The 72089-nt window shown below is 45.8% G+C and overlaps 1 protein-coding gene, 3 non-coding genes and 1 pseudogene across 4 annotated transcripts; 3 read left to right on the top strand and 2 right to left on the bottom strand.

Annotated features, from left to right (window-relative positions):
- The first annotated feature begins 595 nt into the window (after positions 1-595).
- On the top strand, positions 596-685 carry trnap-ugg (transfer RNA proline (anticodon UGG)). The gene is given in 2 exon segments: positions 596-631; positions 650-685. It is a non-coding gene; the product is annotated as a tRNA-Pro (tRNA).
- A 3625-nt stretch (positions 686-4310) lies between these two features.
- On the bottom strand, positions 4311-4382 carry trnaw-cca (transfer RNA tryptophan (anticodon CCA)). Its single transcript has one exon. It is a non-coding gene; the product is annotated as a tRNA-Trp (tRNA).
- A 24967-nt stretch (positions 4383-29349) lies between these two features.
- Positions 29350-54341, top strand: LOC148143039 (uncharacterized; annotated as a pseudogene).
- trnan-guu (transfer RNA asparagine (anticodon GUU)) lies at positions 44940-45013 on the top strand. Its single transcript has one exon. It is a non-coding gene; the product is annotated as a tRNA-Asn (tRNA).
- Positions 54342-57222: 2881 nt separating the features above from the next.
- LOC148143038 (uncharacterized) lies at positions 57223-63334 on the bottom strand. Its single transcript, XM_087975776.1, has 2 exons — positions 62610-63334; positions 57223-57256 (listed from the first exon to the last, which is right to left on the bottom strand). The coding sequence occupies exons 1-2, from the start codon at positions 63332-63334 to the stop codon at positions 57223-57225; spliced, it is 759 nt and encodes a 252-aa protein (XP_087831902.1).
- Positions 63335-72089: the final 8755 nt, after the last annotated feature.

The raw sequence follows: 72089 nt of genomic DNA, 5'->3' as shown, positions 1-72089 counted from the left end.
GCTTTAATTTTTTGCCAGTAGAGAGGGCCCGGTTCCTGGGGACGGGCAAACGGCAGCAGAGAGACAGAATGAGAAGCAGCTGTTCATAGAGTCATAGAGATGTACAGCATGGAAACATACCCTTCGGTCCAACCCGTCCATGCCGATCAGATATCCCACCCCCAATCTAGTCCCACCTGCCAGCACCCGGCCCATACACCTCCAAACCCTTCCTATTCATATATCCATCCAAACGCCTCTTAAATGTTGCAATTGTAGCAGCCTCCGCCACTTTCTCTGGCAGCTCATTCCATGCACGCACCACCCTCTTGTGAAAAAGTTGCCCCTTAGGTCTCTTTTATATCTTTCCCCTCTCACCCTAAATCTATACCCTCTAGCTCTTGACTCCCCCACCCCAGGGAAAAGACTTTGTCTATTTATCCTATTCATGCCCCTCATAATTTTGTAAACCTCCATAAAGTCACCCTTCAGCCTCCGACGTTCCAGAGAAAACAGCCCCAGTCTGTTCAATGTCAACTATACTTCACTCTGAGCAAGACTCAGCTGGTTCAAGAGGTAGAGCGTGGGTGCGGTGGTGTAGACACACTTGCTGTGTGGCTCGTTGGTCTAGGGGTATGATTCTCGCTTTGGGTCTTCGTCGACGCAGACGTGCGAGAGATCCCGGGTTCAAATCCCGGACGAGCCCGCGTTTCATGACTTGTGCAAAAGTGCCTGTTTAATTTTCTCAAAAAGCACCTTCGTTAAACGGGGTTGGGCTCCCTGGCGAACCAATGGGACAGAAAGCAGCGAAGTGAAATGATTGGCGATACCGTTGAATAGGTTGACGTGAGTGGTGCGGTGTTTGAGCGCTGTCAGCGGTGAGGGTCGATTGGAAATTTGGGACAGCTCTCTTCGGAGAACAGAAGTTTGAAATCTGGCCCGATTGAAGCTTTCCAAGTCATGCGAAGTCTAGACAGAGAAAGTAATGTAGTCAAAATGCTCCCACGCCTGAAAGGGTCGGCAACGATTCGGCAGAGTTTTAAAGTCATGAGGAAATGAACCAAAAGTGACATTAGGAAGAACGCTTTCGTACAGGGAGTGGTTGGGGTCAGTAAATCCCTAACTGACACTGACAAAGAGGCAGATTCATTAGACGCAAACGGGAATCCGGTGGTCATGTTTAAAGTAACAATGTGCAGAATTACATGGAGAAAGCAAGAGAATGATACGAATAGAGACCCACGTTTACTTACTGTGTCGACCCAGCAGAGCGAAGGTGGGCCGCATGGCGTCTGTTCAGAGTGAAATCACAGTTCGACCAACAGAATGTGGGAAGTTAGAAAAAGTTAGTATTTACACAGCCGCCATACGTCTGTGCAACACCATAGAAGACGACAGCAGTGGAGATCTGTGACATCAGTCTCGAACGTGCATGCCACGTGCCAAACGAAAGGCTGAGGGGGCCTATGGAAAACGCCGCTGCGCGTAGGAGCCGAGTGGCGCAGCGGGAGCGTGCTCGGCCCGTGACTCAGAGGTCGATGGATCGAAGCCATCCTCTGCTATTGTTCAGTGTCTCCTGGAGCGACTTTCCTTTGTGATGGTACTCTGTCCAGCATCTTGCCTTTCAAACGACTTCCTGAATGTCTCTCCCGGCGTTCTGTTCTTTTCCTTGCCATGTCATTTGCTTCCCAAAACTTAGAGTATCTGAGCTCGATATGTCACATCGAAACACAAGTCAACTTTACACAGTTGCGCTGGCACCCTTGTGGAGCTCTGAGTTGTCTTGTCCTGTTCTCTGTCGGTGTGTCCTGATCTCGTGTGAAACCTCTTCTCTCAGATGGCAATGAACCTGTGAAGTTGAAACACATGATTTGCTGTTTTTGTCCATTTCCTGCAGTAAAGAAACCAACAGCCGTGTTATAAAAGACTTTCTGCAGGCTTGCTGTGTCAAGACAAATTCTGAACACCAAGCAGACTGCACAAAAATGTACTCATATCAATTTACCTGAGGGAAGAGTCTCCGGTGTCCATTTCTCTCTGTCCCGACAGCACAGCACCTTTCTTTCTTTCCGTTAACAGGACCTCTGGAACAAGTTCAAAGTTGCTCATTTCCTACGCATGACTGTAACTGACTTATCCTGCCTCACGTAATAGTGTAAGACAGCAGAAGAGTGAATGGGCTCTGCCTTCCACCAGCACAGCTTGCAAGTAGAAACGAAATAGTTCAATTATCCACGAGTGGAGAGATCCCGGTCCCTGGGGACGGGACAAACAGCAACGTCCTGGGAGCAGGGAGACAGATTGAGAAGCAGATGTTCTTGAAACTCTTCCCTGCTGGAATTCTGGGAGCAATGCACAATGTATTTCGTACTGAGCAAGTCTCAGCTGCTCCAGGAGGTGGCTGCAGCCATGGCTGGTGGCTCGTTAGTCTGGGGTATGATTCTAGCTTTGGGTCTTCGAGCATATGCAGCCGTGTGAGAATTCCCGGGTTCCAATCCCAGGCGAACCATCATACCTTAAATTGACCTGATCAAAAATGCCCGATGATTTTTCTCAAAAAGCCGCTTCGTTAAATAAGATCGGACTGTCTGAATTAGGGACGGCGCAGAGCTGCCATTGCAGTGAACACGGCGAAGGGAAACACTTGTTCAAAGTGAGAACAAGTATTGCAGATTTTTCGAATGAATCCTCCACCTGTATTACGCTCAATTCTGAGGGTGACACTTCAGGAAGCGGGGAAGTGAAGTGTTTGCAGACGGCGCTGAATAGATTAACGTGAATGGTACCGTCCTGAGGAATGTCAGCAATAAAGGGAGATTGGAAAGTTTGGGGCAGCTCTCTTTGGAGAACAGAAGGCTGAAAGCTGGTCTGATTGAAGTTTTCCACGTCATGAGGGTTTTAGACAGAGGAAATAATGCAGTGAAAATGCTCCCAGGCCTGAAAGGATCGAGAACGATTTGGCAGAGATTGAAAATCATCAGGAAAATAAGTAAAAGTGACATTAGGAAGACCGTTTTCGCACAGGGAGTGGGGTCAGTAAGTCACTGTCTGACAGTAATAAAGAGGCAGATTCAATGGACGCAAAAGGGAATTCGGTGGGCATGTTCAATGTAACAATGTGCAGATTTACAGGGAGAAGGCGACAGAATGAGACACTTATTTACATATTGTGTTGAGCCAGCAGAGCTAAGGTGGGCTGCATGGCCTCAGTCTGCGCTGTCACACATTTCGTGTTTCTGAGTGAAATCAGAGTTGGACCAACAGAACGTAGGAAATTTGACAACGGATATATTCTACCCAACAGGATACTCCATCACAGCAATGAAGGTGTTTTGACATCATTCTCGAAGGCACATGACACAATGTAGATTCAAAACGGAGTATTCCTTTGAATCACGGAGTAATTTGTTTACAGTTATTCAGTTGAGGTGAGCGGAGTTGCGCATTGGGAGCCACTCCAGTTGATAGGTCGAAGCCGTTTTCTCCTGTGTGATAGTCCCACCAGCACTCCAATTTGCTGTGCTTCCAGTCAGTAGATGCAGCTCACTATCCCATACTGATACACGGGGCACGATGACCCAGCTGTGGTGACAAGCTTGTGAAGGGCTGAGTGCTCTTCTCCTGTTCTCTGTCTGGCTGCTATGATCCGAATCATCAAACCTCTCTTCTCTGAGATAGGAATAAACTGGTGAAGGTGAAACACATCAGTTGCGGTGTGTCCCATGCGCAGGAGGCCCTGCAGTAATTCCCCACGCTGTTTCACACAGCAGCAGCCTCTCGGTGAATTACTCTTGGCAAAAAAATCGATTGAACCAAATCAGTGTCCGCCACTGGATTTTACTGACACCGTTTATAAAATTCAGGCTCACCGTTAATGTGGAGAGTGGCCGCCAGACTGTAGTTTCCGCTCCTTCTGTTGAATAAAGATAATTTTAACTGTGTCCAGTAAGAGGAAAGGATTTGCTGTTGGTGGGAAACATTTCTATCTGAACTCACTGTCACACTCCTGATAGATTGAAACATAAAGCTGGGAGTCTCTGGATTATGTTGTAAAAATTTTGGTATTGTGTCATTCACACCGCGCTGTCACCAACTGAACGAAGCGGCTGCCCAGAGGGAGACGGTTGTGTTTAAATCCCGTGATGAACTGGGGGAGCTGAGCATTTACCCAGACAATGGGCACACCACCTCCCTGACACAGTGTTCACAAATCAAATTTACAGCAAAGCTTCACGCGAGATCTAAAGTTTCCGCAAAGAAGATTCGGCTCAACAGATATCTGAAGGGAACGTACTCCTTTCTTGATTTGAAATGTAAGAAGTTGACGTCAGTGAGCCTGACGTGATTCGAACACGCAATCTTCTGATCTGGAGTCTGACGCGCTACCGTTGCGCCACAAACTCACGGATTGCCCGTAACCTCTATTCATGCTTAAGGGAAGTGATCGCACTGCAATGATTTTTCGTTATGAGTAACAACGGAGATCAACAGTTCATGTCTGTTCTGTCTCTCCCCCCTCTCCTTCTGTCTCTCGAAACAATTTCCAACTCTACCTCAATAAAAATCTGAAAGAACTGTGGATGCTGTATATCAGAAACAAAAAACAGGAGTTGCCGGTGACCCTTCCACACAACTGATGGTGATTGGTAAAACGTTGGTTTATATGCAGGAGATATTGTGGGAGGAAGGCGGATGCAGTAAATGATAGATCAGGACAGAGCCCAAAGCGAGGGAAGAATTGTTGGACAGGAAATGGAGTTGATAACGATCTGCATGGGATCAATGGAGACTGTTCGTGGCTAAGAATAGGTGGTGTGTAAGGACAGACTATGTGATAACAAGGCTTGGGATCGGAGGGATGTATGCTCCCCAAATGTAATATTCGGTGCTCTTCGTTCTGCTGGTGCTGAGCTTCGCTGGAACACTCCAGCAAACCTGAGACAGGGATGTTGATCAGGGAACAGGGTGGTGTGTGTAATTGGCAGGCAACTGGAAGCTCAGGGTCTTTTTTGCAGCAGAACGTAGATGTCTGTGCAGCAGTCACCCAGTTTATGCTTCGTTTTCCCCAATGTAGATGAGGCCACATTGTGCGCAGCAAATGCAGTAGACTGGGTTGTGGGAAGTGCAGGTAAAGTGCTGCTTCACCTGGAAGGTAAGTTTGGGCCCTTGGATAGTGAGGAGGGAGCAGGTAAATGGGCTGGTGTCACACATTCGGCAGTTGCAGGGGAAAGTGCCGTTGGACAATTGGGGTGGGAATGGGGTTAGGGTTGATGGGAATGAAGGAAGAGTGGACCCAATGTATAATTCCTGCCCATTTACCTATCTGCCAAAGAGAGGAATTTGTGAAGTGTGTACAAGGACCTTTTCTAATTCACGATGTGGATGTACATACTGGCGAGGGTGCAAAACCTAAGGGCCATCAACTATAATTCTATTAACATTAGAATAATGATTGAAAATAATATATCAGGTCTAAAAGTTGTCGTTCTAAATTGGAGGAAGACTCAGGTATTAGGCAAGATCTTTCAAAAGCTGATTGGGGGCAGATGTTCGCAGGTTAAAGGACTGCTGGAAAATGGGAAGCCTTCAAATATGAGATAACAAGAGTCCAGACACAGTATATTCCTGTTAGGGTGATAGGAAAGGCTGGTAGGTTGGGGAATGCTGGATGACTAGAGAAAATGAGATTTTGGTTAAGATAAAGAAGGATGTATATGTTAGGCATTGACAGAGAGATCGAGTGAATCCTTAGAGTATAAAGGCAGTACGAGCATATTTAAGAGGGATATCATGAGGGCAAAAAGGGGACATGTGATAGCTTTGGCAAATAGAGTCATGGATAACCCAAAGGGTTTTTATAAACACATTAAGGACAAAAGGATAGAAAGGGGGAGAATAGGATCGCTCAAACATCAGCAAGGCGGCCTTTGTGTGGAGCTGCAGTAGGTGGGGGGGGGGGCGCGCGGGGGGGGGGGGAGATACTGAACGGATATTGTGCATCAGTGTTTACTGTGGAGAAGGGCTTGAAGATATAGAATGTGAGAAAGTAGATGGTGACATGTTGAAAAAATGCCCATATTACAGATGAGAATCTGCTGGATATCTTGATATGCATAAAAGTGGATAAATCCCAAGGACCTGATCAGGAGTACCCTAGAACTCTGTGGGAAACTGGGGAAGTGATTGCTGGGCGTCTCACTGAGATATTTGTATCATCAATAGTCGCAGGTGAGGTGCCGGTAGGCAAGAGGGTAGCTAACGTGGTGCCACTATTTAAGAAAGCTGGTAAGGAAAAGCCAAGGAACTATAGCCTGACATCCGTGATGGGCAAGGTTTTGGAGAGAATCCTGAGAGACAGGATTTACATGTATTTGGAAAGGCAAGAATTGATTATGGATAGGCAGCATGGCTTTATGCTTGGGAAATCATGTCTCATGAATATGATTGAGTTTTTTGAAGAAGTCACAATGTGGATTGATGAGGGCAGAGCGATGGACGTGATCTATATGGACTTCAGGAAGGCGTTCATCAAGGTTCCTCATGGGAGACTGGCGAGCAAGGTTTAATCTCATGGCATGCAGGGACAACTAGCCATTTGGATACAGAACTGGCTAGAAGGCAGAAGACAGAGGGTGGTGATGGAGGATTGCTTTTCAGACTGAAGGCCTGTGACCAATGGTGTGTCACAAGGATTGATGCTGGGTCCGCTAGTTTTTGTCATTTATATAAATGATTTGTATGGAAACGGAGGAGGTACAGTTAGCAAGTTGTAGATGACACCAACATTGGAGGTGTAGTGGACAGTAAAGAAGGTTACCTCAGATCACAACGGGACCTTGATCAGATGGGCCAATGGGCTGAGGAATGGCAGTTGGAGGTTAATGTAGATAAATATGAGGTGCTGCATTTTGGAAAAACAAATCAGAGCAGGACTTTTACACTTAATGGAAAGTTCCTTGGAAGTGTTGCTGAACAAAGAGACCTTGGTATTCAGGTTGATAGTTCCTTAAAAGTAGAGACGCAGGCAGATTGGATAGTAAAGAAGGCGTTTGGTGTGCTTTCCTTTGTTGGTCAGAGCATCGAGGATAGATGTTGGAAGCTCATGTTGCCACTGTAGAAAACATTGGTCAGGCCACGTTTGGAATATTGCATGAAATTTGGTCTGCTTCCTATCGGAAAGATGTTGTGAAACTAGAAAAGGTGCAGAAAAGATTTACAGGGATGTTGCCAGGGTTGGAGGTTGGAGGGTAGGAAGGTTTTATGGGGATTTGGGGCAAGTGCTCGCAAATGGGACTAGATTAGGTTAGGATATCTGGGCTGCATGGATGAGTTGGACCGAAGGTTCTGTTTCCGTGCTGTACATCTGTGTCACTCTGTGAGACTCCATGGGATTCTCTGCCCAAGAGAGCAGTTGAAACAGCTTCATGAAGTATATTGAAGACGCAGTTGGGTGGGTTTTTGCATGGTAGGGGAATTAAGGGTATCGGGATAGTGCAGGTTGGTGGAGCTGTGATCTTAATGAATGACGGAGCAGGCTTGACCAAATGGTCTACTCCTGCTTCTGTTACTATGAATCTGTAACACTGCATTTCCCGCGGCAGGAGTTTTCCCACGGCACAAAGGAGGTTTTCTAAAGTATATTTAAACCCCTTGCTTTGCTTGAACTCAAACTGCATAGACTTGGAGGAGAGTTGGATTTGCAAAGTGTCCTCCCCTCCACACGTGCCTCAACTGCAGGGCAGCTGTCCGGCCCGCCCTCCATTGTTGACGTCACAATGCGGATGCAGCCCTGTCAGTTTCAGAGTGAAATTCCCTCCCTCTGGGCAACATCTGGGAGCAAAGCAATGTCTCCCCCTTTCCATATACCATCCTCCAGCAGCGAGGGGGAAGGGGAGGTCGGGGTGGGTGAAACACTGTTCACTTGTAGCAACCGGAGTGAATCCAGGGAGGGAGCAGACACTCCAAAGGTGCTCAAATACTTTCTATCTCTCTTAAAGCTATTTTCCTCGTGTATTCCCTCAGTTTGACACGTATACAGTTTGCATCCTAGAAAAGGATTGCTCCTTTCCTCATGTTCACAACGAAAAGGTTAGATTCTCAAGGAACTGAGCAGCATTTAAGGGATTGGCACATTGCTCCAAAAATGGGGCATGTGGCTCTTTGGTCATAGAGCTATGATTCGCGCTTCGAGCTTTCTAGTGCGTGGGCATGCGAGAGATCCCTGGTTCAAATCCCCGACAAACCCTTGTTTCTTACACTGCCTTGTGCAAAAACGGCCAGTCAATACTCTCAAAAAGCAGCTTCATTAAACGAGATGCGACTGCCTGAATTAAGAATGAGGCAGAGCTACCATTACAATGAACGCGGCAAGGGCAGCACTTATTCAAAGCGAAAACGCGTTTTACTTCACACAGAGGGTGGTGGGCGTTTGGAACAAGTTGTCAGCAGAGCTGGTCGAGGCAGGCACGGTCGATACATTAAAGATGCGTCTGGATAAATGCATGAGTGGGTGGGGAGTAGAGGGATACAGATGCTTAGGAATTGACCGACAGGTTTGGACAGTACATTTGGATCGGCTCAGGCTTGAAAGGCCTGTTCCTGGGCTGTAAACTTTCTTTGTTCTTTGTTCAATATGGTGTATATCTGATATTGTTGGCTGTTGTAAAGGTTTCTTTGTAATTATTATTCACCTTCTAATGTAGTAATGGAGTTACGTCCTTTTTTTGTCATAACGTTTTATTTAATAGGTTAGCAGGAAGTCATTCAGCAATTTTACTGCCTTTCTTTTCTCAAGCAGTCTTAACATTTCATTTTCATATCCTTGATTCAGCTCCATTTCTAGCATCTTTGTAGGCAGTTTGTTCCATGTTATTGTCACTGAATTGAAGTTTTCCTCCATACACAGCCAAGGCTATCTGGCTTCATGAGAGTTTTCAGGTTTCTGTGGCCTGGATAATATGTGATCAGCAGACATCTCGCAATCTACAGGAATTGCCACCTATATTATGTTCATTAACTGTACTGACAGTGATCACTTATTTTGTGATTTTTCTTTGCAGGATGACATGCAGAAAGAAATCTTATAGCAAATGATACATCAACCTCTGACAGAGCCACTTGATTCATTGGGACTTGAATATCAGCTGCCATTCCAATCAAGAAGGCATGTTTGCTTTTGTTTGTTTGAGAGATTTTGGACAGTCCTGTGGCAGGGAGAATACTGAGACACCGGAGTGAGGGAGATTCAGTGCGCTGACTGTGAAAAGTGCTTCAAACCATTTACTCAGCTTGGAGGAATCAAAGTCTCACCACTCACGGTGGGAAAGGCTCTGTACTCGTTCTGTTTGTAATTTCAATCCCAGAGCAACACAAGGAAAGCTCCCTGCAAAAGGGAAGCCTTGGAAATGTGGGATCTGTGGGAAAGGATTCCCTTCCCCATCCCTGCTGTAAACCCACAGACGCATTCACACCGGGAGAGGCCATTCACCTGCTCAGTGTGTAGGAAGGGCTTCAGTCGAATCAGCCATCAGCAGACGCATGAGTGAGTCCACAAGTGAGAGAAGCCATTCACGTGCCCCATGTGAGGGAGGGGTTTCACTCAGTCAGCTGCACTGCTGACCCACCAGCGGGTCCACCCTGGAGAGAGGCCGTTCACCCGCTGTATGTGCCGGAAGGAATTCACCTGCTCCTCCCACCTGCGGAGGCACCAGCGAGTTCACGCGCCATCACAGGGGGATTGAAGGAGCGATGGCCGAGTGCCAAGTGCTTATGCACGAAACGTCGATTCTCCTTCCCCTTGGATGCTGTCTGACCTGCTGTGCTTTTCCAACACCACACTCTCGACTCTGATCTCCAGCATCTGCATTTTTCACTTTCTCCTCGAGGGCAAGGTTGGACTTGTCTTTTATTCACTCATTCACTCCTTACAGCCTGTCCTTTGTTGTGGCCTAACTGCACAAACATCAATGCAAGTTTCAGAAAGATTTCTGCAGCTTTTTTTTGAAAAAAAATAACATTCTTCCCGACTTTAACGAAGTTTCTGAATATATGGTATTAGTTATTCTCAATTTTAAAAATCAGCTATTTCTCACATGCCGTGTCTCCCAGGTAAAGTGATCACCATCCATTCTCTCTCTCCCCTGAGAAAGACTTCATACAGCGATCAAAGAGGGCTGAGGCACGAGAAAGGACGATTGTTGGGGGGTGGTGTTGGGGGGTCGCTGGTGGTTGTGGAGAAGGGAGGGAAATGGACAGGGGAACAGACTGGGGTTCAGAGGGTTGGGGGAGAATAGAGGGTGCGGTGTGACGAGAGAGAATGGGCAGGGGGCAGTGGATGGGGAGAAAATGGACAGGGGGGCAAAATGTGAAGAGAGAGACGCACAAATGCCACCTTCTCCAGGACTCGTGTCAGTGTCCCACGAACTGGAACCCACTCCTACCACACTTCTCAAAAGACGCGTGGCTCAGGCAGTGGAACCATATCATCCCTACAGGCCATTCACACCGACCTTTCCAACAGCATCCCACTTCGACTCACTCGTTTACGCAACAGCCCTGCAGTTCCCCATGGCTATTTCCTGACGAAGGGTTTTGCCCGAAACGACGAGTCTCCTGCTCCTCGGATGCTGCCTGACCTGCTGTGCTTTTCCAGCTCCACAATCTCGATCCTAATCTCCAGCATCTGCAGTCCTCACTTTCCCCCAGTAAAGGGTGAATGTTCTCGTCCTAGTCTTTTAGATCTTTTAAAATCTTTCCAACACACCCTAAACCTTTACCCTCTAGTTTTGGAATACCTCTATCTAGGGGAAAAGACAGAAACGTTGAGCAGCCAAACAAAATGCAAAAGAAATAAAATGTCGAGGCACAGGGAAAAAAAATCAGCAAAATAAATTAGCTTCGCCATTTTTCTCTCGTATTCGCATTTGGACGCTTATTATTTGTCATGATCGGGAGGTGCCCGTGTTGGACTAATGTGTACGAAGTTAAAAATCACACAACACCAGGTTACAGTCCAATAGGCTTGTTTGGAAGCACTAGCTTTCGGAGCGCTGCTACTTCATCAGGTGGTTGTGGAATATAAGATCGTAAGATCATAAATTCTGTGTCTTACGATGTTATACTCCACAATCAGCCGATGAAGGAGCAGGGCTCCGAAAGCTAGTGCTTCCAAATAAGTCTGTTGGACTATCACCAAATACTTTGTGATTTTTAACTTGAAAATTTGTAACAAATTCCTGCACACTGAGCATGCTCCGCGGTGTCAGCAAGTACTGCGCATGACCGCCAGTGTCAGCAAGCACTGCGTATACTCTTGGGAGGACGCAGAAACGGCACGCGAGCGCCTTTCCGTGGAGCAGTGGACAAGCTTGGAGGACCGGAAGGAGTCTGGTCCTCCTGCCAATCAGAGCAGGCCATTGTGAAAATGCGGAGGTTGGACCATGAGCTCTGAAGATGCTGTTGGTCTCTTCTCTCTGCATAAGGTTAAACTTCACTCCAGACTGTAACTTCCTTCCTCTGTCTAACATTTGTGAGTACAACAGTGTTTTTCTCACCACGTTTTCATTCTGGGGTTCAAGAGTGAACCGAGGGAGGGGCCAGACTCTGGAAAAGTTGATCCAGGTCTGTGTGTCAACTTGCAAACACATGACAAATGCAGTACCACAATGTGAAGTTCTAGCCTTTGCAGTGTAAAAAAAAAGCTGAAAGGAGGTGCATTGTTTAAATAGTGATCTGTTGAGATGTGGCGAAAGTGAGATGCTGGAGATCAGAGTTGAATATTGTGGTGCTGGAAAATCACAGCAGGTCAGGCAGCAACTGAGGAGGAGGAGAGTCGACGTTTCGGGCACGAGCCCTTCATCAGGATGATGTGTGGATAGACAAAGGGGCCTCAGTGTCCTTCTACACCAGTCACTGCCAGTTGTCAGAAAGTGTAGCAAGCAATGAGCAAAGCAAGTGGTATATCAGCAAGAGGAATTGAGTTCAGAAGTGGGGATATCTTCCTGCAGTTAGGTCGGTTAGTGAATGTATTCAAGGCTAAGTTCATGTGACTTTGAAGAACAAAGAAGTTATGGGAGAAGGCAAGAAAATGGTTTTAAAACCAGTACAGAACAGTTACAGAGTCATACAGCACAGAAACAGACCATTCAGTTGAACTAGTCCATGCTGGCGGTGTTCTGAAACTAACCTGGTCCCACTGCCAATGATTGGCCTATACCCCTCCGAACCTTTCCTATTCATGGACTTATCCAAATGTCTTTTAAACATTGTATCTGTACCTGCATCCAGCAACTCCTCTGGACATTGATTCCTCAAACGAACTACTCTTTATCTTTTTAAAAAAAGGTGCCCCTCATGTCTTTTTAAAATATTTCTTTCTTCACCTTCAAAATTTGCTCCCTCATCTTGAACCACCCACACTAGGGAAAGAATACCTGCCGTTCACCTCATCTATACCTCTCATGATTTTATAATCCTCTCTAAGGTCACCTCTCAACCTCTGATGCTCCAGTGAAAAAAGTCCGAGCGTATCCATCTAGATGCAGGTATATTTATATCCAGTTATGAAGTGTTCAATACTGGCGAAAGCTGGAAAGACAAATGACCTATTCCTGCTTCCAATTTCTCACTGTGTCCAGGACAGCAAGAGACCATACGACATAGGCGCAGAAATTAAGCCATTTAGTCCATCAGATCTGCTCCACCATTCAATCACGGCTTATACGTTTCTCGACCCCATTTTGAAATATGGATTTTGGAAAGGCAGATCAGGGCAGGATCTACACATTTGATGGGGAGTGTTGTTGAATAAACATACCATGGAGTGCTGGTTCATAGTGGAGTCGCAGGTAGACAGAGTAGCAAAGAAGGTGTTTGGTATATTTGCTTTAATAGGTCAGTGCATTTCAATACAGATGTTGGGAGGTAATGTTGCGGCTGTACAGGACATTGATTAGGCCACTTTTGGAATACTGTATTCGGTTCTGGTTTCCCTGCTACAGGAAAAGTGTTACGAACCTTTGTAAGGATTTGGAAAAGATTTACAAGGCTATTGTCAGAGTTGGAGGGTTTAATCTATATGGAGAGGCTGAATAGACTGGGCTGTTTTCTCTGGATCATTGGGGGCTGAGGGTTGACTTTATAGAAGTTCATAAGGAGCATGGATAGGGTGAATAGCCAAAAGTTTTTTCCCCAGAGTAGGGGAGACCAAAACTAGAGGTCGTGGTCTGAGGTGAGAGGGGAAATATTTAAAAGGAACTTTACAGGCGCCTTTCTCACGCAGAGGGTGTTGTGTGTACAGAATGAGCTGCCAGAGGAATTGGTGGAGGCTGGTATAATTAAAGTATTTCAAAAGGCATCTGGTAATAGGGAGAATTGAGAGGGGTATGGGTTATGTGCTGACAAATGAGACTATGTTAATTTGGGATATCTGGTCAGCACGGACAATTTGGACTGAAGGAAAGCAGAAGTGTCATTGTGAAGACTGGACTTTCAGAGCAGCTTTCAAAGATGTTTTGTCCTGACTGGGAGCAGAAGCTACAATGAAATCTTTCATTTGTGAGACAGCAACTGAGTGAGTGAGGACATTCAGGATATTGGTGGAAAGTGGGAATTTGTTGCAATGTGGAGTTGAAGTGATTTAAGTAAAGTGTGCTGAGCAGGGAGCCTAGTGAAGGGTTATGTGAGTTTTTGTTTTAAACTGCTCATTTCTTTCAGCCTCCAACATTGTATTTCCAATGCTGTCCATCAGTGGGAGTGGTGAATCAGCAACTGGTATCGTTAGAAGCCTTATGATTTTCAGTACTGCAGGTATAGCATTGTCTCATCAGCTTTGTAAAGATTACTGGCAGCAGCGGGAGGCGTGGGCTGGATTCACTAGAAATGATTAAGCAGTGAGATAACACATGTACAAGAGGGCAGGGTGGGACTTGTCTTTCGATTTGCAGAAGGTGGGAGGTTCTGGTGCTGTGGTCCATGGCAAACACAACTGTGGTAAATCATAGAATCACTACAGCGTGGAAGCAGGCCATTCATCCCATCAAGTCCACACTGACCCATCCGACGAGCATGCCACCCAGACCCACTCTATCTAGTTGTTTCGATGGTGAGTGAGACTAGGTCACAAGATTAGGGGGAGTAGGTTTAAGACAGAGGAGAAGGAACTGCTTTTCCCAGAGAGTGGTGAATCATTGGAATTTTCTGCCCAAGGAAGCAGTAGAAGCAGCCATATTCAAGACATAGTTCGATGGGACTTTGTATGGTAGGTGAATTTAGAATAGTCAGGATAATGCAGGTAAGAGGAGCTGAGACGATGGACAGATGAGCCACAATCTTAATGAATGGTGGAGTAGCTCGATGGACCAAATGGCCTACTCCTGCTTCTATTACTGGGAATGTATGAACATGCATTTTTTATGGCCAATCCGTATCAAGGCAGGTGAGCAATGTAGTGATGTGGAAATGAACATCAGAGAATGATAGAAAGGGACACGGAAAGTAAATGTCCCAGTCCAAAGATGTGCAGGTCAGGTCAAATGACCATACTAAATTGTCCATAGTGTTAGGTTCATTAATCAGAAAGAAATGGGTCTGGGAGGGTTACTCTTCAGGGTGTCGGTGTGGACTTGTTGGGCCGAAGGGCCTGTTTCCACACTGTAGGGAATCGAATCTAATCAATCAAAACTGGATTCTACAGAACACAAGAATTGAAACTGAAGACTGTATGGCTGAATGTGTGCTGCAATGTAACACAACTGAATGAATTGACTGCACACGTTGAAGAGAATAATTATGATCTGAGACTCCTTACAGGGACATGGCTTCAGGATGACAAGGATTGGATCTAAATATTGAGGGGGTACGTGGCATTCAAGTTGAATAAGAAGCGAGGTAAAGGTCGAGGGTTGGCACTGCTAATCAAAGCACTAATAACATGGTACTCTGGTGTCAGCTCGGATTTCAGGTCCTGATTTCTCTGTCCTCTTCTCCCTGTTCCCAGAGAAAGATATTGTCTGTTCTCAGCTCAGCTGGCTTTCTGCTGAAACTTTGAGCCCCTTTTACACCTTCCAGAGCAATAAAACATTCAGTTGATCAAGGCCCAATCCACAATATTCTCAGCCTGACAACCATCCAGACTGAGAGAGTCATCGGAGCAGGGAATAAAACAAGAAAAATGAAACAAAATGAGACATAAATGCACATTTGGTGCTTAAAGTGTGTTCATTAGATAGTAAACCAGAATTAGGGGTGTCCCAGGATTCTTATCGTCCCCTACGAGAGGAATTCTCTCTCCCTAACAATATTTACATCAACAGAAATAAAGCATCTGTTATCAAATAGACATAGAGATATACAGCACGGAAATAGACTTTTTGATCCAACACATCCATGCTGACAAGATGTCCTATATAAATCTAGTGTCCCATTTGCCAGCATTTGGCCCATATCCCTCCAAACCTTTCCTATTCACACACCCATCCAGATTCCTTTTAAATGTTGTAATTGTACCAGCCTCCACCACTTCCTCTAGCCTATTTACCCTATCCATGCCCCTCATGATTTTATAAATGTCCATAAGATCACCCCTCAGCCTCTGACACTCCAGGGAAGCAGCCCCATCCTATTCAGGCTCTCCTTATACCACAAACCCTCCAATCCTGGCGACATCCTTACCAATCTTTTCTGCACACTTTCAAGTTTCACAACATCGTTCCTATCCTACAGTAGGGAGACCAGAATCGAATGCAAGAATCGAAAAGTGGGTGAACCAATGTCTTGTACAGCTACAACATGACCTCCCAACTCCTATACCCAATGCATTCAATGAGTCAAATGGCCTCTTTCTGCACTGCAGCGATTTAATGATTTGATTTTGTATCAGAGTCAATTTCAGTCACTATCTCTGGTTTATGGTGTGTCAGGGTGGGATCGCTGGTACCAGAATTGCTTGCAATAATCCAAGCATAGCCTAACCAATGTCTTCTACAGTCGCAACATGACCTCCCGACTCCTGCACTCAGTGCACTGACCAATAAAGGCAGGTGTATCAAACACCTTCTTCACTATTCTGTCTATGTGCGACTCCCCTTTCAAGGAACTATGAACTTACCATCGAGTCATACAGCATGGTCATGGACCTTTGGTCCAACCAGTCCATGCCAACCATAATCCCAAACTAAATCAGTCTCTTCTGTCTGCTGTTGGCCTGTATCCCTCCAAACCTTTCCTATTCATGTACTAAAACAAATGTCTTTTTATTGTACCCGCATCCACCGCTTCCTGAGGAGGTTCATTCCACACATCAACCACCCTCTGTGTAAAATTAGTATTTGAATGGCAAGCATGAGGTTGAAATGAAATGGTTCATTAAAATAAACAGCTTCTACCAAACCCCTACAGCAGGTATGGTAGCAACTCCAACTCTGGAATCTCTCAAATCGATATTTCCATGGAGTGGAGGGGGGAGTAAAGTGTTGGATTCACAGAGGTGGGGGTTTTCTGAGAGTGTAAAGCTAAAATTAAACCCTGTGCTTTGCTTGAACTCAAACTGCATTGACGTGGAGGAGAGCGAAAGGAGTTTGCAAAGTGTCCTCCCCTCCCAATGTGCCCTCCCTCCCCCATTGTGGACGTCTCAACGTGGAGGTAGCCCTGTCAATTTCAGAGTGAAACTCCCTCCCTCTGGGCAACATCTGGGAGCATAGCAACGTCTCCCCCTTTCTATTCCTCATCCTGGGAGGGGGAGAGAGAGAGAGGCGTGGGTGGGGGGTTGTGTTGGGTGGAGACTGTTCACTTGTAGCAATTGGAGTGACTCCATGGAGGGAGCAGGCTCTCCAAAGGTGCTCAGATGCTCTCTGTCCCTCTCAAAGACATTTTCCTTGTGTATTCCCTCGGTTTGGCACGTATAGAATTTGTACCCTGGAAAAGGTTTACTTCTTTCCTCATGTGCAAAATTATAAGGGTAGTTTCTCATGGAACTGAGCAGTATTTAAGGGATTGGCACATTGATTTCAAATGTAGACATCTGTTGCTTCATATGGTGTATATCTGATATTGTTGGCCGTTATAAAAACTTTGTGGCTATGATTTTTCACCTAATGCAGAAATAGAGTTACGTTCTATATCTCTTGTCTCTTTTGTATTTACTAGGACAGCAGGAAGTCATTCAGTAACTTCACTGGCTTTCTTTTCCCAAGCAGTCTTGACATTTCATTATCATATTCGTGATTCAGCTCCATTTCCAGCACCTTTGTCGACAGCTTGTTCCAGGTTATTGCGATCGTAATTATGTTTTCCTCCAAACATACTGAAGGCTATCTTGTTGCATGAGGGTTTTCTGCGTCCTGCATAATATATGGTCAGCACTCATCTAGCAATCTACAGGAATTGCCACCGATGTTATGTTCATTTAACAGTACTGACAGTGATCACTCAATTTGTGATTTTTTTTTTGGAGGAAGACATGCAGAAAGAAATCTGAAAACAAATGATACGTCATCTTCTGACAGAGCCACTTGAATCATTGGGGCTTGAATATCAGCAGCCATTCAATTCAAGAAGAAATGTTTGCTTTTGTCTGTGTGAGAGATTTTGAACACTCGTATGGCAGGAATAATACTGAGACATCCGAGTGAGGGAGATTCAGTACGCTGTCTGTGAAAAATGCGTCAAACAATTTACTCAGCTTGGGGGATCAAAATCTCAACCCTCACAGTGGGGAGAGACTATGTATCCATTCTGTTTTGAATTTCAAACCCAGCGCGACACAAAGAATGCTCCCCTCATGGGGAAACCATGGAAATGTGGGGACTGTGGGAAAGGGTTCCCTTCCCCATTGGGGCGAGACACTCACAGACGCGTTCTCATTGGGGAGACGCTGTTCTCCTGCTCAGTATGTGGGAAGGGATTCAGTTGGCTGTGCAGCCTGCAGACACACCAGCGAGTTCACACCAGGGAGAGGCCGTTCATCTGCCACCATTGTGGGAAAGGATTCATTCAGTCGTCCCACCTGTAGTCACACCAGCAGGTTCACACTAGGGAGAGGTGGTTCTCCTGCTCTCTGTGTGGGCAGCGATTCATCGATGCATCCCACGTCCTGAAACACCAGCGGGTTCACCTGGGGAAGAGGCCATTCACCTGCTCTGAGTGCAGGAAGGGATTTGTCGATTCTTACACCCTGCTGACCCACCAGCAGGTCCACAGCAAAGAGGCGCCGTTCACCTGCCCTAAGTGCGAGAAGAGCTTCAGTCATGTGGGCAACTTGTGGAGGCACCTGCCGATCCACACCAGGGAGAGGCCGTTCACATGCTCTGTGTGCGGGAAGGCGTTCACTCAGACATCTACACTGTAATCTACCAAAGGATCCATATCATGGAGAGGGCGTTCATCTGCTCTCAGTGTGGAAAGGGCTTCACCCGCTCCTCCCACCTGCGGAGCCACCAGCGAGTTCTGGAATTTTTTGAGGATGTAACTCTGAAGATGGACAAGGGAGATCCAGTGGATGTAGTGTACCTGGACTTTCAGAAAGCCTTTGATAAAGTCCCACATAGGAGGTTAGTGAGCAAAATTAGGGCGCATAGTATTGGGGGCATACTACTGACTTGGATTGAAAATTGGTTGGCTGACAGGAAACAAAGACTCGTGATAAATGTCTCCCTAACAGAATGGCAGGCGGTGACCAGTGGGCTACTGCAGGGATCAGTGCTGGGTCCGCAGCTTTTTACAATATATATTAATGATATGGAAGATGGTATTAATAGTCACATTAGCAAATTTGCTGATGATACAAAGCTGGGTGGCAGGGTGAAATATGAGGAGGATGTTAGGAGATTACAAGGTGACCTTGACAGGTTAGGTGAGTGGACAGATGCATGGCAGATGCAGTTTAATGTATGGTTATCCACTTTGGTGGCAAGAACAGGAAGGCAGATTACTACCTAAATGGAGTCAAGTTAGGTAAAGGGGCAGTACAAAGAAATCTGGGTGTTCTTGTACACCAGTCAATGAAGGCAAGCATGCAGGTACAGCAGGTAGTGAAGAAAGCTAATAGCATGCTGGCCTTCATTACAAGAGGGATTGAGTATAGAAGCAAAAAGTTTCTTCTGCAGCTGTACAGGGCCCTGGTGAGACCGCACCGGGAATATTGTGTGCAGTTCTGGTCTCCAAATTTGAGGAAAGACATTCTGCCTATTGAGGGAGTGCAGCGTAGGTTCACGAGGTCAATTCCTGGAATGGCAGGACTATCTTATGTTGAAATATTGGAGCGACTGGGCTTGTATATCCTTGAGTTTAGAAGACTGAGAGGGGATCTGATTGAGACGTATAAGATTATTAAAGGATTGGACACTCTGGAGGCAGTTTCCGCTGATGGGTGAGTCCCGAACCAGAGGACGCAGCTTAAAAATAAGGGGTAAGCCATTTAGGACAGAGATGAGGAGACACTTCTTCACCCAGAGAGTGGTGGCTGTGTGGAATGCTGTGCCCCAGAAGGCAGTGGAGGCCCAGTCTCTGGATTCGTTTAAGAAAGAGTTGGATAGAGCTCTCAAGGATAGTGGAATCAAGGGTTATGGAGGTAAGGCAGGAACAGGATACTGATTGAGGCCGATCAGCCATGATCATAACGAATGGTGGTGCAGGCTCGAAGGACAGAGTGACCTACTCCTGCACCTATTGTCTATTGAGTTCATGTGCCATTGCAGGGGGATTGAAGGAGCGACGGCTGAGTGACATTGTCGACTGGACTATCAACCCAGTTCCGGGGATTCCCGGGGTTTGAATCCCGCCAAGGCAGATGGTGAGATTGGAATTCGGTCAGAAATTTGGAGTTCTGAATCTAATAATGAATCCATTTTTGGGGGGAGAAACTGCCATCTAATTCACTTATGTCCCTTTTAGGAAAGGAAACTGCCATTGTGGGAAAGGATTCACTCAGTCATCTCAACTGCATCCTTTACCCGGTCTGACCGACACCTGACTCCAGACCCACAGCAGCATGGTTGACTCTTGACGTTTACTGGCAGCACCGGGAAGTGTGGGATGTATTCATGAGAAACAAAGTTAAAAATCATACAACACCAGGTTATAGTCCAACATGTTTATTTGGAAGCACTAACTTTCGGAACACTGCTCCTTCATCAGGTGTTTGTGGCGCAGGATCATAGGAGAATTTATAGCAAAAGATCGCAATTTCATGCAACAGAAATGATATATTGAACAAACTTAGATTGTTGTGAAGTCTTTCATCTTTTAGAATAGGTTGCAGGTTTTGTTTCATTAATATGTAAATCCCAGAACTTGTTTGAAGACACATTCTCGAGACAACTTAAGGTCTGTATCCCAATCTTGAGTGAGACTGGTTCTATTTCCAAAGTAGGAATTTATAAAATCTCACATGGATTGACTGCCTGTAGATTGTATTTTGCTCAAAAAGCGCACAATGTATCTGCAAATATAATTCTGCAAATTCAAAATCACACAAAAGCCTTATATGTAAATGTGCATGCATGAGAGTATGTGTGTGTGTGTGCTTGATAAAGTGTGTGAGTGATAGAGTATCAGCCTGTGAGAGGGTGTATATGTGTGTGTGTCTGAGAGAGTGAGCTGTGTGAATGTGAGCGTGTGTGAGAGTGTATGCTTTGTGTGGGTGTGAGAGAGCGTGACAGTGAAGTGGGGTTACCTGTCATGTGACATGAACCCAAGGTCCTGGTTGAGGCCATCCTCATGTGTTCTGAACTTGGCTTCCAGCCTCTGCTGGGCCACTAAAACTGAATAAGCAGTTACTTTGCACACATTGGAGAGGGCAGGGTGGGATTTGTCTTTCGATTTGCAGAAGGTGGGAGATTCTGGCTGCTGGAAACTAGGGAAAACACATGCTGGAGGACCTTCGGCTCAAAGAGTTGCAACTGGAAGCCAGGCTGCAGACACGTTGGGGGAATCATCAAACCCCCTACACTGTGGAAACAGGCCCTTTGGCCCAACAATCCACACTGACCCCCGTGAGAGCATCCCACCTAATAACCTCCACAGCTAATCCTTGAATTTAGAACGCCCAATCCACTCTAAGCTGCACATCTTGGGACCTTGGGAGGAAGCCAGAGCACCCAGAGATGGGAGGGGGAGGGTAGAAAAGTGCAAACTTCACACAATCACCCTGAGGGTGGGATCGAACTCAGGTCCCTGGCACTGTGAGGCAGCGGCGCTAACCACTGAGCTGCTGCCGCGCCGCCCACAGACTTGGATTGAAGGAATCGATTGGCTTCATGCCAGGATTGAAGGAATCGATTGGCTTCATGTCAGTCCTGGTGACACTCCAGTCCGTTTGGGGAAGTGAATTTGCTTCCACAGAGTTTCCACGGTGCAGGGGTCATTGCGTCTCAGCAGCTTCAACGATCCAAAGAAGGGCTCGTCCACAGCGAGAACACGAGTCCACATTTCGCTACAGAGTTAAAGTTCTCTGCACAGTCAGAACCCTGGAACACTCCCACGCAGGATGCGTGCAATCACTGGGCTTCTCAAGTCACGTTGATGTTTGAAATAATTTCCCCTCCTGGATTCAAACGCTGCTGATATTCAGGCCCTGAGTAAATTTCTTGTGCACGCCTGAACAGCAAATCCTCCTCTGCTAATACCTTGAGAAAACAGATCATTGCTGTCAGTGCAGGGCAGGAAATAGGATAAGTGAATTCTAGTTTGTACCGAACAACCTTCCCTATCTCCTACCCGAAATCTCTGTCTCCCAATTCCTCCACCTTTCAATGGATTCCAACTCGAATTCATCCTTCCATCCTACTGTTTTTGCCCAGCTCCCCTCACCAGAAAGCGCTTACTCTCGGTTCAGTTTCTTACTCACTTCTTGCCATTCCCAGTATATTGCCCACATCTTTATTTAGTTTTTAAAACAGAAAGGCAGTGATTTGCTGATGCCAGGATCTGAGGGGAATTGCGCTCACGCTCCAGATTCTCTCTCGCGTCATTCACAATAATCTGCACTGCACATGTGCAAAGAAGGGGATGCTGGGAGTGGGTGGGACGCATTCACCAACTCCCCATTCAATCAAGACCCAATCATGCCCACAGCGCCCCCTGTCTATTCTCTCTCGCTATCCCTAGCTTTCCCCCTCTCACACACATGCCATCCTCTCCGTCCATTCTATCTCCATACCCTCTTCCCCCTGTCTACTCCAGTCTCTCGTCCACCCTCTGCCTTCCTCCATCCAGTCCCTCTCCCCACACTCATTCTCTCTCTCCTCGCACTCTCTGCTCCCCTCCATTCTCTCTCTCCCCCACCCTCTGCTCTGCATCCATTCCCTCTCTCTCCCCCCACCCTCTCCTCACATTCATTGTTGCTCTCTTTCTCCCCCACCCTCTGCCCCCTTCCATTCTCTCCCCACCCACTGATCCACGTCCATTCTCTCTCCCCACACTCTACACCCCCATTCTCTCTCTCTCTCTGACAAACGCTCTGCCCCCACCCTGTGCACCCCCAGTGTTTCTTTAACTCCAATGCTCTGTCCCCGGGTCCATTTCTCTCTCTCTCTTCCCCCAGCCTCTGTTTCCCGTCCAATTTCTCTACCTGCACCCCCATCCTCATCCTTTCTTGTGCCTCGAGCCCTCTTTGATCACTGTATCAGCCCTTCTAAGGACAGAGTGAGCGCGGATGGTGATGACTCTACCTGGGAGATGGGAGGGTGTGCTGTGAGAAATGGCTGATCTTTAACATTGAGAATCGCTGAAATCATATTTTCAAAAACATCAGTAAAGTTTGAAAGCAAATTCAATTACTTTTTTAAAAAGCTGCATTTTTTTAAAACTTGCATTGAAATCTATGCAATTAGGCCACAGTTGAGGATAGGTTGTCAGGATGGAATGGCCAATTCCTCGTCTTGTGAAGTTGGTTCAGATTAATTAGAAATAGAGTCATAGAGTTGCAGAGCAGGGAAACAAACCTTTCTGTGCATGCCAACCACATATTTTAAATTAATCTGGTGATCCATTTGCCACCATTTGGCGCATATCTCTCTCAACCCTTCCTATTCATATACCCATCCAGATGCCTTTTAAATGTTGTAATTGTTCCAGCCTCGACCACTGTCTCTGGCAGCTCATTTCATACATATACCACGCTCTGCATGAAAATGTTACCAGTTCGGTCCCATTTAAACCTTTCCCCTCTCACCCTAAGCCTATGCCCCTCCAGTTTTGGCTTTCCTCTTCCCTGGGGAAAAGACATTCAAAAACTGTGCAGCCAGACAAAATGCAAAAGGAATAAACTGTTGAGCTCCAGAAAAACAAACAAGTCTGGCTCCAGCCTTTTTTTCTCTCCGATTGGCAGTTGGACCAGCATCTCTACTGGGCATACTGCGCATGCTTCTCGATGTCAGGAAGCATTGCGCATGTCCGCTGGTGTCAGCAAAATACTACGCATGCTCTTTGCTGTCAGCGGAAACGGCATCCAATATTCTTGAGCGACCAATGGGAAGCCCTGAAGGACCGGAAGGAGTGTGGTCCTCCTGCCATTGAGAGTCTCCCCCCTATTGTCTGAATGCGGAAGTTGGACTATGCGATTGTGAAGGTGTTGCTGCTCCTCTCTCGATGCATGAAGATTGGACTTCATCCCAGACTGCAAATTCTTTCCTCTGTCCAACATCTGTGAGGACAACGCACTCTTCTCACCCCCTTTTCCATTTTATTTTTTTCACTCTGGTGTTCAGTTCTTGACTTGCAGCAAAGTTGGCTCAGGTATGTGTCTTAATTGGCAAACACATGGTAAATGTAGTAACGCAGTGGGAAATTATAGCCTTTCCTATGAAATAAAAACAGAAAGGAGGTACATTGTTTAAATGGTGATATATTGGGATGTGGAGTAAGTGAGGACTGCAGATACCGGAAATCAGAGTCGAAAATTGTGGCGCTGGAAAAGCACAGCTGGTCAGATAGCATCCGAGGTGCAGAACAGACAACGTTTTGGGCAAAAGCCCTTCATCAGGAATGATGTGTGGATGTACAAACGTGCCTCAGCTACCTTCTGCTCAGGCTTTCTACTCCAGTCAATGCCAGTTGTCACACAGGTGCAGCAAGCAATCAGCAAGGCAAGTGCTAGATTAGCAAGAAGAATTGAGTTCAAAGTGGGGATGGCTTTCTGTAGTTAGGGAGATATTGAATATATTCAAAGCTGAGTTCATCTGACTTTTGAATGTCAAAAATAGTTATGGGGGAAGGCAAGAAATTTTTTAAAAATATATTTTTATTAGAAACTTTTTCAAATCTCTCACAACACCTCCATACAAAAAAGAACAATACCAAAATACAGAAACATAGCAGTACAACAATGTCATATTATGATACTACTAATAATGAGCTACCTATTATTCTACTAGAACAAACTTAGCTTAAACTGAACTACCATCAAATTGAATAATAATAAAATTAAACATAATTTAAGTTAATTTGAATTCTATCACATTACTTTATTCTATTTCACTCACCACACCTCCATTAAGGCTCCCACCCATGGGAGCACCAGTTATTGCACCCGTATTCTTTTCACCCAGCCTTGCCCTCCCAGGGCCCCAGGAGCGCCCAGACTGATTCCCACAGTTATACCACGGCTCTAATTAATACTGCTGATCAGTCTGCATCAATATAATTTAGAAAGGGCTGCCACGTCTTGTAAAACTACTGTTTTGTGGTGCACCATATTTGTGAGGTCATCTTGGGGGGGATGCTCCATCACCAGCATATGCCACCCCATAAGCCCTGGGGGGTTTTCCAACGTCCAATTAATTAAAATGTTCTTCCTTACACAGTGCATAAGAATGTTACAGTCTGTTCCTGTGTTCTCCGAGAGAAGGCAAATTTGGCAACCCCAGAAGAAAAAGTACCGGATTCACTTTAACTTTAATCCCCCAGGATGTCCTTCAGCTCCCTTACTATAGCACTCCAGTATCTCTGGATCTTACAACATGACCAATACCAGTGTGTGAGTGCCTATACTAATTTTACATTTGGGACACCCTGGTGATGTGCCTATCTTGAACTTAGCTAGCCTCTCTGGCACCACATAAGCCCTATGTAAAATCTTCAATTTCTTACCCTGTGCTTTGTTACATTTTGAAATTTTCCTTACATTTTCCCATATATCTTGCCATACTTCTAATGAAATATCCTATCCTAGCTCCCGATTCCACATCCTAGAGAGTCCCTCCACATCCCTTAAGGTAAATGGTACAACGTACTAACTGAAAGAGCACCTGTACACCAGAGTATTCTTTATTCCACATTTGACCTGTAATGCTGAGCCAGGAGCGTGGTCTTCCTCTGTATATAATCCCTTGGCTGAAAGTAGCGGAAAAGGTCCCTATTAGACAATGCATATTTCTGACTTAGCTGGTTAAATGACATCAAGACCTAACCCTCGAATAAATCTCCCAGACAGAAGATTCCTTTATTCTCCCATGACTTAAAGCCTGAGTCCATTGCCCCAGGTTTAAATCCTTGGGCTGCCACCAGTGGGGTAATCAGTGAGGTCTTCAGCCAATTGCACTTGTCTTGCCTCATTATCCTCCAGGCTTTCACTGGATTTAGAATGATTGTACTCTTACACTGCTCAGTCTCAGATTTCATCTTATCAATGAATAATAGATTAACTAGGGGACATCTTGACTGCAATGCTTCAACGTCAAGCAAAATCGACCCGAGTCCCCTCGTGCCCAATCACACACATATGCTAAGAAAGCGCTTATTTGATATCTCTTCAAGTCCAAAAGGTCCACTCCTCCTCACCCTGTGAGAGTAGCATTTTGGTAAACTTAATTAGGGGACGGCTGCAACACCAAATAAAAGAACCGAGCCAACCATTGAGCCTCAGTAATACTCATCTGGGTAGCAACAACAGGAGCATTCTCATGGGGTACAACAGGCGAGGAAGAACATTAATTTTAATCAGAGCTATTTGGCCTAACCATGATAACGGTAATCCGTCCCACCGCTGCAAATCCTGCTTTATCCTCTCCAGTAATTGTACATAGTTAGCTTTATACAGCTGGTGGAAGGCAGGGGAAATAAAAATTCCCAAATACAAAAACCCTTTTGACGACCATCTAAACAGGAACTGCATTCCATCCTTCAGATCAGGCACCTCCACTAATTCTTCCCCTCCCCCATCGGCATGGCTTCTGATTTTGTAAGGTTGATCTTGCAGCCCGAAAAACTGCCAAATAAATTAATTGTTTGAGTCAATCGAGGAACGGACTCCTCCAGATTGGCCAAGAACAAAAGGACATCATCACCATATAGGGTAATCTTATGTTCCCCCATTCCCACTCCTGGCGCCACTATTTCAGGGTCCCTCCTGATAGCCTCAGCTAATGGCTCAATTGCCAAGGTAAACAGCAGCGGTGAAAGAGGACACCCCTGTCGACTAACTCTCCCAGGTTTAAAGTTATCTGACTTAGTGCCGTTTGTGATGACTGCTGCCTTAGGATCATTATACAACACCACCACCCATCTAGCAAAGGTTGTCCCCAGACCAAAGCGCTTGAGGACCCCAAACAGGAACGGCCATTCTATCTGGTCAAATGCATTTTCTGCATCCAGGGAGGCCACTGAACCCAGGATCAACCATCCCCAGAGGTGGCTCCACCAACACATTTATGAATTCCTTATAGAATTCACTTGGGAATCCATCTGACCGCGGTGCTTTGCCACCAGGACATGCTTTATTACTTCCTGCACCTCCTGTATTCCCATAGGCCCATTCAACAGGAAACCCGTTCCGCGTTTATACTAGGGAGGTGCAGGATCTCAAAAAAGGCCTGCATTCTCGCTGCACTGTGTTCATCTCCCTCTGACTGATATAACTCTGCAAAGTATTCCCTACATCTAACATTAATCTTAGTTAACTCACGGGTAACTGTGCCTACCTTCTCTCGAACAGACATAATAGATTGGGAAGCATTTTTCTTTCTAGCCAGATATCTACGTGGCTTATCTCCAAATTCAAACAATCTTTGTTGAGCAAAGCAGACCTTTTATTTCCCAGTGTGTGCAATGAGTTGGGAGCAGCCCGGAGAGCTGCAGCTTAACCAGTGAAGGCCTATTATATTATACTTCCTCAGCTATCTGCAGACGGGTCTCCAACATCGGTTGTTGCTCCTTCCTCTGCGTCCTTCTAGTCGTTGCATAAAAAATAATCAGGCCTCATAAATATGCCTTAGTGGCCTCCTACAGTATTTCCGGATTACTGGCCGTACCCGAGTTGTTATCCCAGAAGGCTCTGAACTCTTGTGATGTACTCAACAAATTTGCTTCCCTTGACAGGAATGGGTCCATGCACCAGTGCTGTGCATCCATTCCACCATTCTTGATTTTACCATCTAAATATACTGGCACATGGTGCGAGACATCTATATTGCCAATTTCACAAGCCAATGTTCTGTCCAAGCAATCCAATGGCATTAAAAAGTGTCAGTTCCCATGTGGTACTTCTGTGGTTTGGAAGAGAAAGTAAAGTCTCTTCCATTAGGGTAGAGATGCCTCCACACTAATCCCAACTCCTTGCACATGCCCACCAACTGCTTCGGTTGCGCAGGTGTACCTGCCTGGCCCCTTGGCACCCTGTCTACCTCGGGATCTATTAGGCGATTAAAATCCCCTGCAATAACCATGCGGCGTACCCCAAGACTCATTAATTTAGCAACTGCATCAATTAGAAATTTAAGAGGGTGCACCGTAGGGACAATACACATTCAGGATGCCATACTCTTCTCCATGTATTAGAGCTTTAAGAATGACGGACAGTCCATGTTTGTCCTTAATTTGCTCAATACCTGCAAAGGGAGCTTCCTTCTTCCCAGTATAGCCACTCCTCTACACTTGGAGCTAAAGGAGGAGAAGAATATCCTATCATAACCTCCTTGCTGCAGTTTCAGATGTTCCTTATCAGTTAAATGTGTCCCCTGCAGCAGGGCGATGTCCACCTTTTCCTTCCTGAGGCTTGACAGCACCTTCTTTCTTTTTAACGGGGGAATGGCTCCCTTTTACATTCCAGGTGCACTACCTGAACGAATCAGTAACCATGGTCATCCAGGACAGCCCGTGGTTTCCCAAGAGGAGGAAGCTTATCTGAGGTGTAGTGAGCAACAAAGACATTAACTCTATAAAGTCTGAAAACTGCTCCTATTAAAAACTAGGATAAATAAAAATCTAACCACCACATATAACTTAAGCAAACGCTCAAATAACCCCCAATTATGTAGAGATCTCTTCTCCCCCCTCCCGAAACTCCACCATTGCCACCATCCTGGCTCCTTTCCACTGAGGCTGTGCCCCAAACGCCAGGCAATTCACAGATTGAACAAAACATGTTATTTACATTCTGAGAGTTAACAATGGTTGCCCATCTCCCCACACCCCTTCTCCATACATCTTAAGCACAGGTTTAGCCACCCCCAATCCAAAAACAAAAGGACAGCAGTAAAGAAAAAGGCCCCACACAACATGTAACTGACCGATATACTAAATAATTCCAGTTTTTTGTCAAGGCAGTACGTATAAAGCCAATAACCACAAAAAAGGGGCAAAAAAGTAGCATTGTCTGTAATGATGTCCCTCCCGCCTTCACCCCGACTCGATTTCTTTAATTCAGAGAATTCGCAAAGTCCTTCGCCTCTTCTGCTGAATCAAAATGATATACCGTCCCTACATGAGAGAAACGCAATACGGTCAGGGACCTCAAGGAATATTGTATATTCAGATCCCTAAATTTCCTCTTAACTTCATCAAATGTTCTTTTTTTAATCCAGGCTCCTGAGAAGTCCTGAAAATATATTATTCTTGAGCCTTTGTGTATTAAAGCCTGTGGATCTCTTCCCAGTCTTCTTGCTGTTTCAATCACGAACTGTTTTTCTTTTTTATGCAGCAGGCGCACTAGGACCACGCGGGGCTGCGGGTCCGACCCGGACTTGCGCATTACGATCCAGTGGGCCCGCTCCACACTCAACAGGCCCAACTCCAACTCCAGCCCCAGGAATCCAATAAGGTCTTCGCCTTCCTCGTATTCCGGAAGACCCAAGAGCTGTAAGATATTTCTTCTACTTTAGTTTTCCAGGTCGTCCACTTGCTCCTGAAGGACCCGAACCTGGTCTTCCAGCGTTTGGATCCTCCCTCCTGGGACCTCCGCCGCGGTCTCCGATGGCACGGTCCTCTCCTCCGCTGCCTGTTCTCTTCGGGCCAACATTTGAATTACCTGCTCCATGCTTTTCCGGCGTGGCAGATAATGGTTCCACCGCTGCTCCAATCTTTTCTCAGAGTTTCGCAAACACCGAGAGTAACTGCTGCAGTCCCATTAAACCCAAAGGGTCTGCCCTGGGAGTTTGAGCAATGGTTCCATGCGCCCCCGATGCAGTAGGGGAGTGCCCTACCTGCTGCACCCCTGTCGGCCCCTTTCCTTCATTTGCTTTCATTCTGGTCCTAAAGCTGTCAAACCACAATTATAGCAGCTCCAGACGTTCAGTAAGTTTATATTAGCAATTGTTTTCTCCGACGGGTGGTTAATGAGGTGGGGGTAGGGGTAAAAGTCCACCTTGCCGGGGGTATGGCACAGAGCCCAGCACAGCAGACCACTCAAACCACCGCCATCTTGGATTTCCAAGAAAGTGGTTTTAAGACCAGTACAGAACAGCTACGGGGTCATACAGCACAGAAACAGACCCTTCGGTCCAACTGGTCTATGCTGACTATGTTCTCAAACCCAACCTGTCCCATCTGCCAGTGATTGGCCCATATCCCTCTGGACCTTTCCTATTCATGTCCATTTCCAAATGTATTTTAAACATTGTTACTGAACATGCATCCACTACTTCCTCTGGACACCCATTCCACACACAAACCACTCTCTATGAGAAAAAAGTGGAGCTCTTCATGTCTTTTTAAAATCTTTCTCCTCTCCCCTACAAAATTTGCTCCCTAATCTTGAAAGCCCCACCCGAGGGAAAGGACACCTGCCTTTCACCTCACCTGTACCCTTCATGATATTATAATCCTCTATAAGGTCACCTCTCAATCTCCTCTGCTCCAGTGAAAGAAAATCCAATCTATCGACCTGCATGTAGCTGTATTCATATTCAGTTATGATGTGTTCAATGTTGATGCAGGTTCAAATGGCCAACTCCTGCCCCCAATTCTCTCACACTGTGTTCAGGACAGCATTAGGAGATTGGGAAAGGGGAGGGATAGATATCTTGTTTGTTTTTATTTTTACAATGCACTTGATTCCCACAAATAAAATCAACAGGTACAAGTACAGCACATGCAGTATTCCTCATTGCAGCTTCAAGGTTTTGTGTCCTCTTCTTCCGCGTTGGCTCCAGCACATTTGGCTTCCTTTCCCCGCCCCCCCCCCCTCCCCATCCCCGCCCTGAGCCGTTGATGCTTCCATTGTTTATAAAATCAAGAGAGGGATGGATAGGGTAAATATACAAGGTCTTTTCTCTGAGAGTGTAGAACTATAGAGTAATAGGTTTAGGGTGAGGCGGCCAGGGGAGCGGGCGAGAAATTTAAAAGGAATCTCAGGGGCAATTCATGCAGAAGATGGCGCGTGTAAGGAAAGAGCTGCCAGAGGAAGTAGTAGATGCTGGTATAATTATGACACATTTAAAAGGCACCTGGATAGGTTTATGAATAGGAAGGGTTTAGAGGGATATGGGCCAAATGCTGGCAAATAAGACCAGATTCAGTGAGGATATCTGGTCAGCATACACCAGTGGACCAAAGGACCTGTTTCTGTGCTGTATATCTAGATGACTCTGGTTTGCCACGCCAGTCTGTTCAATTTCTCTCTGGTGTCATAGCCTTGATGTCTCATTCTAAAACTCCCCCACCCCTGTGGGGGCACGTTAACCATTTTGTGTCTGATTGGTTGCCAAGAAGTTGCATTGCAGGTTCATCCTGAATTTACACACTATATTTTTACTTCCAAAAATCAGACCTGCTCACTCTCAACAGTATCCCAATGTCGTGGAAGATATTAATTTTCAGGTGGAGATATCCAAAATTCAGAGAGGTGTCAGTTGTGACTGTTTTGCTCTTCTGTCCCTGTCAGATCCTGAATCAGCACTTTCAGGAGAATTAGAATGGAGTGAGAACAGAGGGAGAGAGAGAGAGGGGGATGGTGCTTTCAGTTTTGTGGAATAACAAAAGAAAAGAATGTTCTGCAGAAAGTAGAATTGCTTGTTCTGAATTTCTACCTTGCACTGACAGTGATTACTTTTGTAATCTCTTTTCAGAGTATTTGATCTGAAGATGAAATTTCAAAATCAACAGATGAAAGGCTTATGCCTGAACCATTGACTCTCCTGCTCCTCAGATGCTGCCTGACCTGCAGTTTTCGACTCTGATTCTCCAGCATTTGTGAGTCACTCAATCCACCGGGACTGCAACAATTTTCAACTGTGATCCAATTGGTTCCTGTTTCAGTACGTTTTCAGCATCAGTGGGACTGGAAGAGAGACCCTACTGTTGCAGCAACGCACTGAGTGTGGAGCCTGAAACAGTTATCTGGCCTGGAAAGAAGAATTCAAGGCAGGGAGGGGACATACACGCGTTTGTGTGCAACTGTAGCTTCGGCCATGGAAAAACCATGGAAGTGTGGCGACTGCGGGAAAGGCTTCTGTGTCCCGTCTGCCCTGGAGACATATCGGCGCAGTCACACCAGGGAGAAGCCATTCTCCTGTCCTGAGTGCAGGAATGCCTTCAGTGATTCCTCCGCCCTGCTGAGGCACCGGCGGGTGCACACGGGGAGAGGCCCTTCAGCTTCCCTGAGTGCAGGAAGAGCTTCAGCGATTCCTCCGCCCGGCTGAGGCACTTTCGGGTTCACACAGGGGAGAGCCCCTTCAGCTGCCTCAAGTGTGGGAAGGCCTTCAGCGATTCCTCCGCCCTGATGAGGCACGAGCGGGTGCACACAGGGGAGAGGCCCTTCCGCTGACCCGATTGTGGGAAGTTGTTCACTTGCTCCTCCCACCTCGTGATTCACCGGCGGGTCCACACCGGTGAGAAGCCCTTCCCCTGCCCCAAATGTGGGAAGGCCTTCAGCGATTCCTCTGACCTGCTGGCCCACCGGCGGGTCCACACTGGCGAGAGGCCGTTCACCCGCTCTGTCTGTGGGAAGAGCTTTACACGCTCTTCCGACCTGCTGTAGCACCAGCGGGTCCACACTGGGGAAAGGCCCTTCAGCTGCTCTGTGTGCGGGAAGGGCTTTACCCAGGCCTCCCACCTGCTGACACACTGGTGGGTCCACACTGGGGAGAGGCCGTTCACCTGCCTCAAGTGCGAGAAGGGCTTTGCTGTCTCCTCCACTCTACTGACGTACCAGCGAGTCCACACTGGGGAGAGGCCGTTTGCCTGCCCCGAGTGTGGGCTGAGGTTCACAATGTCCTGCAGCTTGAACAAGCACCAGCGGAGGCACCAATGCTCCCAACAATCAGATTCTGCCGGGAACGCTGCTGAGGGTCACCCCCAGGACTGAACCTCCTGCCCTTTCTGACAGTGGGGGTAGTGGGAGAGTTGTTAGGCTTTTTTTGTTTTCTACTGGGGGAGTGGAGGGGGAAGGGGGGGTGGTAGCTCAGTGGTTAGCACTGCTGCCTCATAGCGCCAGGGACCCAGATTTGATTCCATCCTCAGGGTGACTGTCTGTGTGGAGTTTGCATGTAATTCCCCCCTGTGTCTGCGTGGGTTTCCTCTGCGTGTTCCAGTGTCTTCCCAAAGTCCAAACGTGCGCATGTTTGGGCGAATTGGCCAAGCTAAATAGTCCCATAATGTGTAGGTGTGGTGCATTAGTTAACGGTAAGTGCAGAGTCATAGGGTAGGAGAATGTATCTGGGTGAGTTACCCTTCAAAGGGTCGCTCTGAACTTGTTGATCAGAATGTAGTGATTCTATCATTCTGTGAACATTGCTTCCAGTCGGCGCTGCTGCTCATTAAGCCCAGGACCCGGACAAACCTAAGACCACAAGACCATTGGAGCAGAAGTTAGGATATTTTGACCCATCAAATCTGTTCCACCATTTGTTAGAGACAAAATAAAAAACTGCAGATGCTGGAATCTAAAATAGACAAGCAGGAGGCTGGGCACAACAAGGCAGGCAGACCAGGAGGTGGAGAAGTCAGCATTTCAGGTATTATCCGTCAGGACTGAAGAAGGGTTTTCCCCGAAACGTTGACATCTCCATCAGAAATCATTTATCAGGATGTTGTTAGAACTAGAGGGCATAGGTTTAGAGTGAGAGGGGAAAGATTTAAAAGAGACCTAAAGGGAAAGCTTTTCATGCAGTGTGGTGCGTGTATGGAATAAGCTGCCAGAGGAAGTGGAGGAGGCTGGTAGAATTTAAAAGACATTTGGTTGGGACATGAATAGAAAGGGTTAGAGGGATTTGGGCCAAGTGCTGGCAAATGGGACTAGATTAATTTAGAATATCTGGTCAGCGTGGACGAGTTGGACTGAAGGATCTGTTTCCACGCTGTACCTCTCTATGACTACTCGTCCTGATGTAAGTTTAGAATTGAGTAACTTTGAATAATTCAATCTTGTTGAATTCATCTCCTGAAAGGTTTCAAATGAACCCCTCCAAGCGATATGAGTTAACTACGCCGAGTTGGATAAAGTATCCCATCAAGTTCAACACGAATGCGCAGTTCAAGAAGTCAGAGGTCACACAACGCCAGGTTACAGTCCAACAGGTTTATTTGAAATCCCAAGCTTTGGGAGCATTGCTCCTTCATCAGTGCTGCTCCTTCATCACTTCACCTGATGAAGGAACAGTGCTTCGAAAGCTCATGAGTTCAAACCAATCTATTGGGATTCTCACCAGGTGTTGTGTGACTTCTGACCTGTCCACCCCCAGCACCTCCACATCAGAGTTGACGAATGAGATCAGATTTTATTCAGCATGATTTAGTGAGATATTCATCTCGATATCCTTTTGCCTGAAACATCGATTCTCCTGCGCCTCGGGTGCTGCCTGACCATCTGTGCTTTTCCAACGCCACACTCTCAACTCTGATCTTCAGCATTTGCAGTCCTCACTTTTTCCTGGTTCCTGTGGAAACTCAACACTGTCAGAGTTACAAAGAGACGCCAGTCATAGAGTAGTATAGCACAGAGACAGGCCCTTCAGCCCAAACTGGTCCATGCTGACCAAAATGTTTGTCAACACTAACCTCATTTCCCTTCACTTGGCCCATATCCTTCTAAAGCTTTCCTATCCATGTATTTGTTGAAACGCCTTTTCAATATTGTTAATGTACCTGCTTCAACCACTTCCACTGGCAGCTGTTTCCCCAGGCGAACTACACTCTGGAAATATTTTGCCCCACATCTTTTCTTCCATCTTTCTCCTCTCACCATAAAAACGCGTCCTTGGTCTTGAAATCCTCCCCCTAGGGAAGAGAGAGTTACCATTAACCCAAATCTACCCCTCATGGTTTGAAAATATTGCCTCTCAACTTCCTCTGCTCCAGTGGAAAAACATCCCAGCCTACCCAGCCTAAATTCTAATTTGATAATAATGGCAGTGATGATTTTGGCTGTGTGTGTGTCAAGGATCTCTCATTTCTAAGCCAATGCTTTTCCTCTTACGTTCACCTGATTTTAAAACGAATGGCACCCCATTCATTTAAAATATCCATGTTTTCTGTGTAAAGTCGGTCCTGGTCAGGAAATATGCAGTGGTGTCTTATATTCCCGTAGACTTCTTGTGACCGGGTTCATATGCTCTGTTTTGAGATGTATGAGTAAATCTTCAGAACAAAAGATTAATGCAGCCTTTATTCATGTCTCATTATTAAAAACACTTTCTCCATTTACAGATGTGATTGAGAAGCTTCTCCCAATGAATCTTAGCCTGACAAATGCTGTTATCAATCATTTGAAAGTCACTGCAGCTCTGTCACAGCACAGGGGAGGGCTCTTTCAGACACAACGCATCATGCAGAAAATTCTCCCACATTAGTCGAGCAAAGTTGACGTCTTTTTAAGACATTGTGAAACTTGAAAGGGTTCAGAAAAGGTTTGGAATGATGTTGCCAGGGTTGCAAGGTTTGAGCTACAGGGAGAGGCTGAATACGCTGGTACTATTTTCCCTGAAGCTTTAGAGTCAGCCAGACACATCTGTTGAATCAGGAAACATCTCTTCATGCAGCAGCTTCAGACAGACTGCTTGATAAAACCAAAACCAGGGGAAAAGAATGGGACAACTGCCCTTTCATTGTAGAAGTGTTTTAGAAAAATAAAATGTCAAACCATTTTCCCGGATTGTTGCCTTAGCCAGTATCTGTTAACCATTAGCGAAAACCTTAAACCTGGATGAATGGGAAGCCCTTTACAACCCCTCCTGAAGATAAACCAACAACGTAATCTTCTTAAAGGAGCAACATGATCACAACAAAAAGCACTTGAACTGAAACATTTGTAACAAAAGGCTGTACAGTTTGCAGGACAAGAAAACGGTTTTCAATTTCACCAATCCATTTAAATCAGCCCCATTGGCTACCAAAAACGTATTAAATTTAAATCGTAAAGTTTTGACAAAAGGACCAATCCTATCATAAAGAATTGGCGCTCTCAGTCATCTGTGTATTAGAGAAAGCATCATTTAGAAAAACAGAGAAGGACATTCCTGACAGAGGAATCGGAGGAGGCATCCCCGATAGAAGATGGCACAGAATATTCCGGAAGACACATAACCTGGTTGTAATCTGAGAGATTAAATTCTATTTTGTGTTATCTGAGTGGGACATGTATTGATTGGAACAGCATACCAGAAGCATCTTGATTTATTCCAGAATACTCAGTAGTTAGGACGGATTTATTCAGTTTGTTAGTAGTTTTGTTCATTTGTTCACCGTGAGAGTTGGCTAAATAAATTGCTGATTGTCGATTTTAAAGTGTCAGGGATTTACTTTTAACACTACAGCAGGTTACACCACTTATCACACTGACTTTACAGATTAAAGGGCAACGTGCCACGCTTTGGACATTTCAGTTTGAGATCTTGGTGAGTGGGGGAGGTGGGTTCAGCCTTCGCTTTATAAAAGTATTGATGACATTCTCTTGAATGCAATGGAGTCAATATTAATCCCAGCCTCTTGGTTGTGGGTGAATCACCTTAATTTGGCTCCTGACTCAGAAACCGCACAGAGAATCAACTGCTGAAACAATGATTTGCACTTTATTGCATGGAGCAACCACAAATAAAACCCCTCAAGTTCATTCAGCTTCACCCCCCCCCCCCCCCAAACTTGGCTAACGCCCGGTTGATGGCTGAATTTAACTGGGTTTCCACCGACGGTGCCCATCTCTGGAAGTGTCCAGGAGTTTGATGCAGTATTATTCTTCTAAGCAGTGCTGCGGCTGCATCATTCTGGAGTTGAATTTTGGTGGCGTTTCCTCAATTTCCAATCTGTGGTGTGACTTGTTTTTAAGACTCTAACATCACCTCACATTGCTGGAGACCTCAGGTCTGTAGCTTACCTTCTTATCCTTGAGGGTTAGCTGTCTGTTTGAAACAGCCTGCCCTGCAATTAACCCCTCTATGTCAGGGCTTTCCTTCTACAGGCAGAATTAATTGTCCTTTTGTCACACTATTATTAAACAACATTATCTTGCCTGTCCCAATAAACAACTTATTGTGTTGCCTCCTTCTTCCCATGGATGTTAACTAGCAGAAATTAAGCCATTTATCGTATTGAATCTGCTCTGCCATTCAATCATGGCTGATATGTTTCTTAACCCCATTCTCCCTGTAACCTTTGAGCCCCTTGATACTCAAGAATGAGTGAATGGTGGAGCAGACTCAATGGGCTGAATGGCCTAATTTCACTTCCTGTAGTGTCACAGTTTCTCGTCGGCGCTTTCGTTTCTTGGTCCAGAAAGAGTTATTGTTGATTCGTGAAGTTTGGGAAGTTCTGGAGTTTACAGGTGCACACCACGCTTCTCTCTGCGTCCTCCCAGAATAACGATTCCTCCTGAGATACTGGCAGTTCTTGAGATCTCTGGATATCCCGGAATACAAATCAGTGTGTCTGGAAGTCTCTGGTGCTACCCTGGAACAGAAGGATTATGGGGAGCAAATTCAGAAATCCGAAGAGCAAAGAGACTTGGGACTTCTAGCCCAGGATTCTCTCAAGGTAAACTTACAGGTTGAGTCAGTAGTTAGGAAGGCAAATGCAACAATGGCATTTATTTTCACAGGACTTGAATATAAAAGCAGGGATGTACTTCTGACGTTCTTTCAGGTTCCAGTCAGGCCACAATTGGAGTACTGTACACAGTTGTGGGCTCCATATCTCAGGAAGAATGTACTGACCGTGGAACATGTTCAGAGGAGGTTGATGAGAAAGGTCCCAGGATTGAAAAGCTTAACATATGAAGATCATTTGAGGACTCTGGGTCTGTGCTCAATGGAGTTTAGAAGATGACAAGGGAACTAATTGAAACCTACAGCATACTGAACAGCTCAGACAGAGTGGATGTTGGGAAAATGTTTCCATTGGTAGGAGAAAGAGGACCCGAGGGCTCAGCCTTCAAATAAAGGGAAGACCTTTTGGACCGGAGATAAGGAGAACTTCTTCAGACAGAGAGTGGTGCATCTATGGAATTCACTGCCCCAGAAGGCTGTGAAGGCCAGATCGTTGAATACATTTAAGATGGGGATAACTAGGTTCTTGAGTATCAAGAGGATCAAAGGTAACAGAGAGAATGGGGTTGAGAAACTTATCAGCCATGATTGAATGGTGGAGCAGACTCAATGGGCTGAATGGCATAATTTCTGCTCCTATAATCTTATCATATGCTGATGTGTGGAGGGGTGAGAATGGGGGAAAAGAGATAAAGAGGGGAACAGAATTAAAGTGAAGCTGGATACAGATACATAGGAAATACAAGAATTGTACGATAAATTTCAGACCACATAGAAGCACTGGCATACAGAGGGATCTGGCCATATAGATCTCCAAAAGTGGCAATACAGGCGGGCAACGTGATCAAGAAGGCACACAGCACGTTTGCCTTGAGTGTAAGAGTTGGCGAGTTATGTTACAGCTATTTATTCCGGTCACATTCAGAATATTGCGTGCATTTCTGGTCCCTACACTACCAGAAGGACATGGATGCTCTGGGAGAGGGAATAGAGAAGGTTCACTAGGACACTGCCTTGTCTGGAGGTCTCATTATGAGAAGAGAATGGGATAAACCTGGATTATTTTCACTGTAAAGATGGGGCAGAGAGATGACCTCAACAAAATGATGAGACACACAGCTTGACTGGACGGGGGCGGCGTGGTGGCTCAATCATTAGCACTGATGCCTCACAGCGCCAGGGAAACTGGTTCGATTTCAGTCCCAGGTCACTGTCTGTGTGGAGTTTGCACATTCTCCCTGTGTCGATATGGGTTTCCTCCGGTTTCCTCTCACAATCCAAATGTGTAGGTTAGGGTGGAGTGGCTATGATAAATTACCCCAATGCCCAAGAATTGGAAGGTTAAGTTGGATTGTCCGTGTTTAAATTGCCCCACAGTGTTCAGGAACGTGAAAGTTAGGTACATTAGTCAGGGATAAATGTCGAGTAATAGAGATAGGGAAATGGGTCTGTGTGGATTATTCTTTGAATGTTTGGTGTTGGGCCAGATAGTCTGTTACATAGTCAGAGGCTTCTCCCCCACCCCCCACCCCCACCCCAGGGTGGAAAAGTCAACTAAAAGAGGGCACAAGTTCAAGGCGAGAGGGGGACAGTCTGGGGGAGAATTGAAAGGGAAGATTTTTCACACAGTTGGATGGTGGATGCCTGGAATGCACTTCCAGTGGATGTAGTGGTACGAGGCACCTTAGCAACACTGAAGGTGTATCTGGATAGACACATGAATGGGAGATGAATACAGGGACAGAAACCATGCATCGACAATAAATAGCAGGTCTAAGTTAGGATTAAGAATTGGCACAGGCTTGGGCGAGGAGGGGATGGGGGTAAAGTGAACTTTCAAAAAGCAGGGGATACCTGTATGCTGATGAAGCGGTGAGTGGAGGCTCAGGTGGAGCATAAACACTGACAGAGGCCAATTGGATCGACTGTGCTGGAGACTCAATGGGACAGAGACAAATGTATCTATTTCAGATCTACTGCACTTCAGCCGCTTCTGGACTGTCTCCATAGGGAAGGTGCAATCCCAGGCTCAGAGAGCGTCAGCCCCCACTGGAAGTAAAGTGGGTGAGAGAGCGGCCATTCAGCATAAAGGAACCCCTTACCCCTCCCACTTCACCCACTAAACGGGATTCAAGATGTGACTCTCAGCAGCGGTAACAGCAGAGTCCAACCTGAATCCCTGCGCCATCTCACTTGTGAAGTTGCTGGTGTCTCCACAAGTTGCACGACTGGGTGAAGCCCTTCCCACACACTGGACAGGTGAACGGCCGCTCCTTGGTGTGGATGCGCTGGTATTTGCGCAGGGTGGAGGAATCACAGAAATCATTGCTCCACATGGGACAGGTGAACGGCTTCTCCCCAGTGTGGACGTGGAAGCTGAGCAGCAGGTGATACGACTGGGTGTAGCCCTTCCCGCACAAGGAGCAGGAAAACGGTTTCTCCCCGGTGTGCATCCGCTGGTGCGGTAGCAGGTGGTGTGACTGAGTGAAGCCCTGCCCACACACAGGGCAGATGAACGGGTTCTTGCTGGTGTGGACGCTCTGGTGGGCCAGGAGGTGGTGTAACTGAGTGAAGCCTTTCCTGCAGAGTGCAGGTGAACAGCCGCTGCCCGGTGAGCAAACGCCAATGAATCTCCAGCACAGATGGCGAAGAGAAACCATTCCCACACTCCCCACATTTCCACGGTTTCTCCATGGTGCAGGTGCCCTCGTCTGTATCAGACCATAACAGTCAGTTGAAAATTCACTCACGCTTACAGCATGTGTGTGGTGTTAATGGTGAACCCGCTGATAATTGGAACACTCTCATTCAGTCTGTCAAGATTGTTCCAGTCACTACTCTGGTGTGTGGGTATGTGAGACTCTGAGTTTCCAGTCACACTGACGTTTAAAACCTAACTGAGCAGACAGACCTTCTCCCCTTTGTTTTCAAGGCCATCAATATCCACGTCCTCGTGAAACGAGTGACTGTCAGACTTTGATGTGATGTTTGGTCTGAGATTTCTGCCGCCAAATTCTTCTCTTGTAATATTCCTGTGAAGAGATTGCAAAGGTCATCACAGTCAGTCCATGAGAGAAAATCTGAACGTAATTCTAGTTACATTGGAACATTCTTTCCTCTCTTAATCCCAAAGATCTTTGTGTCGATCTATATGTAACTGTAAACCAACAGGGTTATGGGGCAGACTGCATACCTCCACGAAGAGTTCACATGGACTCAAGTTGCTGAATGGACCTCTGTAGTGCAGTATTGACACTCTTACTGAAGATCTACAATATGCTGCAGTACGATATTACAAGCCCAGAAACAACTGCAAATCAGACAAGGACCTTTCAGAAGTTGGACCATAAACTTCTGAAGCTGCTGCTGCTCTTCCTCTTCCTCTCTGAATGAAGATTGATCTTCACCCAGACTGCAACTTCCTTCCTCTGTCAAAATATTTGTGAACACAGCCCTTTTTTTGAAGGATGGGATGTTTTCTGATCATCACAATTAAAGGGGTGTCTTCCCCCTGATATGCAAAGGGACGGTCAGTCAGGGGAGGGCAGGGTCACGTCTTGTTGTTGTTGTGTGGAATCTGTGACAGCTGCATCAATTCATCCTAACTCCTGTACTCAGTGCTCTGACTGATGAAAGCAAGCGTGCCGAAAGTCTTCTTCACTGCCCTGTCTACCCATGACTCCACTTTCTAGGAGCTATGAGCCTGCACCCCTACATCTCTTGGTTTGAAATACTGCATATGAAACTGATTTGGTGCTTGTTGGTATGTGTTATTATTTGGTGCTTATCTCGACTCTAATTCGGTATTTTATACTGAATGCCATGACTGATGAAGGCCAGTGTGCCAAAAAAGTTCTACCTGTGACTCCACTTTCAGAGAACTGTGAACATGTACTCCAAGATCCCTCTGTTCCACTACACTCCTTAAGGTCCTACCATTCACCATGAAATTCCTACCTTGATTTGACTATACAGAACGTAAGACCTCACACTTATCTATATTAAACTCCATTTGCCATTAACCTTAAACCTATGCCCTCTAATTTTGGACTCCCCCACCCAAGGGAAAAGACCTTGCCTATTTACCCTACCCATGCCTCTCATGATTTTATAAATGTCTTTAATGTCACCCCTCAGCCTCCAAAGCTCCAGGGAAAATAGCTCCAGTCTATTCAGCCTCTTCCTGTAGCTCAAACCCTCCAACCTGGCAGCATCCTAGTAAATGTTTTCTGAACCCTTTCAAGTTTCACAACACCCTTCCTGCAGCAGAAAGCACAGAATTGCATGCAATATTGCAATAATGATGGAACCAATGTCCTCTCTGAAGAGGAATTTAAAACAATATTTATAACTACAAGCAAATCAGGTTAGTTGGGCATGACTTTCCCATAGCAGTTTGTTTTGGTTGTCCTTCATTAACCTATGCTTTATAATATATAAGAAAATATTTTGAGGGATGGGATTGTTGCTTGCACGTCCAACATTTGCTCCCCATCCCTCATTAACTGTTTTCTTTCCACAGATGCTGCCAGACCTGCTGCATTTCCCCAGCAATTGTGCCTTTTGTTGCTGATCTCCAACATCTGCAATTCATTGTCTTAGCCAATAATGGTTTTCTGGTGGCCAGTACAGAGACAAACTCTCACTTCCAGATCTTTTTATTCATTGAAAATAAAGTCCACTAGCATCCATGATGGGATTTTAATTTTTGTTCTCAGAAGACCGAGATCTCTGGGCTACTTAACCAGTATCACTAGATCACACTCTTCCCTTCACTGACAGTGACATTGACAATCTTGTCCTGAATAATTTTCTTTATTCATTCATGGAACGTGACACTTCGTCTCCCAAAAAATAACCAAGTGCCAATTCAGAGGGCAGTTAAGAGTCAACCACGTGACTTTGGATCAAGAGTGTCACATTCACCAAACTGGGAAAGGACTGACGATTTCCTTCCTTAAAAAAAGGTTATTAGTGAACAAGATAGGTACTTATGACAATTGATAAGATCACCAAAGCAGCGATAAGTTTATATTCCAGATACATAAATTGATTTCAAATTGCCTCGGGGCCATAGCAGCATCAGATTGAAACTCCAGATGTTAAATCCAGGAACAATTCCCAAATGCCACCAACTCCCTACAATCTCTAGGCTTCCCAACACTGACTGGTCTGTAATTGCCAGTTGTATTCTTTTCCTCCTTACTATTTACTATTCAATTCAGCCCATTGAGTTGACTCTGCCATTTATTCAGATCACGATTATTCTGGGAAACATTTACTCCATTTTGCTGCCATTTCCCCATAATCCTCAATTCGCTTACTGATTAAAAAAAAAACTATCTCAGCCTTGAATGCACGTAACAACCCAGGCTCAACAGCCCTCTGTAAAATCAAGTTCCACAGATTTACTGCCCTCAGGAGAAATTCCTATCTGTCCTAAACATGCAATCTCTTATTTGGAGGTTACTTCCTCTGGTCCCACTTTTCCACGTCTCGCCTGTCAAATCTCATCAGAATCTTGTCCGTGACAATAAGGTTACCTCTAATTCTTCTAACTTCTAATAAGCACAGGCCCAACCTATTCAGTTCTCCTCATAAGACATTTTTTTCATCCTGGTATCATCATGGCCAACCTTCTCTTGACTGCCTCCAATGCCAATATATCTTTCCTCAGGTAAAGGGCCCTAAACTGTTCGCAGTATTCAGTTGTGGCCTGACTAATGCCTTACATTGGTTCACTATAACCTCCCTACATTTCTACTCTATTGAAAAGGCCAACCTCCCATTTGCCTCCCTATTACTCACTGAAATTGGATGAAGAGATTCGTGGACGTGATTCCAAATCCCTCTATTCTAAAGCTTTCTCCATTTAATATTCAGTTCTTCACCTTCTGACAAACTGCATTACCTCATTTCCCCATCTACCAAGCTTTCGCTCATTTGCTTAACCTGTCTATATCCCTCTCCGGACATCTAATGTCATCCTCACCACCTGCTTTCACATCAACTGTCTCTTCTGCAAATTTAGCAATAGTACCTTCACTTTACTTATCTAAGTAATTCGTATATATATTGTAAATAATGTTGGCCCCAGCGCTGATCCCTGTGGTACACCACCAGTTACAAGTTGTCATCCTGAACATGCCCCTTACCACAACTGTGGTAGTTAGCCAATCCTCTATCCATGCTAACATCCAGCCTCCCAACACCGTGGACTCTTTGCTTACTACTTCATGAGATGTGAATATCATTGGCTGTGCCAACAACTCTTCCCAAACTGACCTTGAAAAGGTGGTGTGGAACTGCCTCTTAAATTGCTTCACAAATATGGTGTGGACTGTAACAATGTTCAGGAGTGAGTTCCAGCATTTTGGCTAATAACAAAGAAACAATGCGATATATCTTGCAGTCGGAATCCTGTGTTCACACTTGTCTGTTCTTGGTGGTTGAGGTCATGACTTGGAAGGTGCTTTTGAAGAACCACCACTCATGCAATCAAGCCAGACTGATAGATTTTGGCCCGAGACTCTGCCATTTTGACTTCCCTCATCAATCTACATTCTTTCCAGCGAAGTTTCAGTCTCAAACCGCCACGCAATGCCATCTGTTACGGCTTAAAAGATAAGAATATACATGATTACCAACCGTATTTTGGGTTGTATAAATCTTTGCCTGCCAGAATTATTTTCCAAAAGACTTTAATTAAACTGGGTGACTGCATGAAATGGTTTGTTGGTCAGACTATAATCATCATCCTCAAAGGAGACAATGCCAGTAATATCATTGAACTCGTCTTTTTGTTTCAAAAGCACAAGTTCTTGATTTATTTTTACAACTTACTAGCATTCACACCTGCACATTCAATGTCAAACTCAGAACAATATAAATGAAATTACACCATTAATTTTGTTTTACAACAACCCAACAGATTAATTAATAACACACAGTGAATACGAAGGCTGATTAATGTGAAATTAAATTTGACTGAAAATGTAAAATCGAGATGAGAGATAACAAATGGGGGAAGGGCAGAAGGCAAGAAATGCAGCATCATAGAAGGTGCTCCTCCAGTGAGTGTATTTTACCAACTACAACTGCTCAATATAAACAAACACTCTGACATGACCCTCCGGTTTTAATGTAAACCATACTCCCATACAGGAGGTACCATTTCAATAAGTTAATAGATACAAGCCTTGAGCAAATCCAGCCTCCAGCCGGGCCCCCCGCCTCTTGGAGCTCGGAGAGGGGTTCCCACTCATTCATTCAACAGGAGGCCGCTCAATTTATTTTAATGGGCACGGAGGGTACAGTGGTTGTGTCTCATGTTGAGGAGGAAGCTGTTTCCTCTCATTCAACAGAAGAGGACCGATCTCGTCGAGTTTTTTTTTGTGGTGAAGCTGAAGTCTCCCATAGAGCACTGAGACTCAGGTTCAAATCCCACTGCTCCAGTGTGTGTAATAACATTACTGCCCAAGCCACGTGCCAATTGGCATAGGGATAAGAAAATTATGGAAGGAAACACGTCAACCTGTTCAATGCTATCTCCAATCATTTCACTTCCTGTCCATTCGTACTCCAGTAAGCCCAGCCTCGTTTAACGAAGGTTCTTTTTGAGAAGTTTAATCGGGCATTTTTGCACAAGTCAAGTTAAGAAAGCCGTGATCCCTCGCAAGACTGCGCGGAAGACAACAATTGTAATTCTAGGAAGGGAGGCTAAACTATGAATTCACTAATAGCCTCCCCTAAGCGATGCTGCAGCGCAGGCCCACGCCTGTCTCTGTGGCGCAATTGGTCAGCGCGTTCGGCTATTAACCGAAAGGTTGGTGGTTTGAGCCCACCCAGGGGCGGTGTGTTCGCATTTCTTCCTTGGCTTCGAAGCTGAACGCTTTTAATGGGGTCAGGAAAATGTTCCCCAAACGGAAATCCTCTCCACAAAGGGGTTTCGGAATTGAATTCATGTCAAAAGTAAGGGACTGTGGATGCCGAGACAAAAAGAGAAACTCGGCAGGTTTTACAGTAAACGTAGGAGAAAACAGAATGTTGAAATGTTGTCTCTGATTCTCTTTCCACAGATGTTGCCTGACCTGCTGAGTTCCTCCGGCAATTTCTAGTTTTGTTTTGAACGGAAAGTTCATTTCACCTTTTGGGATGAAACACCTCGACTCGCCATGTGCAGATATTTAACCCTTTCGAAACACTGTGAAGTGATTGGATTCAAACAAACTCTGCGATGATTCACTCTTTCTCAGCTTCACAGGCAGACAGACCTGGGAAGTGAAGTTGTCAGTGTGGCTCTGTATTCGTGGGCCGAGTGGTTAATGCGATGGACTTGAAATCCATTGCGGTTTCCCCACGCAGGTGTGAACCCTGCCGAGTACAAAATGAGAAATGTCGAAAAGAAAGGGAGCTTGCTCCCCGGCTTCTTCTTTAAGATTCAAATCAGTGGAGGGGGAAAAGTATTTCACTCACATTGGGACTGGTGGGAATCTGCAACCCACTGCCTGTTCGGGTGGAACAAGCAGATACCCGCAGAGCTTCGTTTGAGGCTATGAGCAAAGTGTTTGGAAATGAGACTAGAACAGTGAGGGGCTTGAAATCGTGATCGAAATGAAGCAGGCACCTGAGGACAAGGGTGTTTCCTTTGCCAGTGAAAGATACTGCTTCACAAAGTTGGGCCTGTGGAAGGGAATCCGTGACGGTGATTATCTTTGGTTGTTCACCTTGTGAAGGTTCCCGATGCAGTAGGGGAGTGCCCTGCCTGCTGCACCCCTGTCGGCCCCTTTCCTTCATTTGCTTTCATCCTGGTCTTACAGCTGTCAAACCATAATTTTAGCAACTCCAGATATTCACTAAGTTTATATTAGTAATTTTTTCTCCTAAGGATGGTTAATGAGGGGGGGGGGGGGGGGGGGGTAAAGGTCCACATTGCCAGAGGATATGGCACAGAGCCCAACACAGCAGACCACCGCCATCTTGGGTCTCCAAGAAAATGGTTTTCAGACCAGTAGAGAACAGCTACAGGATCATACAGCACAGAAACAGACTCTTCAGTCCAACTAGTCCATGCTATGTTCTCAAATTAAACTGGTCCATCTGCCAGTGACTGGCCCATATCTCTCCGAACCTTTCCTATTCATGTACTTATCCAAATGTCTTCTAAACATTGTTACTGCACCTGCATCCACACTTCCTCTGGACATTGATTCCACACACAAACCACTTTCTTAAAAAAAAGGTTCTCCTCATATCTTTTTAAAATCTTTCTCCTCTCCCCTTCAAAATTTGCTGCCTCATCTTGAAACCTCCACCCTAGGGAAAGGACATCTGCTGGTCACCTCATCTATACCCGTCATGATCTCTCTATAAAGTCACTTCTCAACCTCCTACACTCCAGTGAAAAACATCTCAACCTATCCACCCAGATGTAAGTATATTCATATCCAGTTATGATCTGTTCAGTGCTGGCGCAAGCTCGAAAACCAAATGGTCTACCCCTGCTCCCAATTCTGTCACATTGTGTGAGACCATAAGACACGAGAACAGAAATTAGGCCATTCAAACCATCGAGTCTGCTCTGCCATTCAATCATGGCTGATAAATTTCTCAACCTCATTCTCCTGCTTTCTCCCCATTACCTTCGATTCCCTTGATACTCAAGAAGCTATCTATCTCAGTCTTAAATATACTCGGTGACCTGGCCTCCTGTAGCAATGAATTTTATAGATTCAGCACTCTGGCTGAAGACATTTCTTCTTATCTCCATTCAGAAAAGTCTTCCCCTTACTCGAAGGCTGTGCCCTCTCTTACCAATGGAAACATCTTGTCAATGTCCACTCTGTCCTGGCTGTTCAGCATTCTGTCTGTTTCATTTAGATCCCCCCCTGAGTGTGGGCCTGTTAATCAGCATGAACCACACCCTTCAGGATGAGGTGCAGAGGAATTAGGTTCAGCAAAGTGAGAATGGGGGAGAGTCTGAGGGTTGGGGATTTTCAGCTTTCTGGGAATGAGAGAGGAAAGAAAGTTTGATATAAATTAGAATTGATTACATAGGCTGATTGGCCAAGGAGTGGCAGATTGAGTTTAATTTAGATGAGTATGAGATTTTGCATTTTGGTAAGGCAAATCAGGGCAAGACTTATACACCTAATGCTAAGGTCCTGGGGAGTGTAGCAGAACAAAAAGACCTTGGAGAGCAGGTTCATAGTTCCTTGAAAGTGGAGTCGCAAGTAGATCAGATAATGAAGGAGCTGTTTGATATGCTTTCCTCCATTGGTCAGTACATTGAGTTAGACCATGTTTTGGAATACCACACTCAGTTCTGATCTCCCTGTAGGAAAGATGTTGTGATACTTGAAAGAGTTCAGAAAGGATTTAGAAGGCTGTTGCCAGAGTTGGAAGGTTTGAGCTCCAGGGAAAGGCTGAATAGACTGGGTCTATTTTCCCTGGAGTGGAGGCTGAGAGGTGACCTTATAGAAGTTCATAAAGGGCATGGATACGATGCATAGCCAAGATCTTTTCCCCAGGATATGGGAGTCCAAAAGTATAGGGCATAGTTTTGAGATGAGAGGGGTAACCTGAGGGAAAACTTCCTCACAAAGATGGTGATGTCTCTGTGGAATGAGCCGCCAAAGGAAGCGGTGGAGGCTGGTACAATTGCAACATATTAAAAGGCATCTGGATGGGTACATGAATAGGAAAGGTTTTGAGGGATATGGGCCAAATGCTGGCAAATGGGACTGGATGAATTTAGGATATCTGGTCAGCACCAGCAAGTTGGGCTGAAGGGTCTGTTTCCGTGCTGTATGACTCTAATCGTCCTCAGTGAAAGTAGAAGTGTGGTTGTGAAGAAGAGACTTTCAGAGCAGTTTTCAAAGATGTTTTGCCCTGACTGGGAGCAGAAGTTACAACAAAATCTTTCAGTTGTGAGACAGTAACTGAGTGAGGGAGCACATCTGGAATTCTAGTGGAAAGTGGGAATTCATTGCACTGTGGGGAAAAGTGCTTTCAGGTTTACTGGCAGTAAGTACAGTGTGCTGAGTGGAGAACCTAGTGAAGGGTTAGGTGAGATTTTGGTTTAAACTGCTCATTTCATTCAGCCTCCAACATTGTATTTCCAACGCTGTCCATCAGAAGGAGCGGTGAATCAGTAACTGGTATCGTTAGAAGCCTTACGGTTTTCAGTACAGCAGGTATTGCATTGTTTCATCAGCATTGTAAAAGTTACTAGCAGCAGCAGCAGCAGCAGGTGTGGGCTGTATTCACTAGAAATGATTAAGCAGTTACAGAACACACATACAAGAGGGCAGGGTGGGACTTGTCTTTCGATTTGCAGAAAGTGGGAGGTTCTGTGAGCTGTCATCCTGAGTGTACACAATCATTTAAGCCCTACAGTGTGGAATCAGGCCATTCAGCCCATAAAGGCAATGCTGACCCCTCTGAATAGCATGCCACACAGACCCACCCCCACCCCACCTGTCCTGTCCTGTCGTTTCTGCTGGTGAATTAGACTAGGACTAGGGGACATGGCCTCAAGATTAGGGAGAGTAGATTTAGGACAGAGATGAGGAAGAACTGCTTTTCCTGGAATGTGGTGAATCTATGGAATTCTCTGCCCAAGGAAGCAGTAGCAGCAGCTTTATTAAGTATATTCAGGATACAGTTGGCTGGGTTATTGCATTGTAGGGAATTAAAGGGTAGTTGGGACAATGCAGATAGGAGGAGCTGAGATGATGATCTTAATGAATGGCAGAGCAGGCTGGATGGGCCAAATGGCCTACTCCTGCTCCTATTACTGTGAAACTATAACTGTGCATTTCCCTTGGCTAACCCACCTAACCTGCACATCCCTGGACACAATGGGCAATTTAGCATGGCCAATCCAAATCAAGGTCGGTAAGCAGTGTGGTGATGTGGAAAACGAACGTTGGAGAACGATAAAAAGGGACAAGGAGGATAAACATACCAGCAATAAAAGCTGGATTCAAAAGATCACAAAAAATAAAAGTAAAAGCTGAATGTGTGCTACATTGTAACAAAAGTGAATGAATTGGCTGCACACATTGAAGAGAATAATTATGATCTGAGACTCCTTACAGAGAGGTTTAATGGGAAGCTCGGTAAAGGTAGAAGGTTGGCATTGCTAATCAAAGCACTGATCACAGGGTAGCTGGTGTCAGCTCGGATTTCAGGTCCTGATTTCTCTGTCCTCTGTTGATCTCCCTGTTCCCACAGAGTAAGGTGTCGTATGTCCTCGGCTCTGCTGGGTTTTTGCTGAAGCTTTGACCCCCTTTTCCACCTTCCAGAACAATAAAACATTCAGCCACTCAAGGCCCAACCCACATTGCCCCAGCCTGTCAACCATCCAGAGAGACTCATCGTAGCAGGGAATAAACAAGAAAAATGAAACAAAATTAGAAATAAATAGGTGAGCTTGTTTAATGTTTGTTCATTAGGAAGTAAGCCAGAAATAAGGGTCTCCCAGGATTCTTATGGTATCTAACTATTAGTACCCAACTCTGATTTATAACAACATTTACAGAAATAAAGCATTTGTTATCAAAAAGGCATAGAGATAAACAGCATAGACATAGACATTTGCTTTCTCTCATGCACGCACACATGGATATAAGTGTATAGGGTGAATTTGTATTTGTAGAATTATATTTATAGATACATAGAACATTACAGCGCAGTGCAGACCCTTCGGCCCTCAATGTTGCACCGACCTGTGGAACCAATCTGAAGCTCACCTAACCGACACTCTTCCATTCTCGTTCATATGCCTACCCAATGACAATTTAAATGCCCTTAAAGTTGGCGAGTCTACTACTATTGCAGGCAATACGTTCCACACCTCGACTACTCTGAGTAAAGAAACTACCTCTGACCATCTGTCCTATATCTATCACCCCTCAATTTAAAGTTATATCCCCTCGTGCTAGCCATTGCCATCCAAGGAAAAAGGCATTCACTGTCCAACCTATCTAACTCTCTGATTATCTTAGGTCTCAGTTAAGTCATCTTTCAACCTCCTTCTCCCTAACGAAAACAGCCGCAAGCCCCTCAGCCTTTCCTCCTAAGACCTTCCCTCTATACCAGGTAACATCCTAGTAAATCTCCTCTGAACCTTTCCCAAAGCTTGCACATCCTTTCTATAATGCGGTGACCAGAGATGTACGCAATACTCCAAATCTGGCCGCACCAGAGTTTTGTACAGCTGCAGCATGATCTCATGGTTCTGAAACTCAATCCCTCTACCAACAAAAGCTAACACACCGTGTGCCTTCTTAACAGCCCTATCAACCTGGGTAACTTTCAAGGATCTACGTACTTGGACACCGAGATCTCTCTGCTCATCTACACTCCCAAGAATCTTACCATTAACCCAGTACTCTGCATTCCTGTTGCTCTTTCCAAAGTGAATCACCTCACACTTTTCCGCATTAAACTCCATTTTCCAGCTCTCAGCCCAGCCCTGCAGCTTATCTATGTCCCTCTGTAACTGACAACATTTTTAGTCAGTATCCACAACTCTACCGACTTTAGTGTCATCCGCGAATTTACAAACCCACCTTCTATGCCCTCATCCAGGTCATTTATAAAATGATGAAGAGCAGTGGACCCAAAACAGATCCTTGTGGTAACTCACTCATAACTGAACTCCAGGATGAATATTTCCCATCAACCACCACCCTCTGTCTTCTTTCAGCAACCAATTTCTGATCCAAAAATTTGATTTTGTTCAAAAAATGCGCAGTCTGCTGGCAGTCAATGCAGGCAGTGCATGCATGTAATATTTTGTAAATTTCACTTTGGAAACAGAACCTGTCAGATTCAAAATTGGGATACAGACTGACTGTGACCTCATACCTTTAATGCATTGTCTGAGCTGAGATGTCACCTTTAGTTACAAACCTTAAGTTATCTCGAGAAGGTGATTTGTAAGAAGTTCTGAGATTTACATATTAATGATACCTACAACCCATTCTAAAATATTAAAGACTGATGGTTTGCCACATCTGTATGTTGAGTTTCTCACTGGTGTTGGTGTCAATGCCTTGACCCAGTGTCTGGTTGTTTCTAAAGATGCTGTATTGCAGGTTTATCCTGAATTTATGCAGTTTTCCTTTGTTTCCCAAAAACAGATCTGCTCACACTGAGCAGTATCCCAATGTCGTGAAAGTTGTTAACTTTCAGGTAGAGTTATTCAAAAGAGATGTTTTTACTTTTTTGGCCCTGTAAGATCCTGAATTAGCATCCTTCAGGAGAATTAGAGTGGAGTGAGAATGGATGGGGGGAGAGAGATTGGGATGGTGCTTTCAATTTTGTGGAATAACAAAAGAAAAGATTGTTCTGCAGAAAAAGAATTGCTTGTTCTGAATTTCTACCCTGGACTGATGTTAAAGTGGAGATTTGAGACGGCCCAGGGAATCCCTTGTGGACTCAGACCTGTAAAGCCTCTCTCTTGGTTCATCCCGGAAATCGTACTGTTTGGAAGTCTGGAATAAAATCCTGTTATGGACAGTTTAGTATAATTTTAGTTATCCCCTTTATTCACTAATAGCATCACTGTGACAACATAACATTGATACCTATTGGCTAAACTAACTAGGTTCTAATAATCTAGGAGAGTAGGTTACCAGCTGTTCAAATGCCCAGCAGGCTACTCCAATGTATTGATACAAAGTGGCTTCCTTTGTACAAAAGTTTGAAAAAGAAATTGCATGTTCTTAATTAGACAGATAACAGTGAAGGACAATAATTCATAAGGAAGAAAAGCTAATTGACAGGTCTGTGAAGCTTGACTAATCACTCCTACAGGCCCTAAGCCATTCGTCAGGTGGGAAAAACAGCTGAGTTAGGTGCCTGCTAGTGAGATAAACTCCTCTCATAAAGAGGTACCAGTCCCAGCTAATTGGAGAGTTCACAAGATAACCTTGCACAGCTCACATGTCAGATACAGTTCTTTTATAAAACGGCTTCTTAGCAGGAAGGGCAAACGTTCAATCATAAAATGGCTTCCCGACACATATTGAAGAGATTCTTGCACAATTCGACCTAGAATAATTTCTAAGCTAGGAGCAGACTCCTGCTTTTTAAGCACTAAATCATTCTGTACCTGAGGCTGAGATGTTACTGTAAGGTTGTATTTAAACTGATTCATTCGTCTTCGAATGAAACATGCCTTCTTTTCAAGTTTGTGATTGAAATTCAAATAAGACAAAAGATCTGATTAGTTAGAATTGACAGTGGGGCAGTCTGTAAAGTCTGTAAAAACAGCAAGTAAGTTAAAGCTTTATTAGTATTTCCTTTTACAGAGTTTGCATTTCATAACCAGAATTGGCTACTCAAAAGCATCAAAAAGTCTCAAAATGCAATTAAATTCAATCCATAGCAGCTAAGCACTAAGAGTTAATTTTCTACTGGATTCAACAGTCTCAGCACTAAAGTGGTGTCTCTCTCTAGTGTCCTTTTGAACTCTCAAGTCAGGGTTTTGTAACAGCAAAGATTTATTTTCTCTGTGACTGCCCTGCTTGCAAGGGGTATAAGAATCCATTATAATTGACAGCGACTGACCGTTACAAAGGTTTTGATAGTACCAAGTTTCGTTTCAGGGTCAGAATCAAACACTGTCATTAATTTCACAAGGGAACGGCTGTGAATGTTATCACTTGGTGTCCTGTTCACACATATTCACCGATGCTAAGGCAAACGTTCTTAATTGTCTTACAGCATCCTGTTATCACTTGGTAAGCCCAGGTGTCCCTATCTTGTGCATCCTTTAAGATTCCCCCCTTTTCTGAGCCTTGCTGTCTTGTGCAATAAATGTGTTCCATAATTCAGCATTACATTTAGTCTAAATGTTTAAAGACAAGTTTTAAGGCTACAGACCTTCTCAGTGACAATGATGACTTTTGTAATCTCTTTTTACAGAGTATTTGATCTGAAAACTGAAGTTTAAAAATCAACAGATGAAGGGCTTATGCCCAAAACGCCGACTCTCCTGCTGCTCAGATGCTGCCTGACCTGCTGTGCTTTTCCGCACTTTTCGACTCTGACTCTCCAGCGTCTGCTGTCCTCAATTTCAAGTCAATGTCTGACAGTCGTTCAGTCCATTGGGACTGTAACGAGTTTTGACTAAGATTCTGTGAGAAGGAGCAAAGTTTTTTGGTCCCTGTTTCAGTAAGTTTTCAGCATCAGTGGGACTGAATGAGAGACCCTACTGTTACAGGGCAGTGAGTGTGGAACCTAAAACAGTTATCCAGCCCGGAAAGAGGAATTCACGGCGGGGAGGGACTGTACACGTGTTTGTGTGCCGTTGAAGCTTCAGCCATGGAGAAACCCGAGGAATCCCGCCCCGTGGAGAAACCTTGGAAGTGTGGTGACTGTGGGAAAGGCTTCCATATCCCGTCTGTCCTGGAGGCTCATCAGCGCAGTCACACTGGGGTCAGGCCATTCTCCTGCCCTGAGTGCGGGAAGGGGTTCAGCAGTTCCTCCACCCTGCTGAGGCACAGACGGGTCCATACAGGGGAGAGGACCTTCAGCTGCCCGGAGTGCGGGAAGGCCTTCAGCAATTCCTCTGACCTACTGAAGCACCAGCGGGTCCACACCGGGGAGAGGCCATTCTCTTGTGGGAAGGGGTTCAGCAGCTCCTCTGCCTTCCTGACCCACCGGCGAGTCCACACAGGGGAGAAGCCCTTCAACTGCCCCAAGTGTGGGAAGGCCTTCACCCAGGCCTTTTCCCTGCTGAGGCACCAGAGTGTCCACACAGGGGAGAGGCCATTCACTTGCCCAGAGTGCGGGAAGGGGTTCAGCGATTCCTCTGCCCTGCTGACCCACCGGCGGGTCCACACTGGGGAGAGGCCTTTCAGCTGCCCTGAGTGTGGGAAAGCCTTCACCCATGCCTCCAACCTGCTGACCCACCGGTGGGTCCACACCAGGGAGAGGCCCTTCAGTTGCCCCGAGTGTGGGAAGGCCTTCAGCAATTTCTCCCACGTGCTGATCCACCGGCGGGTCCACACCGGGGAGAGGCCATTCACTTGTCCTGAGTGCGGAAAGGCCTTCACCCAGGCCTGCAACTTGCAGAGGCACCAGCGGGGGCACCAGCGGGGGCACCAGCGCTCCCAACAATCAGATTCTGCCGGTGAGGCTGCTGTGGGTCACCCCCAGGACTGAACCTCCTGCCCAGTCTGACAGTGGGAGAGTTAGTGGGCTTGTTTTGTTTTCTGTTGGACTGCACCCACTCCCACGGTGGCTCAGTGGTGAGTAGCATTGCCTCACAGTGCCAGGGGCCCGACATTGGGGCAACTATCTGTGTGGAGTTTGCACATTCTCCTCCTGTGCCTGCGTGGGTTTTCTCTGGGTGTTCCGGTTTCCTCCCACAGTCCAAAGGTGTGCAGGTAGGGTGGAATGGCGAAGCTAAATTGTCCCAGTGTTCAGGGATGTGTAGGTGTGGTGCATTAGTCAGGGGAAATGTCGAGTAATAGGGTAGGGAAATGGGTCTGGGTGGGTTACTCTTCAGAGGGTCAGTTTGAACTTGTTGGGCTGAAGGACCTGTGTCCACACTGTAGGGATTCTGTGATTCTATGAACTTTGATCCATTGGGCGCTACTGCACGTTCCCACTGAAACAATCTGCACAAACCTAAGCCTGTGAGACCATCAAAGCAGAGGTTAGGCCATTCAGCCCATCGAGTCTGCTCTGCCATTCGTTAGAGACAAAAACAAACTGCAGATGCTGGAATCCAAAGTAGGCAAGCAGGAGGCTGGAAAAACGCAGCAAGCCAGGCAGCACCAACAGTGAAGTCAGTGTTTCAGGTATTAACCCAAATCATTGACTTCTCTACCAGAAATGATTTACCAGGGTGTTGCCGAGAGTTTGGGCTACAGGGAGAGGTTGAATAGACTGGGGCTGTTTTCCCTGGAGTGTCAGAAGTTGAGGGATGACCTTATATGGGTTTATAAAATCATGAGGGGTATGGATAGGGCAAATAACAAGGTCATTTCCCTGGAGGTTGGGCAGTCCAGAACCAGAGGGTTTATGGTGAGAGGGGAAAGATTTAAATGGGACCTAAAGGGCAACCTTTTCATACAGAGGGTGACGCATGTATGGAATGAGCTGCCAGAAGAAGTGGTGGAGGCTGGTACAATTACAGCTTTTAAATGGCATCTGGATGGGGACATGAATAGGAATGGTTGAGAGGGATATAGGCCAAGCGCTGGACAGCGACCTTTTCGTCCAACTCATTCATGCTGACCAGATATCCTAAATTAATCTAGTCCCATTTGCCAGCACTTGGCTTGTATCCCTCTAAACTCTTCCTGTTCATACACCCATCCAGGTGCCTTTTGATTAGATTCCCTACAGCGTGGAAACAGGCCCTTCGGCCCAACAAGTCCTCACCGACCCTCCGAAGAGTAACCCACCCTAACACTACAGGCAACTTAGCATGGACCTCAAAGGACAAGTTTTCACACAGAGGGTGGTGCATGTACAGAATGAGCTGCCAGAGGAAGTGGTGGAGGCTGGTACAATTACAACATTTAAAAAGCATCTGGATGGGTATATGAGCTAAATGCTGACAAATGGGAGTAGATTAAATTTTGGATGTCTGGTCAGCATGGACGAGTTTACCAAAGGGTCTGTTTCAGTGCTGTACATCTCTGCGACTCGGCCTCTCGGGTTTACACACAAAGAATCTGTCGGTAACGTTGGTTTCAGAGTTCAGTTGAAGCAATGTGGTATCTTTTAGAGACTTCGAGTCAAAAGAGATGCACAGCAGGGAAACAGACCCTTCAGTCCAACTCGTCCATGCTGACTGCATGTCCCAAATTAATCTCATCCCATTTGCCAGCACTTGTCCATATCCCTCTAAACTCTTCCTATTCATGTTCTAATCCAGATGCCTTTTAAATGTTGAAATTGTACCAGCTTCCACCACTTCCTCTGGTAGCTCATTCCATACATACACCACTCTCTCCGTGAAAAGGTCACCGCTCAGGTCCCTTTTAAATCTTTTCCCCCTCATCCTAAACCTCTAGTTTTAGATTCCCCACCCTGGGGAAAAGATTTTGACTATTTACCCTATCTGTGCCCCTCATAATTTGACAAATATCTACCAGGTCACTCCTCAGCCTCTGATGTTCCAGGGAAAATACCTACAACTTATTCAATCTCTCCCTAGAACTCAAACCCTCCAACCTCAGTACCATCCATTTAAATCTTTTCTGAACCCTTTCAAGTTTCACTACATCCTTCCTGGAGACACAATTTGCAGGTGTTCAGTGTTATGGACCAGGCCAGATCCCCTCAAAACATTCTAGGAAGGTAGCCCAGACCCTAACTTTTTTTAGTTGTTTTAGGCAGAGGTATCTCGGGAGTGATGTAGCTGGTCAAATCACTTGGCTTCCAGGAAAACAATTTATTTACACACCGCCAAATGAAACACAAGTAAAAGAAAACAGATTTTAGAATAGCAGCCATTCATAAACCCGACCGTCACGACCTCCCCGCAACTTAAGAAAGCAGCTGTTCAGATTTCCTGCAACATTCTTATAAACACACCCCTATGGCAAAAAAAGAACGGTCAGTTCAAACGCAGGTTCTTACAGGAGAGATGTTAGTGAGAGAGAGTCAGCCAGAAACATTTGTTGAATCAGGGAACCTTTCTTCCCCCAGTAGCTTCAGACAGACTGCTTGCTAAAACTCAAACCAAATCAGGGTTAACAAAAAGGAGAACTGTCGTTTCATTGTACAAGTGTTTTAGAAAAAACACCTCAAACCCTTTTCCCTGATTATTGCCTTAGCGAGTATCTGTTAGCCATTAGCAAAGTCCCTAACCCCAGATGAATCAGAACCTCTGCCTTTTACAACCTCTCTTCAAAAAAAAACCAAGAACAACATCTTCTTAAAAGGAGCAGCATTGTCACAACAGAGAGCACCTGAACTGAAGCATTTGTATTGAAAGGCCATACAGTTAGCAGGCTAAGACAACAGTTTTTCAATTTAGCCAATCAATTTAAATCAGGCCCTTTGGCTTCCAAAAACCTGTTAAATTTCAATCTGATGGTTTTGAAAACAGAGGAACAATCCTATCATAAAAAGGAAAGATATGTCATCAAGGGTACAAAAGAAGGGGCAGTTGGACAGAAGCCCAGAGCTCAACAAGGAACAAAGAAAGCTACAGCACCGGAACAGGTTCTTTGGCCCTCCAAGCCTGCACCAATCCAGACCCTCTATCTAAACCTGTTGCCTATTTTCTAAGGATCTGTATCCCTCTGCTCCCTGCCCTTTCATGTATCTGTCTAGATACATCTTAAATGACACTATCATGTCTGCCTCTACCACCTCCGGTGGCAATGCGCTCCAGGCGCCCACCACCGTCTGCATAAGGAACTTGCCATGCATATCTCCCTTAAACATTTCCCCTCTCACCTTGAACTTGTGACCTCACTAGTAATTGAGTCTCCCATTCTGGGAATAAAAGTTTCTTGTTCTTTCCTTAAATTGCATACACTATAGTATGGAAACAGGCTCTTCGGCCGTACAAGTTCACACCAACCCTCTGAAGAGTAACGCACCCAGACACATTCTCCTACCCTTTATTTACCCCTGACCTGGCAATTTAGCATCACCAATTCTCTTGACCCACACATCTTTGGATTGTGGGAAGAAACTAAAGCACCTGGAGGACAATCAGAGATGGGGAGAATATGCAAACTCCACACACTTGCCCAAGGGGGAATTAAACCCAGAGCCCTGGTGCTGTGAGGAAGAAGTGTTAACCACTGAGCCACCATGCCACCCAATGGTTTGTAGATCTCATTCAGGTCCCCCCCCAGTCCGCATCTTTCTAATGAAAATAATCCTAATCTACTCAACCTCTCCTCATAGCAAGCGCCCTGTTTACCAGGCAACATCCTGGTGAACCTCCTCTGCACCCTCTACCAAAACGATGTGGATGCTTTGGAATGTGGCAACCAGAACTGTATGAAGTATCCCAAATGTGGCCAAACCAAAGTCCTATACAACTGTAACATAACCTGCCAACCATTGTACTCAATCCCGGGGAAGGAAACCCTCCAACCTCAGAACCATCCATTTAAATCTTTTCTGAACCCTTTCAAGTTTCACTGCATCCTTCCTGGAGACACAATTTGCAGGTGTACAGTGTTATGGACCAGGCCAGATCCCCTCAAAACATTTTAGGAAGGTAGCCCAGACCCTAACTTTTTTTTAGTTATTTTAGGCAGAGGTATCTCAGGAGTCATGTAGCTGGTCAAATCACTGGGCTTCCAGAAAAACCACAAAATGGCATTTCAATTTTAAATAATATTTTAAAATAAATGTAACAAAATAGCTTCAGGTTATGATTTGACATTGAACTTGAATTGTTGCTTTGCTGAGTTGGTTGGATTTAGAAATAAAAGAGAACAATGGAGTTTGCATAATATGAATCATAAGTAATTTGGTATTCGAACTAACCTTGAACTGGCAAGCATGGGATGATTTTGTGGTAAAACAATCTGTTTCCCAAGAAATATCATTGGACTAACCTGCTGTCAATCATGTCACCTTATTACATTTTATTGGTCTTTTCTTGTAATTCAGGCTGTGCTGTCGCAAAAAGAAATAATGCGTAATTTTCAAATGTAATTGTGTAATTTTGCCACGGAACACAGAAGCTTTTAACCTGTGTTGCTGGACAAATCGGTGCTAGGCTGCCTTATGTCATTAAGCTGATAACGTTGCTTTAAATAGACCGGACTCCTAGTGATTCTTTTGACCGATCTCGGACCGAGACACCCAATTGAGGGGGGTCCAGACCTTCACCCCAACCTGCAGAACCCCGAACACTATGGATACACTTACCTCGGCCAATCCACTCTAACCTGCACATCTCTGGACACTGGGGGTAAACTAGCATGGTCAACATACACTAACCAGACCATCCTTGGGGATTATCAGTAATTTAGCATGGCTGAACCTCCCTAACCTGCACATCGCTGGACAGTATGGGGAATGAAGCTCGGCCAAGGCCGAGGTTACCACGAGGTTGGAATTCTCTCCCAGAAATGACAGTGGATGGTGCCCTCACCAAGATGGCCGCCCGCGCTCCCCGCCCCAAGACAACATGCGCCTGACCTTCACAAAGATGGCGGCCGGTTGCCCGGGCAACCCGAGAGCTCCTTCGCCTGTGAAGTAAACACTGGGCCTGTGGGGCTTCTACTGGAGGCCTGAGGCCTCCCCCTCGGAGTTTATGAACTCCCCAGTCTCCCTCCTCCCGCGGGTCCCCGGGATGTTCCTGAAACCTGGTCCTGTTCTGAAGCAGAATCCACGGACCCGAAACACCTCCTCACATTCCTCCCGACTCGAGCTGCCGGACCTGCTCAGCTTTTCCAGCGGCTCTTATGACTTCAGCCACCGGCTCCATTCTGCTCCCACACTCAGGAACACTGCCTCAGTCCTGCTGCAGGACCTGCACTGCACATGCGCCAGCTCACAAGGGGCGGGGTCCAGGTGTGTGACGTCTCCCGGGTTGAGGGGGCGTGGTTGGGGAGGCCACCAACCAATCGGTGACAATGGGGGCGGGGCGATCGTTTTGCCGGCCCCCAGCCTCCAGAAAGGTTAAAAATCTCAACACCAGGTTATAGTCCAACAGGTATAATTGGAAGCACACTAGCTTTCGGAGCGACGCTCCTTCATCAGGTGATAGTGGAGGGCTCGATCGTAACACAGAATTTATAGCAAAAATTTGCAGTGTGATGTAACTGAAATTATACATTGAAAAATTGATTGTCTGTTAAGCCTTTCATCTGTCAGAATACAGTGATAGTTTCACTTCTTTCATGTGTAAATCACAAAACCCTTTTTTTTAAAGTTGCATTCTCGGGTTAGCTGTTAACAGTGGTGATTGCTAGACAATATGTTGAAGGTGTTAGCCCCCTGTGTTCTCTGTCTATGACCTGATGTTTAGATTGATTCTAAAAAGTGAGATAACAGAGTTTTACATAAATTCATGCAGTTTTTGAGCTCAGAGTTCTACATGAATGTATGCAGTTTTTGAGCAAAGTGCAATGTAACTCTGCAAGTACAAATTCACCCCACAAAATATGTGTGCATGTGGGTCTTTGTCTGTCTGTGTGTCAACATGGACCCCACCGGAGGGCCGCTGCCCTGGGCTTGAAATGTATGCTCAAACTGTCAGGAAATATATAAATGCCAGATTCATCAGCCATACCCATAAGGTAGAGCAAAACATCACCCGTTCCCAACACAATGCCATCCAGGCTCTCAAAACCAATCATCAAACCAGCAGATAAAGGAGGAGCCGTTGTCATTCAGAATAGAACAGATTACTGCAAGGAAGGTGTACCGATAACTGAACAACTAGGAACACTACAGGCAACTACCAGCTGATCCGACCAAAGAACACACCCGAGAATCAAACACACTGATCAGAATTTTGGATCCAATCCTTCTCAGTTCCCTACGCGCCCTCATCCCACGTACTTCTCGTGTAGGCGACTTCTACTGCCTTCCAAAGGTACACAAAGCCAACACACCGGGACGTCCCATCGTGTCGGGAAATGGGACCCTATGTGAGAATCTCTCTGGCTATGTGGAAGGCATCTTGAAACCTATTGTACAGGGGATCCCCAGCTTCTGTCGCGACACTACGGAATTCTTACAGAAACTCAGCACCCATGGACCAGTCGAACCGGGAACATTCCTCCGCACAATGGACGTTTCTGCACTCTACACCAGCATCCCCCACAATGATGGCATCGCAGCAACAGCCTCAGTCCTCAACACCAACAACTGCCAGTCTCCAAACACCATCCTACAACTCATCCGCTTTATCCTCGATCATAACGTCTTCACCTTTGACAACCAGTTCTTTTCCCAGACACACGGAACAGCCATGGGGACCAAATTTGCACCCCAATATGCCAACATTTTTATGCACAGGTTCGAACAAGATTTCTTCTCTATGCAGGATCTCCAACCGACATTGTACACCAGGTACATTGATGACACACACACAGACAGACAAAGACCCACATGCACACATATATTTTGTGTAGTGAATTTTTTTGGTACTTTCAGAGTTACATTGCACTTTGCTCAAAAACCACATACATTCCTGTAGAACTCTGAGCTCAAAAACTGCACGAATTTATGTAAAACCCTGATTCTAATCTAAAAAGTGAGATTTTTAACTTTATCCACCCTAGTGGACACAGCTCACACCTCCCAGCGCTGCCAGGAAACTGTACAATGCCGATGACGTGATGTAGTACCTGCACTCCTGAAAAATTTACAATTTCTAACAATACTGGCTACTCATTCACTGCTGCAACCGATACACAACATTGGAAACATAGTACTGGAGGTTATAAGAAATGAGCACAGCAGGTCAGGCAGCAACCGAGGAGCAGGAACATCAACGTTGCCCAAAATGTCGATTGTCCTGTTCCTCGGATGCTGCCTGACCTGCTGTGCTTTGCCAGCACCACTCATCTTGACTCTGATCTCCAGCATCAGCAGTTCTCACTTTCACCTGTAAGAAATGAGCAGTTTTAAAACAAAAATCTGTTGCAGTTCAAAGCTCTCAATGAGAGTCTGAGCTCGGCGTGAAGTTCAGGTAATCTTTATTGCGACCCAACTTTGTTACAGCTTCAGAAGCTCCCAGCAGAAAGACGTACAAAAAGTAGCAATTTTTAAACAACAGCTCAAGGTCAAAGTGCACACACCCCCTCCAACCCCTCACTTTCTTCATTATTGGTCACCATCAAGTTGTCCCTTTGTAATTGGATCCTTGGTACAGCCTTAACCCGGAGGAAGTATTGCCTCACTCAGCAATTTCAACCCAGACCCTGTCTCCAAGTAAGTTGGACGGGCAGGTGTAGAGTCAACCACACTGCTGTGGGTCTGGAGTTACGTGTAGGTCAGACTGGGTAAAGGATGCAGCTGGGACGACTGAGTGAATCCTCTCCCACAATGACAGTTTCCTTCCCTAAAAAGGTACTGAGTGAATCAGATGGGGGGTTTCTTCCACCCCCAGCCCACCGACAATGGTTTAATCGTTAAATTCTAACCTCCAGATTTCAGACCAAATTCCAATTCCACCATCTGTCGCGGTGGGAATCGAACCGGGAGCCCTGGAATTGGGTTGATAGTTCAGTCGGTAATGATGGCCGTTAGTCCTTCAATCCCCCTGCAATGGCACGTGAACTCACAGGTGGGAGGAGCGGGTGAAGGCCTTCCCACACTCGGGACATCTGAAGGGCCTCTTCCCCCCTGTGGACCCGCTGGTGGGTCAGCAGGTTGAAGGAATTGCTGAAGGCCTTCCTACACTCAGGGCAGCTGAAGGGCCTGTCCCCCGTGTGGACCCGCTGGTGGGTCAGCAGAGCAGAGGAATGGCTGAAGGCCTTCCCGCACTGGGGGCAGCTGAAGGGCCTGTCCCCCGTGTGGACCCGCTGGTGGGTCAGCAGGTTGGAAGCCTTGGTAAAGGCCTTCCCGCACTCAGGGCAGCTGAAGGGCCTCTCCCCTGTGTGGACCCGCTGGTGGGTCAGCAGGTTGGAGGAATTGATGAAGACTTTCCCACACTTGGGACAGAAGAACGGCCTCTCCCCCGTGTGGATCCGCCGGTGGGTTAGCAAGTTGGAGGCCTGGGTAAAGGCCTTCCCACACACAGGGCAGCTGAAGGGCATCTCCCCTGTGTGGACACGCTGGTGGGTCAGCAGGGTGGCGGCCTGGGTAAAGGCCTTTCCACACTCTGGGCAGCTGAAGGGCGACACCCCTGTGTGGACCCGCTGGTGGGTCAGCAGATTGGAGGTCTTGGTAAAGGCCTTCCCGCACTCAGGGCAGCTGAAGGGCCTCTCCCCTGTGTGAACGCGCTGGTGGGTCAGCAGGTTGGAGGAATTGATAAAGGCCTTCCCACACACAGGACAGGAGAACGGCCTCTCCCCCGTGTGGATCCGCTGGTGGGTCAGCAGGTCGGAGGAACTGATAAAGGCCTTCCCACACTCGGGGCAGGAGAACGGCCTCTCCCCGGTGTGACTACGCCAATGAATCTCCAGGGCAGACGGGACACAGAAGCCTTTCCCACAGTCGTCACACTTCCACCGTTTCTCCACGGGACGGGATTCCTCAGGTTTCTCCATGGCCAAAGCTTCAGCCGCACATAAATGTGTGTACAGCCCCTCCCCAGCGTGAATTGCTCTTTCTGGGCTGTACAACTGTTTCAGGCTCCACTCTCCATGTACTGCAACGGTAGGGTCTCTCAGCCAGTCCCACTGATGCTGAAAACGTACTCAAACAGGAACCACAAAGCTTTGCTCCTTCTCACAGAATCATAGTTGAAAACAGTTGCGGTCCCGATGGATTGAGTAACTGTCAGACATTGACGTCAAAGTGAGGACTGCAGACGCTGGAGAGTCAGAGTCAAAAAGTGCAGCGCTGGTAAAGCACGGCAGCATTCGAGGAGCAGGAGAGTCAACGTTTCGGGTAGAAGGCCTTCATCTGTTAATTTTGAAACTTCCGCCATCAGATCTTCAAATACTCAGTAAAAAGAGATTACAAAAGTCATCACTGTCAGTGCAGGGTAGAAATTCTGAACAAGCAATTCTACTTTCTGTGGAATATTCTTTTCTTTTATTATTCCACAAAATTGAAAGCACCATCCCACTCTCTCTCCCCCTCTGTTCTCACTTCGCTCTAACCAATTCCCCTGAAGGTGCTGATTCAGGAGCTTACAGGGGCAGAAAAGCAAAAACATCAAGACTGACATCTCTCTGAATTTTGGATAACTCCACCTGAAAGTTAATATCTTTCACAACACTGGGATCCTGCTGAGAGTGAGCAGGTCTGATTTTGGGAAGCAAAAAAAAAGTTTGTGACAATCCCTCCTCTTCAGAGAATCCCCACTCAGCCCAAATATTCCACACTGTCCCTCCGAAGGGTAACCCAGCCACACCCATTCCCTTACCCCTATTTCTCAGCATTTACCCCCTGATTAATGTGCCTAACCTGCATGTCCCTGGGCACTATGTAATTTAGCACAGTCAATCCATTCTAACCTGGACAAAGTTAAAAATCACACAACATCGGGTTATAGTTCAACAGGTTTATTTGGAAGCACTCGCTTTCAGAGTGCTGATCCTTCATCAGGTGACTGTGGATGAATAAGGTCATAAGGGTGGCATGGTAACACAGTGGTTAGCACTGCTACCTCACAGTGCCAGAGACCCGGGTTCAATTCCAGCCTCGGGCAACTGTCTGTGTGGAGTTTGCATTCTCCCCATGTCTGTGTGGGCACCCTCTGGGTGCTCCGGTTTCCTTCCACAGTCCAAAGATGTGCAGGTTATGTGAATTGGCTATGCTAAATTGCCTGTAGTGTTAGGTGAAGGGGTAAATGTAGGGGAATGGGTCTGGGTGGGTTGCTCTTCGGAGGGTCGGTGTGGACTTGTTGGGCTGAAGGGCCTGTTTCCATACGAAGTAATCTAATCTGAGACACAGAATTTATTGGAAAACATTATAGTGAAATGATGTATTGAACAAAACTGGATTATTAAGTCTTTCATCTTTTAGAATGGGTTGCAGTTATTATTACCATGTAAATCCCAGAAATTCTTGTTGGTCACTTTCTCAAGATAACTTGATTTTATAGCAAAATGTGACATCTCAGCTCAGACAATGCATTAAAGGTGCGAGGTCAGAGTCTGTCTGTGTCCCAATCTTGAGGCAGACTGGTTCTATTTCCAAAGCAGAATTTACAAACTATTATATGGATTGACTGCCTGCAGATTGTGCATTTTTTGAGCAAAATAGAATGTATCTGCATTTATCATTCTCCAAGTTCAAATTCACCCCCATGGACTTATAAGTGCGTATGTGCATGAGAGAAAAAAAAAGTCTGTTTCTGTGCTGTATATTTCTGTGTCTGTTTGATAACAGTCTTGATTTGGAGATGCCGCTGTCGGACAGGGGTGTATAAAGTTAAAAATCACACAACACCAGGTTATAGTCCAACAGGTATAATTGGAAGCACACTAGCTTTCGGAGCGACGCTCCTTCATCAGGTGATAGTGGAGGGCTCAATCCTAACACACAGAATTTATAGCAACAATTTACAGTGTGATGTAACTGAAATTATACATTGAAAAATTGATTGTCTGTTAAGCCTTTTATCTGTTAGAATACAGTGATAGTTTCACTTCTTTCATGTGTAAATCACAAAACCTTTTTTTGTTTAAAGTTGCATTCTCGGGTTAGCATTCTCAGGACAGGCAGAGCAGAGAAAAGTGGCCGAGCAGAGGCTGATAGCTACGTTCAGTACCCATAGGGAGGGCCTCAACCGGGACCTTGGGTTCATGTCACATTACAGATGACCACCATTGCACTACACACACACACACAGATACACACATACACACGGACACACATATGCGCACACAGACACCCTCACACACCCTTACAGACACACACACTCCCACATTCACCCCCTCACAGACTTAAGACACTCTGCACTCACCACACACACACACACTCAACCCAGACAGACAAAGACCCACATGCACACATACGTCTATTTTACTGCTCCTCGGATGCTGCCTGAACTGCTGTGCTCTTCCAGCACCACTAATCCAGAATCTGTCATAGTGACATGTTACAGTGACTTTCCATCTGTTTTTACTGGGGCTTGTGCTTTTTACCCTCACTGTTTTTTAATTCCTGTGCTGTTTACCCTGCCTGTTTTTTTAATCGTTGTGCTGTTTCCCCCTCACTGTGTGTTTAATCCTTGTGCTGTTTCCCCCTCACTCTGTGTTTAATCCTTGTGCTGTTTACCCTCACTGTGTGTTTAATCCTTGTGCTGTTTACCCTCACTGTTTGTTTAATCCTTGTGCTGTTTACCCCTCACTGTTTGTTTAATCCTTGTGCTGTTTACCCTCACTGTTACTTGTGCAATTGCTGAGGGTAGTGTGTAAATACTAGTGAAGGAGATTATGCACCAGCATGTCTATGTTCCTCAGGCATTGAAGGGGCAGGACCTGTTGAGAATGGTTAGTAAAGCATGTGATGTACCAAGCCTTGTAAACATGGATATAGTTTGTTATTTGTCAAAGTATCCTATTTGTTATTAAGTCATAGAGTTGTACAGCTCGGAAACAGATCCTTTGGTCCAACCCGTTCATGCCGACCAGGTATCCTAACTCAGTGTCGAGAGTGTAGTGCTGGAAAAGCACAGCAGGTCAGGCAGCATCCGAGCAGCAGGAGAACCAACATTTCGGGCATAAGCCTTTCATCACGAGGGTTGGTGGCAGGGAGGAGTGGAAGGGAGGGGGAAGGACTGGGAAGGGAGGTTATGGAGAACTCAATGTTGTGTCCTCTGGGCTGTGGACTGCTCAGGAGGAAGGTGAGGTGGTGTTCCTCCAATTTGCAGCTTGGTGTGTTGTGGCAATGGATGACGTTAAAGATGGTCATGTCAGAAAGGGAGTGGGAACGGGAATGAAAACGGGTGGTGACTGGGAAGTCCGTACGGCCTCTGCAGACCCGGCTGCAATGCCTGGCGAACCATTCCCCAAGTTTACACTTGGTCTTCCCAATATAGAGAAGACCACAGTTGGCAAACACATGGCAAATGCAGTACCACAATGTGAAGTCATAGCTTTTGTTTAAATGGAGATGTATTTGGATGTGGAGGAAGTGAGAACTGCAGATGCTAGAGATCAGAGTCAGAAAGTGTGGTGCAGAAAAAGCACAGCAGGTCAAGCAGCATCCAAGGAGGAGACTCGACGTTTCGGGCACAGGCCCTTCATCAGGAATGACGTGTGGGTGTACAAAGTGGCCTCAGCGCCCTCCTACACCAGTCAATGCCAGTCATCAGACAGATGCAGCAAGCAATCAGCAAGAGGAATTGAGTTCAGAATTGGGGATATCTCCCTGCAGTTAGGGGGTCCTTGAATATATTCAAGGCTGAGTTCATCTGATTTTGGAACAACAAAGAAGTGGATGTTTACGGGGGAAAGCAAGAAAATGGTTTTAAGACCAGTACAGAACGGTGACAGAGTCAGACAGCACAGAAACAGACCCTTCAGTCCAACTAGTCCATGCAGATTGTGATCTCAAACCAAACTAGTCTCACCTGCCTGCGTTTGGCTCATATCCCTCCAAACCTTTCCTATTCACTTACTTAATCAAAACATTGTAACTGTACCTGCATCCATCACTTCCTCTGGACATTCATCCCACACATGAACCACTCTTAAAAAACATGGCGCCCCTGAAGACTTTTTAAAATCTTTCTCCACTCACGCTCAAAATTTGCTTTCTAATCTTGAAACCACCAACCGAAGGAAATGACACCTGCCATTCAGCTCATCTATCCCCCGCCCCCCCATGATTTTATAAACCTCGATAAGGTCACCTCTCAACCGTCTGCGCTTCAGTGAAAAAGTCCCAGCCTATCCACCTCGATGTAGATAGATCCATATCCAGTTATGATGTGTTCAATACTGGTGCAGGGTCAAAAGACCAAATGGCCGACTCCTGCTCCCATTCTCTCTCTCTCTCTCTGTGTCCTGGACTGCAAGAGACCATAGGACATAGGAGCAGAAATTAGGCCATTCAGCCCATCAGGTCTGCTCATACCATTCAAGCCGATACGTTTCTCAACCCTATTCTCCCAATTTCAGAAAAGTGAAAACCGAGGGAGTGTGTGGGATGGAGATATTTAGCTTCTAGGGAATAAGAGAGGAAAGAGAGTTCACTATAAATTAAAATTGATTGGATTGGCCGAGCAGTGGCAGATGCAATTTAATTTAGAGAAATGTCAGGTTTGAATTTTGGTCAAGCAATCCAGGCAGGACTGACACAGTCAAGGGGGATGTTGCAGAATAAAGAGACCTTGGAGTGCAGGTTCATTGTTCCTTGAAAGTGGAGTCACAGGTAGATAGGATAGTGAAGGCGGCATTTGGTATGCTTTCCTTTATTGGTCAGAGCATTGAATATAGGCGTTGGGACATCATGTTGTGGCTATACATTATTTTGGCCTATTTTGGAATACTGCGTTCAGTTCTGGTCTCCTGGATATAGGAAAGAACTTGTGAAACTTTGAAAGGGGTTGGAAAGATTTACAAGACTGTGACCGGAGTTGGAGAGGCCGAGTAAGCCAGGAACATTTTCCTTGAAGCATCGGAGGCCGAGGGGTAAACTTGTAGATGTTTATAAGGGGCATGGATAGGGTGAAAACCCAAGGTCTTCTCCCCAGGGCAGGGGAGTCCAAACTCGAGGGCATATGTTAGAGGTGAGAGGGGAAAGATTTAAAAGGGACCTAAGGGACAACGTTTTGATGCAGAGGGTAGTGCATGTATAGAATGAGCTGCCAGGGGAAGTGGTGGAGGCTGGTACAATTACAACATTTAAAAAGCATCTGAGTGCGTACATAAATTGGAAGGGTTGAAAAGGACATGGGCCACATGCTGGCAAATGGGAATCGATTGATTTCAGATATCTGGTTGGCACGGACGAGTTGGGTCGAACTGTCTGTTTCCATGGTGGAGGACTCTAATCACTTTTGGTGAAAGCAGAAGTATAGTGTGAAGACTGGACTTTCAGAGCAGCTTTCATAGATGTTTTGCCCTTACTGGGACCGGAAGAGGTTACAATGAAATCTTTCATTTCTGAGACAGCAAGCAACTAAATTAGTACATCCAGGATTTTGGTGGAAAGTGGGAATTCGTTGCGCTGTGGGGATGAAGCCATACCCTATCCAGTTATTTCTGCTGGTGGATTAGACTAGGCCAAAAGATTTGGAGGACGGGATTTAGAACACAGATGAGGAGGAACTACTTTTCCCAGAGAATAGTGAATCTATGGAATTATCTGCCCAAGAAAGCAGTAGAGGAAGCTTCATTAAAAATATTCAAGACACAGTTGGATGGGTTTTTGCACGGTAGGGGAATAAAGGGTAGTTGGGATAATGCAGGGAGGAGAAGCCGAGATGATGTAAAGATCAGCCATGATCTTAACGATGGTGGAACAAGCTGGACGGGCCAAATGGCCTACTCCTGCTTCTCTTACTATGAAACTATAACCCTGCATTTCCCATTGGCTAACCCACCTAACCTGCACATCCCTGGACACTCTGGGCAATTTAGCATGGCCAATCCAAATCAAGGCCGGTGAGTGATGTGGAAAACGATCAGAGAACTAAAGAAAGGGACAAAGAGAGAAAATATATCAGCGATCAAAACTGGATTCTAAGGATCACAAAAACTGAAACTAAAAACGGTGTGTCTGAAAGTGTGCTGCATTGTAACAAAAGTAAATGAATTGACTGCACACATTGAAGAGAATAATTATGATCAGAGACTCCTTACAGAGACCCGCCTTCAGGATGGCAGAAATTAGGTCCTGAATATACAGGATTTGGTCAAATGGGAAGCTAGGTAAAGGTAGATGGTTGGCACTGCTAATCAAAGCACTGATCACAGGGTAGTCTGGTGTCAGCTCGGATTTCAGGTCCTGATTTCTCTGTCCCCTGTTGATCTCCCTGTTCTCACAGAGTAAGATGTGTGTCTGTTCCCAGCTCTGCTGGTTCTCTGCTGAAGCTCTGACCCCCTGCTACACCTTCCGGAACAATAAAACATTCAGCCATTGAGACCCAACCCATAATTGACCAGCCTGTCAACCATCCAGACGTGGAGTGTAGTCATAGCATGGTTAACAAGCAAATAAAATGAAACAAAACTAGAAATAAATAGGTGCTTGTGTTTAATGTTTGTTCATTGGGAAGTGTATTGGAAAGTTAACATTTATTGTGAAATCTATAAAAGCATAGGGGAACAAAGAAGTAAGGGCCTGACTTTGCAGAGGGCAAGCATTGCAGACAGACAGAAAAATGTAAAGTTAAACCGACCTAACAGTAGACTTTCAAGGCCAGTAAACTACTATATCAACAGTCAAGTAATGAGAAAAACAATTCCATATATGGAAAGGAACTCTAATGTTCCAGGCTCCTGGCCTTGAGGTGTTGATAAGGAAAAGTGAATTATATTATAAAGGGAATATGGGAAAGCTATCAGGCACCCCTTACATGTGGCGTCTTGCCAATGTATCGGGTCCCTTTGCAGAGGTTAAAAATAAACTTTTTCTTTGCTCTTGCTAATAGTCGAGTCGATTTAATTTGCATGACAGTAAACTTGGGGGCTCGCCCAGGACCCCGCAACTGGGGAAGATTCTGAAGATTCCCAGGAGGTGTAGGCGCCAGCGCCTTGAAGGACTTTCACTTCATCTCGAGCGCTAAATTGGCCCCTTTCGCGAGAGGGTTGGGAATCTGTGGATCATCCTGGCGCCGGGTTCCGAATCGAATAGGTTCCGGGTCAGAGTCGTGGCTTAAGTAATCCTACATAGAGACTCGTTCTAAGAGAATAAATAAATCAGGAGGCGGGTCCAGTGAACTCTCGCGCGGTATTAGAGTAAAACTCAAGGGAAAGGATTGCTGTCTCTAGAGTGTTTAAGAGAGAGCAGGTTTAAGGGTGGTTTTAGCCTTGGAACCACCACTGGCTGAGTTGGACTTGCCCGGATGCGCCGAATGAGGGAACCTCTGGAGATAAAAGTCATATTCGCAAAAAAAAAGAGAGACAGAGAGAGAGAGAGACACACACAGACAGACACAGAAAGAGAGAGAGACAGACAGAGAGACAGAGACATTCCCAGTATGAATGGACATGACCAAAATTGCAATGTGTAAACAACACGAAGGTGAGACAGTGTCCCAGTACCTTCCGTGCCTCACTCTAATTCATAATGCCTGGAGTGGACCGACAGGCTTGCCGGTAATACGAAAAGATGATTTACCAGTGCAGGCTGTAAAATACAACTCACGACCCCTGATATATGTCTATGAATGGCGATTAAGCCAGACAGCGATAAGTTCAGTGAGCAATTCACTCGCCCTGGAAGCAAGTAACCATGTTCATCCTATTAACACTGATTTTCTCACTGGGGATATGCTGCACTGCACAGCACACATACACCACGATAGCCCTGACAAATCATATGGGAAGGATTGGTTCAGGAGACGGGTTAAACCAGATCAATTGTCATTGTGCGAATTTTATTGGAATGACTACAGATGTGCAGTCAGTGTGAACTGATCCAAGGTCTCTGTGACGGCAAGGAGAACCTATCTTTTTGACGTGGAAGGCTCTTTTCCTCACGTGTCATTGGGGAAGGCGTCCGGCAACAGGTGGCAGGATTTGGGACCATGGGTACGAAAGGCACAAAAAACCTAAAGATTGGGTCTTGAGGGACGATGTGGGTATCTGGTTCAGTGAAGATATGCGGACATAGAGGAAAAAACTAAATTGGCTAACTCAGGCAGATAGGGCAGTCCAGGTAACCCCGGCTAGCCCTGGAGAGCCTAGGAAGGTAGCCTTATACTATATTGGCATTTTGCTAAAATAGAAATCTCGGACCCAAGATTGCGAAAGGTCCCTACTGAGTTGTGGGCAAAAGGCAAACATGACGTGGGGCTCATACGAGGCTGTGAACCCATACAAATAACCCCCAAGGCTGAGTATCGGCCTTGCAGAGCACAACACCCGTTAAAACCTGAGGCTATCGAAGGAATTACTCCAGTCTTTGAATCCCTCCTAAAGGCTGGAGTGATAATCCCCTGTGAAAACTCACTGGCGAGAACCCCCATTTTTCCAGACAAAAACGCAAATATTCCAGGTGAACCAGAGGAATGGAGGTTTGTTCAAGACCTGCAGGCAGTCAGTAACGCTGTTGTTCCACACGCCCCAAATGTTCCCAACCCCTATACTATGTTGGCTGACATTTCACCGGACAGTAAATGGTTCTCTGTTGTGGATTTAGCAAAAGCCTTCTTTAGTGTACTGGTACACCCAGATA

This window comes from Chiloscyllium plagiosum, unplaced genomic scaffold (assembly GCF_037043375.1).
Source record: "Chiloscyllium plagiosum isolate Xiang-an unplaced genomic scaffold, Cpla_swu_hap1 HiC_scaffold_27, whole genome shotgun sequence".
Taxonomy (NCBI): Eukaryota; Metazoa; Chordata; class Chondrichthyes; order Orectolobiformes; family Hemiscylliidae; genus Chiloscyllium; species Chiloscyllium plagiosum.
The sequence above is the reverse complement of the archived record's forward strand: the minus strand, read 5'-3'. Positions and strand labels throughout refer to the sequence as shown.

Excerpts from the sequence above, each read along its gene's own strand:
- LOC148143038 (XM_087975776.1), bottom strand. The coding sequence starts at position 63,334 with ATGGAGAAACCTGAGGAATCCCGTCCCGTGGAGAAACGGTGGAAGTGT. Across the intron at positions 57,257-62,609 it reads AGGCCCTTCAGCTGCCCCCA|GATTGTTCCTCTGTTTTCAA; the intron begins GTGCGGGAAGGC and ends TTTTTATGATAG.